This window comes from Rhinichthys klamathensis, unplaced genomic scaffold (assembly GCF_029890125.1).
Source record: "Rhinichthys klamathensis goyatoka isolate OS25496 unplaced genomic scaffold, OSU_Roscu_1.1 h1tg000049l_1, whole genome shotgun sequence".
Lineage (NCBI taxonomy): Eukaryota > Metazoa > Chordata > Actinopteri > Cypriniformes > Leuciscidae > Rhinichthys > Rhinichthys klamathensis.
The window spans coordinates 841,325-911,536 of record NW_026606595.1 but is presented as its reverse complement, the minus strand read 5'-3'; the positions used below and the strand labels follow the sequence as shown (position 1 = coordinate 911,536).

Below are 70,212 nucleotides of genomic sequence, written 5' to 3'. Positions count from 1 at the left end.
TCCCGAGTCAAGTGAACCGAGTCCCGAGTCAAATGAACCGAGTCCCGAGTCAACTGTGTCAAGTGAGTCTACCGAGTCTACTGTGTCAAGTGAGTCTACCGAGTCTACTGTGTCAAGTGAGTCTACCGAGTCTACTGTGTCAAGTGAGTCTACCGAGTCTACTGTGTCAAGTGGGTCTACCGAGTCTACTGTGTCAAGTGAGTCTACCGAGTCTACTGTGTCAAGTGAGTCTACTGAGTCAAGTACGTCCAGTAGTGAATCTAGCCCAGTGAAGCGCCGTCGCAGAAGGAAGAGAGGGAGGACTCGTTTGGCTCGCCAGGCTCCGGAGGGCGTTCCCAGACGCCTCGCCCTGCCGGCCCCGCCTCTGCGCCTCGCCCTGCCTGCGCCCTTCAAGCTCCGGGAGCTCTTTCCTGAACCCGTTTACCACCTGGAGGTTTCTCCTGTGGATTTCCCCAAGTATTTTTTTGGGGGGGGGGGGCAGGAGGTACCCTGTGAGGCTCATGGCGACGACGTCGACATGGACCTCACCCTCTTCCGAGTGTGCTCCGCCCTGGCTCCCTTCCGAGTGTGCTCCGCCCTGGCTCCCTTCCGAGTGTGCTCCGCCCTGGCTCCCTTCCGAGTGTGCTCCGCCCTGGCTCCCTTCCGAGTGTGCTCCGCCCTGGCTCCCTTCCGAGTGTGCTCCGCCCTGGTCGTCGGCACGCCCTGCTCCGCCCTGGTCGCCCACGCTCCACGGCCCAGGCCCGCCTTGCCTGTGTCCTGGTCCCGTTCCCCTGCACGGGCCTGGCCCTCCATCCCATCCCCCGTCGACCTCCCTCCGGAGCTCTTAGGAGCGTCTGGTAGCCGCTCCTTAAAGGGGGGGTTATGTGATGAGGTTCGGCTGGATTGCCCTCGAGTCTCACGAGAGGGCGCTCCACCTCTGCACTGCCTTCCCTTGGACTGTTCACGCACACACCCTGGACTGATTACTCACACCTGTTTCCACTGATCACTCTCACACCTGCATCTAGTTCCACATGCAGCTCCACACTCATTTATACCCCACACTCACTTTCACTCATTGCTAAGTCTTGTTTCACTGTTGTGTACATCTCCGAGCGCTTCCTAGTTTTCCTAGTCTAGTCTGTTCCTGTCTGTGTATTTGACCCATTGCCTGTTTCCCGGATTCCGTCTCGTTTGCCGCCTGCCTCTGTCATCTCGCCTGGTTTCTGATCCTGAGTATTGCCTTGTCTCCTATGCTGTGTTAGCTGTCTGTGACCCTTGCCTGTCTGACTACCCTGTGAATAAACTCACGCTGCGTTTGGATTTAACCTTGTCTGGTTGTTCATGACAACAATAAAGTTATAGCGGAAGTTATAATTAAGTTACTATTAAATTATAATTAAATTATGCTTATGACTATTTTACATGTGCAATAGTAATGCAGTCAGTGTGCAATGGTTAGAAATAAAGATTAATATTTTATCTATAAATTAAAACTAGACAGGCAGATGTACAAATGTTAAAATTCAGTGACTGGGTTAAAAATGTTGAAAGTGTATTCGAAATTAAAAGTGTTCAGAGTGCAGAGTTCAAGGCTCTGATTGCCGCAGGGAAAAAACTGTTCCTCATCCTCTCTGTACGTGTTTTATGGCAGCGCAGACGTCTACCTGACCTGAGGGTTACAAACAGTTTATTGCAAGGGTGATGGGGGTCCTTGATAATCCTTCTGGCCCTGTTAGTACAGCGTGTGATGTATAAGTCATGCAGAGGAGGGAGTGTGATGCCCATGGTCCGCTCAGCGGTCCTCACCACCCTCTGCAGAGCTCGCCGGTCCCGACAGGAGCTGTTACCGTAACAGACAGATATGGCTCCAGTCAGTATGCTCTGTACAGCAGCATAGTAAAAGGAAATCAGGATCCGTTGGGAGACCCTGAATCTCCTGAGCTGTCTGAGGTGATAAAGGCGCTGTCTTGCCCTCTTCACCACAGTATCCGTGTGTACAGTCCATGATAAATCCTCGGAAATGTGAACTCCAAGGTATTTAAAACTGCTCACCCTCTCCACTGGTGTCCCATCTATCAGAAGAGGGGTATAGGTCCTGCGACGTTGTGGGCAGAAGTCCACCACCATCTCCTTGGTCTTCTCCCCATTTAGCAGTAGGCTGTTGTCCTTGCACCACGTTGTCAGGTCTGACACCTCATGTAGATAGGCCCGCTCGTCGTTGTTAGTGATCGGGCCCACCACAACCGTGTCGTCCGCAAATTTCACGATGGTGTTGGAGTTATGCCTGGCGGCACAGTCGTGGGTATACAGAGAGTACAGCAAAGGACTCAGCACACAGCCCTGAGGGACACCAGTGTTGATGACGAGGGGGTGTGATGTGTGCCCTCCTGCTCTGACAACCTGAGGCCTGGCAGTTAGGAAGTCCAGGATCCAGGCACACATTGATTGATTCAAACCCAGGTCATACAACTTAGTGGCCAGCCTGCTGGGGACTACAGTATTAAAGCTGAACTGTAGTCTATAAACAGCAGTCTGACATAGCCCCCTCCTGCGATGTCAAGGTGGGAGAGGGTGGCGTGCATGACCTGGGAGATGGCGTCGTCTGTGGATCTGTTGGAGCGATAGGCGAACTGCAATGGATCTATGGTGCTTTGAAGAGAGGAGCAGATGTAATTCTTTATCAACCTCTCAAGTAGAGATTTCACACCAGAGTTACACCCCTGTCTTTCTGAGAAACACTCTGAGGTTTATAGACACAGAATCAGATCAGTGAGTTAAGAGACTAGATGATGATTACATCATCAATATTTTGTGTCTAATTATTTACTTATGTGGCAAGTATCCGTGTAATAAGGAGGATAATGTACATCCAGCCGGTTGTTATCTCAGAATAAACCCCCTTCCGGCTGATGAAAGACCTCATCACCCTGTCGGTGTTGGGTAAAATTGAGTGATATTGTATATTGTCTAAAGAAAAGAAAATCAAAAAAAAAAATTCTTTGGCTTTCAGGTTTTACCAATTATAATAAGACTTGAATGACTATGACTGCCATGCACTGTGATGCTGATATATCCCATTTTAATTAATACAAAAAAATGAAAATATGAAGAATAATATTATTTTTTCCTTTTTTTGTATTTTGAGAGAATTTTATGGTACTAATGAATATTTACGTTGCCTCGGGTTAACATCCAATGGCCAACGGCGAATAAAATCTGGGATGTCCCCGAGAGTGCTCCTATTATCTGCGAAATTTCCCAGTTCCGCATCAAAAGCATCTAGGTAGCAACTGTGAATATCCAGGAGTGTCTGACGATCGTAAACGACTGGCTCCGTATGAAAAAGGGTATAAGAGCACATAAAAACAGCCAAATATAAAACAAAGTTAACGAGTTCGTTTGCCCATAAAATCTTTAAGATATTAGGTTAAACTTATTTGGCTTGCTGTCCGCTGGAGAGGGGCTCGATGAAGCAGCTTCAACTCGAGCTCTGATATACCCCCCCAGTGGCTAAATGTAGGACCTGTTAATTAAAGGGCAAGGTACCTAAGATGAAGGTGGAGTTTGGGGAGGTGGAGGGATACTGGAACAGCTGATACTAGGGAGAGGTAAGCGGCTGCTTATATACTCTGTTTGTTAATTGAAAGATTGGATGGGCTCGCTCCTCCCTAACTTACGTTTAGGAACTTCATTTAACGAGTTCGTTTGCCCATAAAATCTTTAAGATATTAGGTTAAACTTATTTGGCTTGCTGTCCGCTGGAGAGGGGCTCGATGAAGCAGCTTCAACTCGAGCTCTGATATACCCCCCAAAAGTGTTGAATGAATATTTGGGACAGCAAGTTAGTATAACGTGATCAAATACAGGATGCCTAAGAGCTTAAAGTATGTTACCCCCCAAAAAGAGTGGAAATTTAAAGCTGTATGGAGCATGGATGGACGCTGCTGCGGCAATGATATGTTTAATGGGGCTCCTGGCTGGAACTGCGTCTCCCTACTATGCCCACCATGTGGGGCTATGAGTGGAGCTCCGGCGGGAGCTGTGTTTTAAAGAGTGTGCCTGCGTTCGTTGTGGAGTGAAACGACATGGGCTTGTGGAAATTTGACTGGGGTACATCTCACCGCTGCACTGCTGCGGCAGTGACTTTCAGAAATTACTCCTGCGGGAGTATCTTGGGACTGGAGGTTTGAGTACGAGGTTGGAGAACGCCCTGCCACATCCATGACATGGAGCCCCATGGAGTTAGAGAACATGGGGCTTCCAGATGTCACAAATGGGGAAGAAGGTCCTCGTCCCTAAAGGCGAACGGGCCACCGGTGTCTGAAGCGAAACTCCCTACGCAGCAAGAGGGAGGCTACGGTATACATAGGAAATGCAGAACTACCATCCTTCTGACGCAGGGGGCGAAGATCACATAAAGACATAATGGCCCGTCGCGTTCGAGGGACGTACGATCCTTGGTACCCTCCAGTCCTGATTTTTTCGGATAGGAGGGCCCACACTGCGATCCGAACGGGAGAGCCTCCATGGCTAAAAACATGAAGGATCACACAGCGATTCGGAAAGGGAGAGCCCCCACGGCGCCCGAACGGAAAGCTCACACTGCAATTCGACCGGGAGAGCTCCCGCTGCGTTTCGAAGGAGAGAGCCCCCCCATATGTACAAATAGGGAGTTCACTCGGCGATCAAAACGGGAGAGCCCACACAGCAAGTCGAACGGGAGAGCCTATGATGCATCTGAACGGAAGAGCCCACACGGCGATTCAGATGGGAGACCCCACTCCAGGAGTGGTAGGTCACGCACATCTGAAAAGGGAGAGCTCTCACTGCATCCAGATGAATACACGCCCTGCGGGGCTAGGTAAGCGGGGAGATGCAAAATAGTAGGGAGAAGCGGTCCAGACTTAGAGGGATGCTAGTGTTTGCGGTGCTTGTCTAATGTTATGCAGATCTGAACGAACGTATGTTTCGAAGGCGAGGGACGACCATCGACCTAACATTTTGATTTGGTGATCGGAAGAAAGCCAAATTGAACATGGCGTCTGGGGCTCTTGTTTTGTTAGGAGAACAAGACCTGAGCGGAGAGTGGTTAGGCAGGCGCTAAGAATGTCGACGGTTAAAGTTAGCTGAGGAGCGCCGCACAGGGCACATAGAACGGGCGTGAGCTCCGCCACAGAAATTACAGACATGGAGGAAGTGGCATCGTTGTCGGTTGCAACGTGATGAATTAAAGCTGTTGCACACTTGTCTGCCTGGAACTGAGGTAGAAATCTGGTTACGGTCATTCCTTGATTGAGGGAGATATGAAGTGGATTTTTCTTGGAAAGGAGCTGAATGGTTTGGAAGATCTGAGTTGGTTTGGGGACATTCTGAAGTAGAATGAATGATAGACCTGCAGATGGCGCAAGAAGGGCTTCGAACGCCTAAGAAGACCCTGTTATATAGTTCGAGGTCCAAGGCTCCCCAGTAAGGACACTGGTTCCAGGGTGTGACGCGGGCGGCGCATTTAGCTGGAAAAAGCTTATGGTATGTATAAAAATTACTACCTCCGAAAGAGAGACTGAGCTCTGCTATGGTAGAGAGGTAGTCATTTAATTCCTTGCGTCTGCCTGGAAATGAAGAGCAAATTACTTCTGTGTATCTGGCAAAAGCAACGCAGAATTCTGAAAGTGTGAGAACTCGTTTTGAAGGTTGTACAGAATTTGTAAGATCAACGATTTAAGTCAAACGAGCGGTGGGATTCATTGAGAGGGACGAAAGTCAGTAGAGAAGGAAGATCGATAGTTGCACCTGATAGAATCAGGGAACGGAGATGGGCTGGGACTGGTAGTGGTTCCATGGCGATTGCATTGTTAGGAGCTGGAAGATGGACTGCTGTTGAGAGTGAATGGGCTGGCAAGCGGATTGTACTTTAAGATGCTTCTTCAGGTTGGAGGTGGAGTCTTTGGACCTTAGACAGTAAAAGAAATGGACACAGTGACCCCGTTGATTTCAACAGAGAGAGTTGAAGCCCAACATGGGCACTCACTTCCTGATAGCCAAGCGCACTGCGCAGGCTCAAACTGAGCTTGACGACGATCTGACCTTCTAGTAGCTGTGCCGGGACAAATCTGACCTTCTAGTAGCTGTGCCGGGACAAATCTGACCTTCTAGTAGCTGTGCCGGGACAAATCTGACCTTCTAGTAGCTGTGCCGGGACAAATCTGAATTAAAATCTGAAACAAATCTGTTGTTGAAATATTTTGTCCCGTTGTTTTTATGAACTCTCTATCTATGGGCTTCTCCCTTGACTTTATGCCTCCATGTCCACCCGATTGCCTCATAGACAGTAAACGATTGCCTACGAGCTTCTACTTCTGTCTACACGGTAATTTCTCTACTGTGCGACAGAGCGTCCCGTGGTTATGACGCAATAGTTAGCCTATTTTTACAAGAATGGCTTCTACGGGGCCATAACGTGTAAGATACAAAGTAATGGAGTCTTTTATACATTGTCGTGTTTCTTTAGAAATAAATAATGGACAAATGGAGTCTTTGGACGCCTCAGATGTAAAGTTATTCGCTGTCAAAGTGACGCCAAAATGAATGGAAGTCAATGGGATGCTAACAGCAGGTGATAGCCAGCTACAATGGCGGCCCCCGGAGGCAGCTTCAACTTCCGGCTGATGGATTACCCCCTTGCTTTGGACGCTGAAAGGAGGTTGGTTGCTGGCAAGTAGAGGTTGCATTGCACAGTTAGGCTATATTTCGTTCTCCCTTCTCTTTCTTTAATGTGAAATGCTGTTTGAATTTCCGAGATCGAAACACATTCTTGCCCTGTCTCTGTTGTAGTTCCGGCTACATCTCTATTCTAGCTCAAACTCGTGAAACAGAAGTATCGTAATGTAATCCAATGATTTCAACAATGTAACTGTATTCTAAATACCAACTATTTAAATTGTAACGGAATATAGATGGGCCTACACATAATTTGTATTCTGAATACGTAACGCCAGTACATATATTCCGTTACTCCCCAACACTGCTGGTGGAAACTGTGGAACATGTGCTGTTTGAGTGTATTAAATACTCAAATCAAAGAATGGATTTAAGGAATGGACTGGAACATGAAGGAATCAAACAAATGAACATTACAAGTATCTTCTCAAATAAATCCAGAAAGATGGTGCTTAAAATCATATCATCTTATCTACAACAAACTGGACTAAACCTAAGGATTTAAGCAAAAGTAAATAAGATACAGTAGGTGGCAATAATGCTCCAATTGGTTGCAAGTCGCCAGTAAAAGACGAAGCAGAAGAAGAACACTGCTGGTGTCCAAGATGGCTGGCATGGCCTGAAGTGAGAGGAAGGGGAGGTTTTGTGTGGAAAAGTGTAGAAATCCTTTGCTGAGGCAACCTCACGCTCTGATGTGAACTGGAAAGAATATTAGGAGACAATTGGAAGATAGAAGGGGGAAAAGGGGTGAGGCGAATTGGAATGGAAGGAAAGAGGGAAGATGGCTAGCGAAGGCATCCTCGCGCTAGGATCCGCTCTTTGAGTAGGTTGGTTTGAGGGTGAGAGAAAATGTAACTGTGTGCGAGGGTGACCTGGCACAAGGGTTATTATAAAGAAGTTTAGAGAGAACTGGAGAAGCAGAGGGAAGTCGGAGGAATGTGTTTGTGAGTTTGGTTCTTGCCTGGGGAGTGGGGCTGACTGCATGAAGTTTGTGAGAGCTGGAGAAGAAGCGGAACTGTTTTTTGCGGCCGCTGTTGCTGGCCGGGTGGAAATACCGGCGGACAAGGAAGTGTGAGCCGCGGCGGCGCCGGCGGCCTTTGGATCGGCTCGTTGGGATTGTGTGGGTTCAGAACGCCGAACCGGGAGAGAAACGGAGGTAGAAGAGGTGCGAGTCTTGCTTTTATAAGATGTTGAAGTGTTTGATGGAATGCTGGAACTGTAAGAACTGATGAAAATATCGTAGAGTTGAGCTTTTGCTGATCTGCAGGAGAAATGGATTCCGGAGCTGGAGAGGACTTGACGTAGGCTGTTGACTGAACATTTTGAAATGGGTGGAATCGGTGTATTAGCAGCGGAAGAATGGAGAGAAGATGGACGAGGCTCAGTTAAAACTGGTGATCTTGAAGATGGAGGAGAGCATTGCCTTTTGGAAAGTGGTTTATATGAGCGCTGGATTTCTCGATCAGAACGCTCATGAAGATGATCCGTAAGATGCGATCTCACGCGGGGTGTGACTGGCTGTGACCCAGGAAGGCTTGTCAGTTCGTCGTCTGAAGGAAAGAGTTGGATTTCCGGGATGTCGGACATTATTCCTTGCGGCAGTAATGCATACTGGAACAGCTGATACTAGGGAGAGGTAAGCGGCTGCTTATATACTCTGTTGATTGAAAGATTGGATGGGCTCGCTCCTCCCTAACTTACGTTTAGGAACTTCATTAAGGAGTGAAAGACGGCATGCCACTCGCACAGGCGCCATCTTACTCACGTCTCAGTTTTGGAAAGGAGGTATGCGTGTGTAATTAAAATAAAGAGGAGGATTTTAACTCTTTGTAGATGTCCACAGTTCTGAAGCTTTGCGGTTCGAAAGTCCTTGCAGTGTTTCAGAGTAAACCTTCATATCAGCCTTAAAATGGTGATGTTGGCTTTCCTTTCAGACCATTTACATTTGTGTATATAAAACTTACCAAGTGATTTAACATAAAAACAGGCTTCTTGTCTATATCTTATTTGTCATAATAAAAAAACGCCCTTTTTCTTTATGTGAATTTTAATTCCACTTAAATAAATATTCCACATCAATCCAAAAGAATTTCGCATACATTCAAAGAAAAAATGCTAATAGTTTCAGTATCCTTTTTACAAAATACACAGGATTCAGAAAGTTCAATTTGATATATTTTTAGGAACTGAATTGTTGGATAAATTGTATGCATCAATCTCCAATTAATATTTCCAAAATGTTCATTCCAAAAGGAATTTCGAGGTGTTTCAGGGCAATGAATCTGAAAACTGTATTATTACATTTACTATCTTTAATATCAACACCGTTTAACAAACACTGTTTTAAACACTGATTGCTAATGAGGTTCCAGACCGACGGGTACTGCAGCAAAAACAATGTGGATACTGGGATCCCAAATGTCTTTAAAAATTCAGTATGTAAATAAGTAGCCCTCGTTATTTATCAGTAGTGAGAACATTACAATAAAATGTTTAACCCAATTGTCGTAGAAGATTGATTTATTCTTATATTTAACCATTTTATTATTCTAAATGAACTGTTTGTGGGGGAGAGGTTATGTTTGTATATAAGAACGTAAAACATACAAGAGCCTGTCTATGAGAGCTTGTTAACCTCAAAGTCACATTTTAAAAGGAACTCTATACCACCAACTTTTCCAAAAATAAGATTTGGAATTAAATACCATAGTTTATCTGTATGTTTAATATAATGTCTAATCCAGTTCAACTTGAAAAACCAAAATCAAGCACATTCAAGGGTCCTTGATTATAAGAATTACATAAAATATTTGTATTTAAATAGTGTGACTAAAGAAAAGATTTTGGTAGATTAACTCTTCTGCAGGATGGACTAAACGAGACAAAACTCAACCTTTGAGTGATGAATCCCTCATGAGCCACATATCAAATCTCGGTTTCATCTTCTCCATAAGGGACTGCACTCTGTCGGATTGATTTTTTACAGATATCGATACCAAGAAACGTAACTGGAATACCTTCGAATTCGGTTAAAGGAATATCATTGTCTTTAAGTGGAAAAAAGAGTACATTTTTTACATTTAAAGATAAACCTGAAGCTTTAGAAAATATATTGAGACACTATTTACCTTTTTAAATCTGTGATGTGACTTTTAAAAAAATAGCTCATCATCAGCAAGCTGACAGCATTTAATTCCTTTTTCCATAATTCTGATGCCTTGAAAGGAGTTATGATGTATATATCTGCATGACCAGAAGCAATAGTAACGAGCCGCCGGATCTCCTGGTGTTTGCCCCGGGAGAAGCTGAGTCTACAGAAGTTCCCCATGGAAGTGGAACTGAACTCTTGCAGTCACTATATAAAGTTTGTATTGCCCTTTTAAAGTTTTGACCAAAACCATACAAATCGAATACGTCAATTAAAAAATCATGTTTCACCGTATCAAAGGCTTTGCACATATCTATAATGTAACTATTATTGGTTATGTAATCCTTATAATCAATTAAATCTAAGATTAATCAAATATTATTACTAATACGCTTTTTTAGTTTTTCTAGGGAAATGTCTTGATCACTAAATGTCCTTCTGGGTTTCATCAATATCTTGAGCCACACTTTTTATCCAAGAGCAGACTGATCTCATGAAATGGCGTATGTATGACACGCCAATTCGTATTTCCATTTTTGGCGTGCTATCAACACGCATAATCGCTTTTCAGCGTGTTTATCAACGCCTTTGACTTAACGTTATATTACTGTATTATGCATATATAAATATATGACCTACCCCAACCCCGTCCCTAAACCTACCCGTCACTGGGGTTAATACCATTTATGAGTCTTCTCCTACCATCCTAGGAAAAGAAATATCGCTCCACAGATGTAGATATAGATTTTGCTTCGTTTCGCTCGGACATTTAACGGCGTAGACATACACGCGGAATCACTCGGACATTTAATGGCGTAGACATACACGCAAAAGATTTCGGCGTGGACATACACGCGGATATTTCAAAATGCGTATAGATAACACGCCACTTGAATTGAAAGTGGCGTGTATGTTTACGCAAAGTCATGATGTCATGTTGCCAAGAGAGGAAACATGAGCTCTGACAACGGCTGTGTTCGGAGTTTTTTATAAAATTCTTCCACAAAATTAGACATTTTTGGGGGGTCTTCAGAGATCTGATCATTCAGTTTAAGTTTATATATACTGTTAACACTAACATTTATTTTTTCTAAATTATGAAAATATTTCGAATTCCTTTCACTATGTTCTACCCGTTTAAATAAAATATTGATGTCAGCTCGTGATTGCTCATTCAGAAATTATATCCTTAAGTATTTTATCTTGTCTTGTTCTTTTTTCCTTAGATCATTATTTTGCCCTTTTGATGGCCATATACTTGGATCTGGAATCATGTATATACTCCCAATGTTTGCCATATATTTAGTGTTTTTTTGCTTTTATCAAATTTTCATTTATGATTTTTTTTTGGGCTTTTTCTTTGAAGATTTTATCACTCAGAAGTGTATTATTTAATTTCCAATAATTTGGTTTATATTTTGTTGATTGATCCCTTATACACGGTACTAAAGTAATCATATTATGATCAGAAAATACTGAGGGCTCCATCTTGGTTTCTTCCACACTGTCTAGTAACTCGTTTGAAATAAGCCAGAAGCCAATGCTGGATCTCTCAGATAAATCTCGTTTCTCCAAGTGAACTGGGGATTTTTAGTCTCCATATGTCACAACAGTATAAATGCATACATATATTATTAAACTCTCCATAAGTGCCTCTGAAGGATCTTTGAGGTTGACAGTCTTTGATGGGGTCACTTATGCAGTTCTAGTCCCCCCCCCCCCCCCTCCCACCCCTCCCACCCCTCCCACCCCCCCCCCCCCCCCAAACCCACAACCCCCCTCCCTCCCCATCAAAAAAAATTCATTAAGCATTGATGAAGGAATTCAATAAGGCATTTATTTGTTCATCAAATTCTGCAAAAAGGTGTGTGTTTTATGACTATTATTATGACAATATATATTACCCATAATGAAAATATTCTACATAAATTCATTAACTAAAATAACCCATTTTCCTGAATCATGAACAACATTTTTAAGGATTTTTCCCTTTATATATGGCGACGCCAGCAGATTTACTGTTTCCATAAGCCATCCAGATATTGTCTCCCCACTGATTTTTCCAGAAATTAAAATCTGAAGCTAAAGCATGTGTTTCTTGTAGAAAATAAAAATACAGCTTTCCTCTTAATCTGTTCTCATATACCCCTCACACCAAGTGAATAAAATGACAAAGACAAATTGAAAAGTAGAACAAGTTAACTCCAAAAGAAAAAGAAAAAAAAAGAGTTTTAGATATAACAAAGAGGGAAAAGGATTTTCTTCACCTTTTGAATACAGATTGTATCACAGTGATAACATGAAAATAATGCAACAAAGTTTGTTTCTAGAAGAATATTGCGTCATCGTCCACCTGAAGGCAGATCAATAATATAGTTGAGTATTAAATGTCCCCAACTAAGCAGCCAAAAGCCAAGGCGACAGTGGAGGAACCCAAACTCCATCAGGGACAGAATGGAGAAACCCTCGAGAGAACCCAGACCCAGTTCTCCTCTGGCCAACGGTGTGTGTTTATGATTCAGGTGTCAGAGGTCAGAGGTCACAGGTCAGAGGTCACAGGTCAGAGGTCACATGACACAGGTCACAGGTCAGAGGTCACGGGTCAGAGGTCACAGGTCAAAGGTCACGGGTCACAGGTCAGACTGGATCGGAACAGTCAGAATATTATCCAGTTGTCTGGTTGAAGATCAGACTCACGCCGGTATGGAGATGAGTTAAAAGTGGTGAAAAGTTAAGTTTATAAATTAGAGCCCATGCTAAGAAAACCTGATGATGAAAGTTGGAGCGTTTGATAGGGAGTGTGGATATATCATAAGTACACATTAATAAAATAATAAATGCCACCACAAACAAGTTGAGGAAAAAGAGTCCAAACAGAAGATGGGCTGATAGGCTGAGGAGCGTCACATGACCCAGGTTAGCCGTTACGCTTCCTCCAATGGGAAGAGATACAGACCCTCTCATCGCCCTATAATGGTTATCGTTTACATCCGTGTACTTAAGTGAGCAAGCGATCATTTAAACTGAAATAAACAATTATTCATTTACAAATTCATTGAAACTGAGCATGTGTAGAATTAGCCTCAGTTTCTAGAAGAAGAAACATATTATATAATTATGTGAAAATGAGCAAAGTGACAAACTTCACTGTTGTTTATTGATCTGTTAAAGCAACATGAGAGTGTGTGTGTGTGTAGTGCTGGATATCAGTCATGTGATCATCACGGCCCAATCACAGCAGCCGTACTGATACTCAGATCTACAGCACTCTTACTCATTTAACATTTTAACATTTAACATTTATTCATTTAGCTGACGCTTTTATCCAAAGCGACTTACAATTGCTATATATGTCAGAGGTCGCACGCCTCTGGGGCAACTAGGGGTTAAGTGTCTTGCTCAGGGACACATTGGTGTCTCACAGTGGATTCGAACCCAGGTCTCTCACACCAAAGGCATGTGTCTTATCCACTGCGCCATCACCACCCATGAGATATGGATTAAATATTGGGAACATGTTGAAAGCAGGAAGATCCAGATCTACAGGAGTAACTTTACTGAGTATTGACCGGTAAGATCCTCAGAGAGCCAGAATAACACCAGAAGAATGGAAAGAGTGTGTGAGTGAAGGTGGCTGTGAGTGTGTGTAGATGTGTGTTAGTTACAGGATCAGAGAACGACACCGTTCCTCCATTATAATCCAGATTCACTCTCAGACGATCAAGCTTCTGTTTAACAAGAAAAGCAGAACCTGGAGTCCATCCGTACGACACACACCAGACATCAGTGTTGAAGAAACCTCCTCCCTTCCTCTGGACTGATGCTGTAGTTACTCCAAGAGTCCAGAGTCCATTCTCTTTAACCTCCACATCCCAGCAGTGTGTTCCTGAGTTAAAACCCTCTGAACCCAGAACACAGAGATAAGAGTCAAATCTCTCTGGATTACCAGGAAGAGTTTGTTTGTTCCCGCTGAATCTCACACTGGTCAGATCATCAGACAGGACGAGACGTGGATCTGCAGTGTTTGGATCCAGAATCACAGGAGCTGATGAGACACAATCAACACATGCTTTTATTCTGATCTTCATATAATGATCAACAGTGAACCCAACACAGATTATTATGAATTATGACACTCGTCCTGTTGATCAAACTCATTTTCCTCTGATCACTGTCAGTGCTGTTATTAGTTTCACACTCGTTTATCATCAGCGTTTAACGGCATCAACTACAAACATTAAATATGGGATTCAGACATTTGTGTCCATCAAGAGAAACTGTTACTTTAGGAAAGTTATAATAATAAATCAATGAGATCTGTTGATATTTCTGCTGTAGATGAAGAACTGTAAGTGTGTGTGTGTGTGTGTGTGTGTGATGTTCAGCAGCTGATCATCTTCATTTCATTGGCTCTTATCCTCCTTACTCTCGGGCGCTACTGTAGGAGTAACAGGTCGTGTTCCCGCATGTTTTAGTTCCCAAACTCTCTAAAATGAGGATTAGCGCACCGCTAGAATAGACTGTTTATGACCGTTACCATGGAAACCTCTGGTTCCGGTTCAGTGACAGGAAGTCGCGCAAGCAAATGGAATCATGGGAGCTGGAAATAAGGTGGACAGTCTGTGTCGGTTTAAAACAGTTTATTCTGACGGTCTGTTGTGTTTGACTAACTCATTATGTTAGATTGAGAAATTATTATTATTATTCTGAGACTAAATGTTCTAATTGTAACTCCTCCTATAAACCTCCAGACTCGGTCCTGACTCCGGCTTTATCTTTTATAACGGATCAGACTTACAGTTTTCCTAAAAATGAGGATCAAAACTGTCCTTGACGGAATCTTCAAATGAGCCAAAACTGTTCAAACTCCAACTAAAAAATCATTAAATAAAAAAAATGTAAAAAATCATATTTAAACAGACATCATCCCTAAGCTGTCGCCCCAAAAACGAGCATTTAAGGGACAAACTGCATTGTTTTCCCCCCGGTGGGCGTCGCTCTGTCTCTATTAGACTCAATTAAACTGCCATTATAGCTAATATTTCATATCTATCTATCTATCTATCTATCTATCTATCTATCTATCTATCTATCTATCTATCTATCTATCTATCTATCTATCTATCTATCTATCTATCTATCTATCTATCTATCAGTCTGTCTATCTGTCTGTCTGTCTTTCTATCTCTATCTATCTATCTTTCTATCTCTATCTATCAATTCAAATTGCTTTATCTATCTATCTATCTATCTATCTATCTATCTCTATCTATCTATCTATCTATCAGTCTGTCTATCTGTCTGTCTGTCTATCTATCTGTCTATCTCTATCTATCTATCTTTCTATCTCTATCTATCTATCTATCTATCTATCTATCTATCTATCTATCTATCTATCTCTATCTATCTATCTATCTATCTATCTATCTATCAGTCTGTCTATCTGTCTGTCTGTCTATCTATCTGTCTATCTCTATATATCTGTCTGTCTGTCTGTCTGTCTGTCTGTCTATCTCTATCTATCTATCTATCTTGTAGCAACATTGAGAATGGACCAAACACGAGGGAAGCGTTCGTACATAATCAAACACAAGGGGCTGCATATTCCAAATTATCCCTGAGGCTATGAGCCAAGAAGACCTTTTGTTGCTTAACTAAAGGAAGGACGTTGTCAATGTTTTATAATTTGGCAAGAACAGATCTGAACAGATTCAGAAACAGACTGAACCATTCAGCGTCCCGAGCTAGTTTCCCCCTCATCAATTATATCCTTAAGGCTGAAAAAGTGGACTTGCATACAAAATACCCTTTGTCTTGAAGACAGCCATTGGCGAAACTAAACCCTCACGTGGTACACACCACGGATGCACAAATGCTGACCATAAGGATACCCACACACACACACACATAAGGACTTTCCTCCAATTCTCAAATACCAATAAAACTCATCCCAGAACAATTCTTGACTGACCCAGAATCAAAATCATGTAACATAACAATTATATATTGTGTTTACAACCCCTGTATGTGTCTATTCTGCTTAGATCACATCTAAGTCATGTAATTGTTTTAAATATTAGAGATACTGGAATGAAAGTGTCGTGTTTCCTATCATTATGCTCGTATGTTTTTAATTCAAAAGATGGCTCGATTGAAATCTGTGTAAAAATGTTTATGTTCTTAAAATGGAAATTATGTCTAAACTGAATCCTCTTGTTTCGAGCTGATGAGTAAGCAGACCACAGAGAACACATGATTCGCGATGAGAGAAGGGGGGGGATAGAATAGACCCCCTTCTCAAATAACCATATAGTGTCTTATTGTCCGAATTCCAAATTCCTCCAGGAGGCGGGACAAAACATTGGACTTTAAAACCTTAGACCCGAACACAGAAACTCTCTCTCTGAACGCTCTTGTGATCCTCTCTCTGGTGACTCTCTCTTGTGATGCCCGACGATGGTTATAGTAACCATGTAGACGCAGAGACAAATGACCCAAATCAAGATATGGGTTAAAACAGATTTAATTGAAGCCATCTCGTCTCACTTTTCTTTCTTTTCTTAGTTTCTTTCTTTTCCGTTAAAAGTCTCGGTTCTAAGTTAAGTGTTGCTGCAAAGTTTCGTTTTAACGTTTCAACTGCAAAACCAGCTTTCAACTTCAAAGACTTTCATTCATCCGCGCCAACACACCACGTGACTGGCTGTCCAAAGTCTATCCAGGCACACGAGAAGATCAGCCAAGCAACGGACCGGGGAACGCCTTCACACCGACAAAAGGGAATCCTCAAAAGTAAAGCAAGGACAAGCAAGTACCTCCAGACTTGAAACTGCAGGTGCATTTTAATATCAAATTGAATTACCCGCCTAAGAAACGATAAAAGGGTGAAATTAATTATTGATGGTTCGTTCAGGTCATGTCTTTTAAGTGCATATAGAAACTTGGGATCTCACCATCTAACTCCTAAAACTCATTCTTCCTCACTCTCTGTCTTTCTTCAACTTGTATGAATGCGTGTGCGTGTGTTTGTGTTAGATATTTGTTTTGTGTGTTAGCCATAGGCTTATAATCAATAAAGTATTGTTTGTATTTGAAAAGAGAAGCATTACTTGTGATATGTGCTTACCGATTTATTGTCTTGAACTTCGATCTAAGTTACCTATGCTTTGACCCTTGATTTATTTCTTAATTTAGCTGTTAGCTGGGAATTAGTCTTTCTTGGCCAAGAAGATATTGGTAACACTTTATAATAACTGCATGCTATTAATCATTTGTTAAGCATGAGTAAACAGTTAATTCATCATTTATAAAGCATTAATAGACATTAATAAGCAGTTTATAAATACAGCTATAAACGCTTTTTTCTTGATTTATAAGCATATCTATAATGCGTTTAATAATTGTATTTTCATACTTTGTTAATGATCAATTAATAATTTCTAAATGAAGTATAGCATTATTTATAAACCAGTTATTTAAGAGTTGTCAGTCATTCATAAAATCACTTAGAAAGTGTAAGTAAATGTAGTAAATACAGGTAGTTATAAAGCATTTAGTAGTGGTCAGTTAACTATTTTGTGAGCTAATCTAAAGTGAGGACTATTCATGCCTTGTAAAGCATTTATAAAGGAGATTTAAAGGCGCATCAATCTTCTAAACAGTAAAATGTAACAAACACAACACAGTGATACAGAACATAGAAATATTTAACAGCCTTTAAATCTCCTTTATAAATGCTTTACAAGGCATGAATAGTCCTCACTTTAGATGAGCTCACAAACATAGTTAACTGACCACTACTAAATGCTTTATAACTACCCGAATTAACCCTGAATTACAGCATAAATACATGTTGATAAAGCATTTATTAACACACTAAGTAACCATCACTATATGTCTGAATAATAAGATGTATGACTGTACATTTAAATAGTTTATTAATCATTTACTTACACGTTCTAAGTAATCTTATGAACCAATGAAAACTCTTAAATAACTGGTTTATAAAAAATGCAATTATTCATTTAGAAATAATAAATTGATCATTGATAAAGGATGAAAATACAATTATTAAATAAATTGTAGATATGCTTGTAAATCAAGAAGAAAGCATTTATAGCTGTATTTATAAACTGCTTATTAATGTCTATCAATGCTTTATGAATGATGAATTAACTGTTTACTCATGCTTAACTAATGATTATTAGCGTGTAGTTATTATAAAGTGTTACCGATATTATATTTCCTAGAATTAATAATTGTTTATGCTTTCCGTTCATTGGATGAACTGATAAACTGATCATACTCTTGATTTTGCTACAGTAAATTCTGAAAATAATTCAATTATTAATTATTGATCATAATCCGTTATGAATAATAATTAATTATATTTATACGTGCGTACAATCGCTACATTATTTATGGTGGAGAATGCGGGCAGTTTAACCTAAATTGTAAGCATATACCAAGTAATTTATCTTTTCATATTGTGCGGATGAGAGATCCGAACCTGCGAAAGTCTGTGTGTGACGGATGGAGAGCGCGCAGCGCGCGCCCTGTTTGAATGAATCTGCTGCTTGAGAGACGCACCCCTGAGAGAGCTGTTAATCTAGTCTGTCTGCCTCCATATATGTTATTTTTCAACTGCAGTAAAATAACCCAAGATATAAAATATCACACAACAATAAGGTGAGAATTGAGCGTGTTCCTCAATTTCTGAAATACCTTGATTATAGCTTACCGACGTCTGCGTGTTCCAGCGTCTGTCAAGGCTATACATGTGTGTGTATCAGCCAGAGAGCTTAACAAAATTATACTGCAGTAATTAAAATAACTATAGGCCTATAAGAACGATTATTCTCCTCACAGAGCGATGAGCGTGTTCCTCATCTAACGTTATATATATTTTTATCCGATTTACAGTGCGTGTTCCACTGCGACCCGTGATAAACATAGAAGCAGTTATATTTATCTGATTGTCAATGCGTGTCCCACTGCAATCCTAGTAATAAACAGCTGTTTGTCTATGTTTGCTTGTATGTTTGTGCCTGTTCAATGAATTCTCGGGTAAACACTGCGTGTGTCCGAATGTAATTGAATAAGAGTCATTTTAAAATTGTGTTCAAGTAAAGCTTGACGTGGAACTTAACCAACAGTTAACGTTAAGAACCCTGTTGTTCGTGTGCCCAGATAAACTTGCACAGAAACGATCCGCCGTCGCCATCGTTCCATCTATTATAACGCAAAGCTGTTGCTTGCTTAAAGTTAATATCACTTTTAACAAATTAAGTGAAGCCCCACATCGTAAAACCAGCTAAAGCTACGAGTGGTGTATTTTTGGTACAGTTTGAATATGATCGACTGTTACTGTACATGCATATTCTATGAACATTGTTGAAATGCGCCGACATTTCATGTAACATGCGTAACTGTTTCCTAACTGTTGCAATTCACATGTTTACCCACTAGCGTTCGTTTCGTTGCCATAGTTACGATCGTGACACGGAAGTCTTAACCAACGCTTCCGGGGGAACTCTGACCTCTCGCATGATCAGAGCCACAGTGTAAACAAACCCTTTTGGTGGCTAAGCTAGCTAGCCCTTTGCCAAGCTAACCAAAGCAGTTGTTTACAGTGAGGCCTATATGTTAACGCCTTTAGCATTATTTACGGTTATCAGTAGTATTAACCTCAATGGTTAAATAGTGTCTGTTTGAACAACGTTAAAGTGATTTAACCATTTAAACATCTTGACTTTCCACCTGTTGGTCTTTTCTTCTTTCTTATTTACCTTTCCCATATCTTACTTAACCCATATTTTCCGTGAAAAGGAAGTCGTTTGCAATTGTTAATTCCTTTACCTGCATTTTACTTGAAAAAGAAAATGCTGGTTTATGATTATTAATTGTCAAGTTCGAATTTGATTTTTTTTTTTAGGGAATTATTAAATTTAAATTCTATTTTTCTTAACAGGTAATTTCTAACGATATCTCGATTTATTTTTAATAAATCTAATTTCATAATTTCTAAATTTTTCTTTTAGATCTAATCACTTCAGGCGGTTAAGTCTTAAACTTTGAAAGTTAAGAACTTATTCCACCAACATTTTCCCTATTACAAAATATTGTTAGACTCATACTTGCTCCGTATTGTTATTGCGTGGTATCCTCCTTTGCTCATTTCTTTCAGTTGTGGTTATAAACTTAACCATTCTATTTTACTTATTCATTTACCTATTCCTTACGTTTTTTTTTGCTTGGAAGTGACACACCTGAGCCTCAAAAGGAGACATTGGTATCTCACTACGAGTTCAAATAAATCAGAGATAACCCTCTCTTACAAAGTTTTATTTGTGAATGTTTGGTTGTTTGGCAACTGTCAATTCTATACTCGTAGTTCGACAAAAGGCTCCAGCCATTTGTGGATCCAATCTCCTTCCCTCCTTCCCTTCTCACATCTTTCCTGTGCTGTCCTGCTTTACTCCATCCCATTCTTCGCACTTGTAGGGAACATACCTGGGAGAACCATCAACCGATTCAAAAGAAAGAGAAAGACAATCTTTCCAAAGAAATCATTAGGTATTTGATTTTTAATCAAACCCCTCTGTTCTCCATACTCTCCCTGCATCTGTTTACGCAATTTACAATTTGACATCTCATCCAAGATCAATTAACAGAGACAAGTGTTGAGCAACCGTCGCCTTCAAAGCATCCCTGCTGTAAGCGGTCCAACTGACGGTGTGTGGTGTCAATCCTGTCAAACTCAGAAAAGAGGTATCAGCATTATTATTGTATTATTTTTCGTTGTAAACATAAACAATAATATTGTTTACCTTTCTGGAAACAGATTCTCTTTGATAGGAAGCATTTACGAGAAAAATAATATCTCTCCTAGTTGAGAATTTTCTTTCTTGTTTTTCTTTTTTTAAATTGGTATTTAACCTCTTTCTCTCTTTTTCCCTTACTCAGTTGAGTGACGTAGTCCTCACATCACGAGCTGAAACCAGCTTTTCATTGATAGAAAATATTTATAAAAAATATTTCTCCCATTGAAAAAAAAAAAAACCCTTTACAAATTGAGATTTGTTTTAACCTTTTTCTCTCTCTTTCCCTCACTCAGTTGAGTGACGAAGTTTCCCCATCACTAGCCTACCTGCCTACACTGAGACCAACACGTAGACATTACAACATTTCACTATTAGTGTATCGTCACTGAAACGACACTTAGCTGTTCAACCACATATAGGCCTACATTCCACACAGGTCTGTGTCAGTCTCTTCACCCAGCGTGCCAACATGTCGTGGACGAAGAACCCCAGTGCCCAAAGGGACGACGTGGATGCCTGGCTCAGAGGCATTACAGACTGCCTCACACCAAAGACAATTTAACTGTTATTATTTTTAATAATAATCATAATTCTGAGAAGATTCCTGACACATGATTCAAGCCAGAACCACAACCACATGGAACTAACCAAAATAACCTGTTCCTTAAGCAATGCCTTCACAGCCCAGCTGAAACTAAGCGACAAGCACATCACCCACCTTCAGGAGGAGCTGACACGTGCCCAGAGCCGCATAGACAAGCTGGAAGTGAAAGTCCAGGACGACTTCAAGTGTCAGACCACTGAGTTCCTGAGAGAGCTGATGCACACTCAACACTGCACAGACCAGCTCAAAGCAAAAGCTCAAGACAAGCTCAAAGTGCCTGATGAAGTGGAGCAAGAAACAAAGAAACAACTTGACAAGCTCCAAGAAGCCCTTGCAGTCACTGAACGTGACAAACAAGAATTAAAGACTGTCCAAAAGCACCTGGTAAACCAACTCCAGTCTGCTGAACATCAGCTAGAGAAAGCCAAAGCTGACATTAAAGATAAGAACTCTGAAATTACTGCTCTGAAAGACCACCTGGAAAGGTGCAGCGCGGAAATGGACCATCTGACCCAACAGCGAGATGACGCCAACGACGAGCTCTACACGGTCAGAGATGAACTCCTGCACATGTTCCAACAGAAACCAGAGCCAAGAAGGGAGAGACCTCCCTCAGCATCACCCCTGCTGAGCAGAACAGAGTCCTTCATCCAAGAACTGCCATACAACGGAAGAAGTGAATGGCCACAACCCAAAACGTCACCGGCCTTCACCACAGAACTCTTCCCTGCTAACAAATGAAGAGAGCTCATCCAGGCAGACTCCAAAGCTGCACAGGGGATGACCTTTAAAGATCTCAACCAGCTGGTGAAGAATATCACTCAGTTCAACCCGAACTCCACAGAGGGTCCCGACATCCAGACCTACATCAGAGATATCAACTTCCACCTAGAGGTGAGACCACATATGACTGACAGAGACAGATTCTACCTCCTCAGATCCACATCCAGTCCAGAGGTACGAAGCTTCCTAGACAGACAACCTGCTCATGTCAAGTCAAACTACCAGCTGCTATGTGAGACACTGATTAAAGAATTCACAGGCCCAGAGTCGGAACACGGTGTGTTAATCGCTATGGAAACCAAACAAGGTCGACAAGAGACTCCCCAAGCCTACTACCACCGCTTTCGACAAGCCTACTTAGGTGCACATAACAAACCTGAACTTGAAGAGGATGTGAACTTCAAAACCCTCTTCCTGAGAAACCTGCACCCCGGATTGAGTCATCATCTTGGCATCATGGCCTGCCCAGGCACAATGACAATTCAACAGCTACGTGACCTGACACACAAGGCCTACATCAAACAAAAGATGAACTCAAAGAAAGGTTTGAAAACATCCACAGTTTCAAACTCCATCAGCCAAGACACAAGCCTTGCACTGGAAGACACCCAGTGGCATTACAATACCACAGTCCTTCGTAAGGAGCACAGAGAACGTGACTCCCATGTCGCTGACACCTACTACACTAACCGCATGGAAATGCCATGGGACCAGCCACGCTTCTCAAGTAACCCACAAGAAGGAAACCACTGGAAACCTAACTGGACATCCAAAAGCCATCAACCAAGGCATCCAAAAGCACTCCATGTGGGTACTCAACAACGAAACCCACCTTGGCACCACTCAGTTAAACACAGCACTGAGTATGCCCAAGAACCAGACAGTTTACCCTCAGAAGACACGGAGCAACTAATGAGGCAACTGAAAGTTTTCATCGGAAATGAGGTAAACATGGATGACGAACAGGATGGCGATGGAACGGAAGACCACCGTTTCATCTGATACACCTTCATAACGAACTTGACGACCACTTGCTCTACAACAACACAGAACAAAGTGGCCTCTCACAGTCAACCATTGACAAACACCCAGAGGTACCAGAAAACACCATCCTGGCTACCCATCACTCATAAAGAAACCACCAAACGAGCTCCAAACTCAAGAACCACGTGTGTGCTACAGCAACAACAGTATGCACAGAAGGTCAGAAAGTCTGTCACAACCAGAAGGCATCATCGGAGGAATGCAACAACGGAGACCAAGTTTCGCACTACATCTTCACACATCCGTGCCAAACTACCTCCCAATGTCTGCCAGAGAACTTCCTGCCTTACTGGATTGACCCCCAGCAGCTCACAGAAGAGCCCTTTTCCAAGGCAAAGATGCAACAAGCTCATCAAAGCTAAGCCATCAAGCAAAAGGGGGGGAGCAAAACAGACTGAGACAGATCTGACCATACATACATACATACATGCACTACACGACACCCCTAACATACTCGCTTACATACAGAAGTTAACCACCTCTACCGTGCAAAACATTCAACAAGTATGTTTTCCCCCACAGGTAGAAACTAACTTCAGAATCTAGCTTAACAACTTAGCTACACTTACCATAGGAAACATGGTAACTACCCATCCAACAAGTACACCTGAGAACACCTCTCATTACATCATGATACCTGACACCTTAGCTGCGCAACCGTAGTTATAAGTCATATCAGGAACACTCAACTGCGTTGTTTTGTTTTACTTCTTCCTTCCTTTCCTTTTTCTTTTATTAGGTAAAATGCCTGTCCACCCCATAAGGGTCAAGGTCACAATAATAGGATTGACACACCACTCCTATATTTGTAAGTCACCTTAAAACGAATGTGAGCCAGAGAACTCCCTGCATCATTCGTATCACAAATTGAAAGGTAAATTGGTCTAAACCTAGAACAATTTAGAAGAGAATAAAACAAACAAATCAAATTTAGTCACAAAGTTGATCAATCACCGTACCAAAACAAAATAGAATAACGGTCCTAAAATTGAACTAAACTTTATTCAACGTGATTGACTAAATTGAGAGAGTGAACCTGTTTAGGCCTAGGTAATCTAATGCCCTGCACCAGTAAAGTGACCAGTCATGGAGGTGTTGTCTTGTTGTTTGCTGTGTGTGTTTGCTTCCTCTACCCGTTTCTCCAGCGTTCAATGATGTCTTCTCCTCAACCCATCATCGACCGAAGGGGGGATATGTAGCAACATTGAGAATGGACCAAACACGAGGGAAGCGTTCGTACATAATCAAACACAAGGGGCTGCATATTCCAAATTATCCCTGAGGCTATGAGCCAAGAAGACCTTTTGTTGCTTAACCCTCTGGGGACCAGAAACGCGCCGGCGCGTTTTGCTCGTTTTTTTTCACATAGCAGAAAAATAGACTTAAAGTACTACCATCATTTCTGTTCATATAGAGTTAAGAAATATGAGAAAATAATCTGTTAAATGTCTACTTTTTTATGTGCCCACATACAATCGAAATAAAATATTGTGCTTTTGTAAAATAAAGAAAATAAACAGGGTGTGCGTTCTGCCTCTCGGTCACCGTGAACTTTTTTTCTGGAGCACGTCTCTAATCTTCAACACAACTCAGCTAATACTATTCACCCAGCCATAAGCAATATATCTTTTAAATCATTTGAGTTTGTACTTTTAAATGATCCGATTCAAAACTAAAATTATTATTCTCCGTTTATGTCATCTATATAAAAAGAGAGACGTGTCAGCCCATCTCATTATCGTTCTCTCAGCTGATTATCTGTGGTAATGTGACACGCCTACGGAGAGCACGCGCTATTCAAACGCAAATATGTGAAGCAACACATTGAGACGCGTTAACGCCCATGAACTCTGAAAACACACATTATTTTTTAGTCAGATTAATCTACTGTCGTCTTGCGCGGCTATATGTGGAACAATCCTGGGACATTTACCACTGGGTTATTTTCACTTCGAGGATGAACAGATTCAGCTGAGAAGTAAGTGTTTTTTGCAAGTGCTTTGTTCTAATCGCGATATAGAATAACGTAGTGTCTGTAAACGGAAAAATAGCATACTGTTAAATGTGAATCATGTTTGTGTCACACAGTTTGTGTGTGTGTGTGTGAATGAATGAATGAACGCACAGATACGCACTGTTACAGACTAAATAACAGACAACATTTCGTTGACTCGTTTTGGATAAAGTTTTTACTCTAAAATAGACATCAAATAAGCTTTTTTAGGAGTTTCTGCTCATATGTTAAATATATAGTATGTTTTGTCAATAAACTAATCAACTAAGATGTTATAGTGTTTGTTCAAGCTATATCAAAATAATGAATCCTCAACTTTGAAATATGTATGATCAAACTAAGACATTTATGGAGAAAGACAATTTTCTTTTCAAGATGTTTCCAACTCTAACTTTGAACTGAAATAAAACCATGTCTATATGGTGAAGGGTGTGTGATAGAAGTGTCCAGACGTATGCACCCTGTATTTTCCTTATAATATCCAAACAATCTAAAAGCCATTCTTTTTTAAATCTCCTCATTCTTTGTGCGAGGCTCCTGTAATGATATGGCCTGATAGCACCTAATAGGGCCATTATGGGAGGGTCTTTGTCTTTCTCAGGTGTGGAATGCCATACATATTAATGAGAGATCAAGCCTCCTGCATAAAGCTTTCTCAAACAAAACACGTCATTAAAAATGTAAAAGACTTTATTGACTTATCTGAATGAGTAGTCAGGATGATTCTCACATAGTTTTGGAGCAAATATTCTAGGCTATGTGATACAATTTTCAAAAGTCTTGTGAAGAAATAATCAATATGTGTTTTGTGGTCTTATTTCAGCAACTTTCATTTTTATTTTTTTCAATAACCACGCATAAACATTATTCTATTAAAAATACAAACATGTACATACATGTTGCTCAGATCTCATGGCAGTTTGTGCTATATAGAGTGAATTTACACCTTTGCCATTAACATGTTTATAAATAACTGAAAAAAGCACAAATGTCAGTGCATGTCAAAACATCCCAAGGGCCCCAAAAACACTCTGGTCCCCAGAGGGTTAACTAAAGGAAGGACGTTGTCAATGTTTTATAATTTGGCAAGAACAGATCTGAACAGATTCAGAAACAGACTGAACCATTCAGCGTCCCGAGCTAGTTTTCCCCTCATCAATTATATCCTTAAGGCTGAAAAAGTGGACTTGCATACAAAATACCCTTTGTCTTGAAGACAGCCATTGGCGAAACTAAACCCTCACGTGGTACACACCACGGATGCACAAATGCTGACCATAAGGATACCCACACACACACACACACATAAGGACTTTCCTCCAATTCTCCAATACCAATAAAACTCATCCCAGAACAATTCTTGACTGACCCAGAATCAAAATCATGTAACATAACAATTATATATTGTGTTTACAACCCCTGTATGTGTCTATTCTGCTTAGATCACATCTAAGTCATGTAATTGTTTTAAATATTAGAGATACTGGAATGAAAGTGTCGTGTTTCCTATCATTATGCTCGTATGTTTTTAATTCAAAAGATGGCTCGATTGAAATCTGTGTAAAAATGTTTATGTTCTTAAAATGGAAATTATGTCTAAACTGAATCCTCTTGTTTCGAGCTGATGAGTAAGCAGACCACAGAGAGCACATGATTCGCGATGAGAGAAGGGGGGGGGATAGAATAGACCCCCTTCTCAAATAACCATATTGGGCCCTATTTTAACGATCTGAAACGCAAGTGTCAAAGCGCAAAGCGCAAGTAACTTTGTGGGCGGATCCCGGCGCTGTTGCTATTTTCCCGGCGGGATAAATGCCTCTTGCGCCTGGCGCAAATCTAAAAGAGGTTGGCCTGAAGTAGCTTCATTATTCATAGGTGTGGTTTGGGCGTAACGTGGAATAAACCAATCAGAGCGTCATCTCACATTCCCTTTAAGAGCAGGTGCGCATGTTGCATGGCGGATTGCTATTATAACGGCGGATTTACCAGGCGCGCGTCAGCAGCGGTTCACAGCCGAGGAGACCGACGTTCTTGTCAGGACCGTGAAAGACAGAGAAGTGACGTTGTATTGCGTGTTTTGCGTGCACCTGTAAACTATGGCATAAACCCTCATGCAGTAACACCCTCAGACGGCACTGTTTATTGACTGTCTGAAGTAGGCTAGAATGCATGCAGAAATAACAAGAAATTCAACGTTCAAATCAGACTTATCTATCTATTTATCTCTCTATCTCTCTATCTATCATCTATCTATCTATCTATCTATCTATCTATCTATCTATCTATCTATCTATCTATCTATCTATCGTGGGTGGGTTTCTCCCATCCCCATACAAATCAGCGTCGGTTAAAGAGGCGTGGGAGGAAAAAAACTAAATTTTCATGGACACCACAATGATTTCCCTCATGTGTTAATATTTTTCCTTGTTATAATGTATGATTTGCAAAAATAAAAACTGCTGCATCTGTGTTGATGAGAGAATCAAGGTGTATGCGCGTTGTGCACCCGCTACATTATGGCCAAGCATGCGCGCTTAAAATAGCATAATGAACAACGCGCAACGCGCCACTGACTTTAGACTAGTTTTTTTCTGGTCAGTGGCGCAATTGTTTTATAGAACAGCAAAATAGCATGAGGGAAAGTTTGCGCCGGAACACGCCTCCTCTTTGCGCTGAACCGCCCCGGGGAGCGCAAGTGTATTTCTTAGTTAACCGACGTGTGTCTGTGGAGGGAAAAGTCCGCTTTGCGCGGGTGCAAAATAGGAATGATACATGCGTCAGTGAACAAAGTCATTTGCGCCGAGTGCAAGATAGAGCCCATAGTGTCTTATTGTCCGAATTCCAAATTCCTCCAGGAGGCGGGACAAAACATTGGACTTTAAAACCTTAGACCCGAACACAGAAACTCTCTCTCTGAACGCTCTTGTGATCCTCTCTCTGGTGACTCTCTCTTGTGATGCCCGACGATGGTTATAGTAACCATGTAGACGCAGAGACAAATTACCCAAATCAAGATATGGGTTAAAACAGATTTAATTGAAGCCATCTCGTCTCACTTTTCTTTCTTTTCTTAGTTTCTTTCTTTTCCGTTAAAAGTCTCGGTTCTAAGTTAAGTGTTGCTGCAAAGTTTCGTTTTAACGTTTCAACTGCAAAACCAGCTTTCAACTTCAAAGACTTTCATTCATCCGCGCCAACACACCACGTGACTGGCTGTCCAAAGTCTATCCAGGCACACGAGAAGATCAGCCAAGCAACGGACCGGGGAACGCCTTCACACCGACAAAAGGGAATCCTCAAAAGTAAAGCAAGGACAAGCAAGTACCTCCAGACTTGAAACTGCAGGTGCATTTTAATATCAAATTGAATTACCCGCCTAAGAAACGATAAAAGGGTGAAATTAATTATTGATGGTTCGTTCAGGTCATGTCTTTTAAGTGCATATAGAAACTTGGGATCTCACCATCTAACTCCTAAAACTCATTCTTCCTCACTCTCTGTCTTTCTTCAACTTGTATGAATGCGTGTGCGTGTGTTTGTGTTAGATATTTGTTTTGTGTGTTAGCCATAGGCTTATAATCAATAAAGTATTGTTTGTATTTGAAAAGAGAAGCATTACTTGTGATATGTGCTTACCGATTTATTGTCTTGAACTTCGATCTAAGTTACCTATGCTTTGACCCTTGATTTATTTCTTAATTTAGCTGTTAGCTGGGAATTAGTCTTTCTTGGCCAAGAAGATATTATATTTCCTAGAATTAATAATTGTTTATGCTTTCCGTTCATTGGATGAACTGATAAACTGATCATACTCTTGATTTTGCTACAGTAAATTCTGAAAATAATTCAATTATTAATTATTGATCATAATCCGTTATGAATAATAATTAATTATATTTATACGTGCGTACAATCGCTACAATCTCTATCTATCTATCTATCTATCTATCTATCTATCTATCTATCTATCTATCTATCTATCTATCTATCTATCAGTCTGTCTATCTGTCTGTCTGTCTATCTATCTGTCTATCTCTATCTATCTGTCTGTCTGTCTGTCTGTCTATCTCTATCTATCTATCTTTCTATCTCTATCTATCTATCTATCTTTCTATCTATCTCTATCTATCTATCTATCTATCTATCTATCTATCTATCTATCTATCTATCAGTCTGTCTATCTGTCTGTCTGTCTATCAATCTGTCTATCTCTATCTATCTGTCTGTGTCTGTCTGTCTGTCTGTCTATCTCTATCTATCTATCTTTCTATCTCTATCTATCTATCTATCTATCTTTCTATCTCTATCTATCTATCTATCTATCTATCTATCTATCTCTGTCTATCTATCTATCTATCTATCTATCTATCTATCTATCTATCTATCTATCTATCTATCTATCTATCTATCAGTCTGTCTATCTGTCTGTCTGTCTATCTCTATCTATCTATATTTCTATCTCTATCTATCTATCTATCTATCTATCTATCTATCTATCTATCTCTATCTATCTATCTATCTATCTATCTATCTATCTATCTATCTATCTATCTATCTATCTATCAGTCTGTCTATCTGTCTGTCTGTCTATCTATCTGTCTGTCTATCTCTATCTATCTGTCTGTCTGTCTGTCTGTCTGTCTATCTCTATCTATCTATCTTTCTATCTCTATCTATCTATCTATCTATCTTTCTATCTATCTATCTATCTATCTATCTATCTATCTATCTATCTATCTATCTATCTATCTATCTATCTATCTATCAGTTTGTGTCATGAAGAGCCTTTATCTCAGATCTCCTGCAGTCAGACTCACTGTTTTGGACGATGTCCTGCATCTTCTTCCAGACTCTGAACGGCAGGTTGCCCAAGTATCGCGGCACATGAATCAAAGCTCCAGAAGCCATCTGTGGATCCGGCCGTGAGCTCTGGACTCTGGAAGAACATTCAGGAGTCAGAACTGCAGTGGCTTTGGATCAGAACCAGAGAGACCAGAGACAGGAGCAGATCACTCACCTTTCCATTGAGACTGGAAACTCCTGCAGAACAAACACACCATTTATCATCAAGAACTCAATCAATCAACCAATGATCAACCAATGATCTGAAATCAGACCTTCAGAAAGCAGACGTCATTGGCTTTCATCATCTCCTCCATGTCTTTGAGTGTGTGTGAAAGAGCTGAGATGTGTGTGTTCATCTCCTCCAGCTTCTCCTTCATCCTCTGCTTCTTCTGCTCCTCTTCCTCCCTCAGTGCAGTGACTGTAGCTTCTTCTTCATCTCTGAGAAACTGATGAAGCTTCTCAAACTGCTGTTTAATCTGACGCTCTGTGTGCTCAGCTTGAGCCTGAAATCACATCACATTCACTTCAATCATCTCAACCGACACACATCAACACTTCACATCATTCATATCAGAGATATACTCGATACCCGACACATAACGGATCCAGAAGCAGATTAATGCTCGTCATTTACAGAAATAAGCAACTGGAATCCATTATATTAAATATATCAGATCATAACTGTATACAGTGATCCTACAGCTGTAATGAAGATAACTCCTGATTCTGGTTCCTCACCTTGATGTGTTGAACTGTTTTCTCAAACTCTCCTTTAATGTTTTCTTTGTGTTTCAGTTTCTCTTGTAAGGACTTCAGTGCTGTATTGAACTCCTCCTAGAATTGGACCAAAAATAGAGAGAAGAAGACAATACAGTGATATAATCAATGATCGAAATAATATTTGCCCTCATCCTGATTTCTTCTATTTTTGTGCATATTTCATACTAAATTGATTCAGAAATTAAAACCATAAAACAAAGGCAACTTGAGAAAACACAAAGTAAAGTTTGTAAAAGACAATGTTATTTATTGAAGCTAAACGTTATCCAATACCAACAAGGCCTGAGTGAACATGTATTTGTCCCCGTAGTTACTAATTCCTCAAATATATGAAATGTATTTATACTGTGGTTGAGCTGGACTAAACACAACCAGTCCTGATTACTGCAGTCATGTTCAATCAAACCAACACTGAAATAGGCCTTTTTCAACAGCATGAAGTTGGTTAACAGGTCTTAAAGTGCCTTATTATGCTTTTTCAACATTCCCCTTCATGTAGAGTGCAATACGGCTGTTAGTGAATGTAAATGTTCTACAAAGTTGTAAAGTGGAAAGTGCATGATAAAAGCTGTAGCTGTTCATGTTCGTGTTGTGTACATGTCGAGAAGACCCTGTTTTCTGCGCTGGAAAAGCAAACTCTCTTTTAAACACTTCCAAGGGATGAGGATGGTGGTTATAATGAGCACAGCGATACAACAGCAGTTTAACCTTCTGACGACTGCTTCTCAAATCTCTGTGAGGCCTAAATGAGATTGACAAAACACTTATCCATTAAAGATGAAACCGTACCCACTTTATTTGGACCAACTCCTCAGAATCACATTATTGATGTATATATTTTCTACTGGGTGTTCAGAATACATAGCTTTGTGTTTAATATTGTGTAAGTTTCCGGTTAATCGTCTAACTCCCGTTATTACTGTCTTACTGAAATACTTCTGCTAATCAGCTGTGGGCCACTATTACATAAAACTGTGTCTATTAATGCGGACTGTCTGTCGTTCTTACTACTTTGAGTAAAAATAAAGGATAGAGCAAGATTTGTTTTACAAACTGTAATGTTACATCAGTCATTCTCGTTAGTACGCTGTTTTTGATACAGTTAATGATACAGTTCCTGCATGTGCACTGCAATAAATTAGAAATATACATATACACTTGTTAATGCTGATGGTGAGTGTAACACAGTTCGTTGTTATGGGAAGAAGGAGGCGGGAACCGGCGAACGTTCAAACAAACTTTAATAAAAATGAAAAGTAAAGACGACCTCACGGACGACTGCTGTCACGTATAGACCTTATGTAGCCCCGCCCCTTTTCAGCGCTGCGCTCGTTGTCTTTTGACTTCCGGTCTGTATTTCCACAGCGATCTTGCATAGGTATGAATGAACTGCTCGTAAAAAAGTTCCCGGTCGACATTTGTTGAGACATCTGCTTTACAATGCTCATGATAACTTTTGTTAACTCTACAATAAGTAAATCCACTTCACCAGCTTATTACTCCTGGACAGCGATGCCATAGAAATATACAGAGCGACCGCAAAAACAGAAGTTCAAAGACAATATTCTAAAGATGGCGGCGCCCACATTTCTCTGGTGCATAAGGTCTATAACAAAATAAAGCACAACATAAATCCAGGCCTGGCCTCTCTCATCCTTCACTGTCGTCGCTCCTGCTTTATGCTTTGCTCCTCCGTGAGAGACACGAGACCGGTGCGTCGCGCAGGAGTCGCTCATCAGCAATCACGCCGTTCTCCCCCGGCCCTCGGCCTCGTCCTGCTCGCCACGGTGAGGAACTACAGCTGCAACATCTCATAATGTTCCTCAAACTGAGAAGCGGATCACTGAGAAACGTCCCGCTCGAGCCGTCCTTGCGTTGGATAACTAGTTCTTTCGATGTTTCATTGAAACGTGGGGCAAGCATGTTAATTGGGTGTGTGAAAGACTTCACCAGAGATTGTATTTTTTACGAAGATTGTGGTTTTATGGAGTTGATAGGAAAATGATGTTCCTTTTTTATGTTCCTGTAGTCTGCACTACAGAAAGTGTGATCAGATATGGTCTGTCCACTTGTTACGGTGATCTTTCTGTAAAATCAAAATCAAAGATACTATATATTGTTCAAACTTCGATGAAAATGATTGGACTGAAAGACTATCCCAGTATTCAGACTCTGTATGAGCAATGCGCATTAAATTAGGCAAAAATTATTTTAAGCGCCCCGTCTCATGTACTCTACCGCTCTTATGAACTCCTACCATCTGGAACTCTTCCTTATAAATGGAACAGGTTCAAAAACTATTTTGTAATGGTATCAATTAGACTGTTGAACATGAATTAGTGAAGTCTATTTATTTTTATGTGTATGATGTGTATGAATATTTTGTGTAATTTTTTAATATCAGATTTTAGCGAAGTGCTGGCTATGGAGTCTATTCTAAATTTCCCTATCAGGGACAATAAAGTATATTTCATTTCATCATTGGACTTGCGCTCGGATTGATATGATAAAATCGACGTCATCGTAATTGTCTTCACAGTGTATACAATCGCTGAGCTTTAGGAACCGCTGGACAGAGTTGATGTTCATTTATAATTTGTAATCGGCGTGTAGATAAGCGTTGTATTCTGTGTAATCAGAACAATCACAACACACTGGGCAGACTACTCTGCTCTGATTGGTCAGATGGCCCAGTCTGTTGTGATTGGTCTACTCTGCTCTGATTGGTCAGATGGCCCAGTCTGCTGTGATTGGTCTACTCTGCTCTGATTGGTCAGATGGCCCAGTCTGTTGTGATTGGTCTACTCTGCTCTGATTGGTCAGATGGCCCAGTCTGTTGTGATTGGTCTACTCTGCTCTGATTGGTCAGATGGCCCAGTCTGCTGTGATTGGTCTACTCTGTTCTGATTGGTCAGATGGCCCAGTCTGTTGTGATTGGTCTACTCTGGTCTGATTGGTCAGATGGCCCAGTCTGCTGTGATTGGTCTACTCTGCTCTGATTGGTCAGATGACCCAGTCTGTTGTGATTGGTCTACTCTGCTCTGATTGGTCAGATGGCTCAGTCTGTTGTGATTGGTCTACTCTGGTCTGATTGGTCAGATGGCTCAGTCTGTTGTGATTGGTCTACTCTGCTCTGATTGGTCAGGTGGCCCAGTCTGCTGTGATTGGTCTACTCTGTTCTGATTGGTCAGATGGCTCAGTCTGTTGTGATTGGTCTACTCTGCTCTGATTGGTCAGGTGGCCCAGTCTGTTGTGATTGGTCTACTCTGCTCTGATTGGTCAGATGGCTCAGTCTGTTGTGATTGGTCTACTCTGGTCTGATTGGTCAGGTGGCCCAGTCTGCTGTGATTGGTCTACTCTGCTCTGATTGGTCAGATGGCTCAGTCTGTTGTGATTGGTCTACTCTGCTCTGATTGGTCAGATGGCTCAGTCTGCTGTGATTGGTCTACTCTGCTCTGATTGGTCAGATGGCTCAGTCTGTTGTGATTGGTCTACTCTGGTCTGATTGGTCAGATGGCTCAGTCTGTTGTGATTGGTCTACTCTGCTCTGATTGGTCAGATGGCTCAGTCTGTTGTGATTGGTCTACTCTGGTCTGATTGGTCAGGTGGCCCAGTCTGCTGTGATTGGTCTACTCTGTTCTGATTGGTCAGGTGGCCCAGTCTGTTGTGATTGGTCTACTCTGTTCTGATTGGTCAGATGGCCCAGTCTGTTGTGATTGGTCTACTCTGCTCTGATTGGTCAGGTGGCCGAGTCTGTTGTGATTGGTCTACTCTGTTCTGATTGGTCAGATGGCCCAGTCTGTTGTGATTGGTCTACTCTGCTCTGATTGGTCAGATGGCCCAGTCTGTTGTGATTGGTCTACTCTGTTCTGATTGGTCAGATGGCCCAGTCTGTTGTGATTGGTTTACTCTGCTCTGATTGGTCAGATGGCCCAGTCTGTTGTGATTGGTCTACTCTGCTCTGATTGGTCAGGTGGCCCAGTCTGTTGTGATTGGTCTACTCTGTTCTGATTGGTCAGATGGCCCGGTCTGCAGTGATTGGTCTACTCTGCTCTGATTGGTCAGATGACCCAGTCTGTTGTGATTGGTCTACTCTGCTCTGATTGGTCAGATGACTTAGTCTGTTGTGATTGGTCTACTCTGCTCTGATTGGTCAGATGACTCAGTCTGTTGTGATTGGTCTACTCTGCTCTGATTGGTCAGATGGCCCAGTCTGCTGTGATTGGTCTACTCTGCTCTGATTGGTCAGATGACCCAGTCTGTTGTGATTGGTCTACTTTGCTCTGATTGGTCAGATGACTCAGTCTGTTGTGATTGGTCTACTCTGCTCTGATTGGTCAGATGGCCCAGTCTGCTGTGATTGGTCTACTCTGCTCTGATTGGTCAGATGGCCCAGTCTGTTGTGATTGGTCTGCTCTGCTCTGATTGGTCAGATGGCTCAGTCTGCTGTGATTGGTCTACTCTGCTCTGATTGGTCAGATGGCCCAGTCTGTTGTGATTGGTCTACTCTGCTCTGATTGGTCAGATGACCCAGTCTGTTGTGATTGGTCTACTCTGTTTTGATTGGTCAGATGGCCCAGTCTGCTGTGATTGGTCTACTCTGCTCTGATTGGTCAGGTGGCCCAGTCTGTTGTGATTGGTCTGCTCTGCTCTGATTGGTCAGATGGCCCAGTCTGCTGTGATTGGTCTACTCTGCTCTGATTGGTCAGATGGCCCAGTCTGTTGTGATTGGTCTACTCTGCTCTGATTGGTCAGGTGGCCCAGTCTGTTGTGATTGGTCTACTCTGTTCTGATTGGTCAGATGGCCCGGTCTGCAGTGAATGGTCTACTCTGCTCTGATTGGTCAGATGACCCAGTCTGTTGTGATTGGTCTACTCTGCTCTGATTGGTCAGATGACCCAGTCTGCTGTGATTGGTCTACTCTGCTCTGATTGGTCAGATGGCCCAGTCTGTTGTGATTGGTCTACTCTGCTCTGATTGGTCAGATGGCCCAGTCTGCTGTGATTGGTCTACTCTGCTCTGATTGGTCAGATGACCCAGTCTGTTGTGATTGATCTACTCTGCTCTGATTGGTCAGATGGCCCAGTCTGCTGTGATTGGTCTACTCTGCTCTGATTGGTCAGATGACCCAGTCTGTTGTGATTGGTCTACTCTGCTCTGTTTGGTCAGATGGCCCAGTCTGCTGTGATTGGTCTACTCTGCTCTGATTGGTCAGATGGCCCAGTTTGTTGTGATTGGTCTACTCTGCTCTGATTGGTCAGATGGCCCAGTCTGCTGTGATTGGTCTACTCTGCTCTGATTGGTCAGATGACCCAGTCTGTTGTGATTGATCTACTCTGCTCTGATTGGTCAGATGGCCCAGTCTTCTGTGATTGGTCTACTCTGCTCTGATTGGTCAGATGGCCCGGTCTGCAGTGATTGGTCTACTCTGCTCTGATTGGTCAGATGACCCAGTCTGTTGTGATTGGTCTACTCTGCTCTGATTGGTCAGATGGCCCAGTCTGCTGTGATTGGTCTACTCTGCTCTGATTGGTCAGATGGCCCAGTCTGCTGTGATTGGTCTACTCTGCTCTGATTGGTCAGATGGCCCAGTCTTCTGTGATTGGTCTACTCTGCTCTGATTGGTCAGATGGCCCAGTCTGTTGTGATTGGTCTACTCTGCTCTCATTGGTCAGATGGCCCAGTCTGTTGTGATTGGTCTACTCTGCTCTGATTGGTCAGATGGCCCAGTCTGCTGTGATTGGTCTACTCTGCTCTGATTGGTCAGATGGCCCAGTCTGCTGTGATTGGTCTACTCTGCTCTGATTGGTCAGATGGCCCAGTCTGCTGTGATTGGTCTACTCTGCTCTGATTGGTCAGATGGCCCGGTCTGCAGTGATTGGTCTACTCTGCTCTGATTGGTCAGATGGCCCAGTCTGCTGTGATTGGTCTACTCTGCTCTGATTGGCCAGATGGCCCAGTCTGTTGTGATTGGTCTACTCTGCTCTGATTGGTCAGATGGCCCAGTCTGTTGTAATTGGTCTACTCTGCTCTGATTGGTCCGATGGCCCAGTCTGTTTAATTGGTCTACTCTGCTCTGATTGGTCAGATGACCCAGTCTGTTGTGATTGGTCTACTCTGCTCTGATTGGTCAGATGGATCAGTCTGCTGTGATTGGTCTACTCTGCTCTGATTGGTCAGATGGCCCAGTCTGCTGTGATTGGTCTACTCTGCTCTGATTGGTCAGATGGCCCAGTCTGTTGTAATTGGTCTACTCTGCTCTGATTGGTCAGATGGCCCAGTCTGTTGTGATTGGTCTACTCTGCTCTGATTGGTCAGATGGCCCAGTCTGCTGTGATTGGTCTACTCTGCTCTGATTGGCCAGATGGCCCAGTCTGTTGTGATTGGTCTACTCTGCTCTGATTGGTCAGATGGCCCAGTCTGTTGTAATTGGTCTACTCTGCTCTGATTGGTCCGATGGCCCAGTCTGTTTAATTGGTCTACTCTGCTCTGATTGGTCAGATGACCCAGTCTGTTGTGATTGGTCTACTCTGCTCTGATTGGTCAGATGGCTCAGTCTGCTGTGATTGGTCTACTCTGCTCCGATTGGTCAGATGGCTCAGTCTGTTTTAATTGGTCTACTCTGCTCTGATTGGTCAGATGGCCCAGTCTGTTTAATTGGTCTACTCTGCTCTGATTGGTCAGATGACCCAGTCTGTTTAATTGGTCTACTCTGCTCTGATTGGTCAGATGACCCAGTCTGTTGTGATTGGTCTACTCTGCTCTGATTGGTCAGATGGCTCAGTCTGCTGTGATTGGTCTACTCTGCTCTGATTGGTCAGATGGCTCAGTCTGTTTTAATTGGTCTACTCTGCTCTGATTGGTCAGATGGCTCAGTCTGTTGTGATTGGTCTACTCTGCTCTGATTGGTCAGATGGCCCAGTCTGCTGTGATTGGTCTACTCTGCTCTGATTGGTCAGATGGCTCAGTCTGTTGTGATTGGTCTACTCTGCTCTGATTGGTCAGATGGCTCAGTCTGCTGTGATTGGTCTACTCTGCTCTGATTGGTCAGATGGCTCAGTCTGTTTTAATTGGTCTACTCTGCTCTGATTGGTCAGATGGCTCAGTCTGTTGTGATTGGTCTACTCTGCTCTGATTGGTCAGATGGCCCAGTCTGTTGTGATTGGTCTACTCTGCTCTGATTGGCCAGATGGCCCGTCCTGCTGTGATTGGTCTACTCTGCTCTGATTGGCCAGATGGCCCAGTCTGCAGTGATTGGTCTACTCTGCTCTGATTGGTCAGATGGCCCGTCCTGCTGTGATTGGTCTACTCTGCTCTGATTGGCCAGATGGCCCAGTCTGCAGTGATTGGTCTACTCTGCTCTGATTGGCCAGATGGCCCAGTCTGTTGTGATTGGTCTACTCTGCTCTGATTGGTCAGATGGCCCGTCCTGCTGTGATTGGTCTACTCTGCTCTGATTGGCCAGATGGCCCAGTCTGCAGTGATTGGTCTACTCTGCTCTGATTGGCCAGATGGCCCAGTCTGTTGTGATTGGTCTACTCTGCTCTGATTGGTCAGATGGCCCGTCCTGCTGTGATTGGTCTACTCTGCTCTGATTGGTCAGATGGCCCAGTCTGTTGTGATTGGTCTACTCTGCTCTGATTGGTCAGATGGCCCGTCCTGCTGTGATTGGTCTACTCTGCTCTGATTGGTCAGATGGCCCAGTCTGCAGTGATTGGTCTACTCTGCTCTGATTGGCCAGATGGTCCAATCACAGCAGACTGGGCCATCTGACCAATCAATAAAGAGTAGGCTTTTGCATTTTTCTGCTTTTCAGAAAATCCTAACGGAGAATCTCAGATCTTCAGTCTGTAAGTTAAAGCAAGAAAATGATTCAAAGCACAGGAGTAAATCCACCTCTGAACGGCTCGAGAAAGCACAGTTAAAGTTTTGGAGTGTCCTCGTCAAAGTCTTGACTTGAGCCCAATTGAGATGATGTGCTAGGACCTTAAACAGGCAGTTCATGCTTGAAAACCCTCCATTGTGGCTGAACTAAAGCAGTTCTGCAGAGATGATCCACCACAGCGCTGTGAAAGACTGATCTCCAGTTATCACAAGCGTTCGGCTGTTACAGCTGCCAGAGGGGGTGATTAGTTTTTCACATGGGTGATAGGTGTTGAAAACTGTGTTCTTGGTTTACTCAGTTTGCCTTTGTTTTATGTTGTATTTTGTTTTAAGATGTAAAGTATGTATTAGTATGAGACACAAAAACAGAAGAAATGAGGATGGGGCAAATACTTTTTCACAGCACAGTAAATGTCATATAAAGCTGAGTAAAATGGCAGAGAGAAATATTGCATTAATGTAATATTTGTGTTTATGCCTAAGTATTGTTAGTTACAAATCAAAGTAAAGGAAAGTCGTAAAAGAGAGTCATGGCCTAATGATTAAAGAGTCAGACTGGTTACCTGAAGGTTGCAGGTTTGATTTTTAATACTGGCTGTGTGTGTGTGTGTGTGTGTGTGTGTGTGTGTACTACTCACTGAATGTGTGTGCACTAATTCACTTTAACTTTCACTGACATGTGACACAAGAGACATTTGTCTTACCTTATATGATGAAACCACTTCACTGATGGGTCTGACTGTGTGATTGACGTGTTTCTGTGAAGTAAAGCACACTAAACACACAGGCTGTTTGTCCTCCAGGCAGAAGAGTTTGAGTTTCTCACTGTGTAAACTGCAGATCTCCTCAGATCCTGATGAACGCGTCTCATTTCTCTCCGTCAGGATTGACTCACACAAGTTTTTTAACGCCAGATCATATGGAGGATTTTGTTTTGAGGATCTTCTCCTGCAGACAGGACACTCCTGAGTTTTCTTGGTTCTCCAGAACTGTTGAAGACACTCTTTACAGACACTGTGACTACATGATAAAACAACAGGAGCCTTGAAGATGTCACAGCACACGGGACAAGAAAGCTCTTCTGCAGACACATTTAGTGAAGCCATTTTCACAGTTTGAGCTCCAGCAACATAAACTTTACTTTCACTTTCTGAACGACGGGTTTAAGAATGAATCACCTTGAGAATCACAACGATCTGCTCTCTGTTCAGAAACAAATGTCTCTAAAATCCTTCCTGAAAGTGTTTGTCTTCATTCTGCACTGATCGCTGCTTCTTTAATTATTGCTTTTGTCGAGAGAGAAGAGAGTCAGCATGACAGAAAAGAGAAATAATAAGTCAGTCTCTTCCTGGTAAGTGTTGTAAGAGGGTGTGTTCATGAGGGAGGAGTTTATGATCACCTTTGGTTCAAAGAACAACATCAGGATTTCTTCAGGTTAAATTTTAACAAAACTTTAATTTAAACTTTCTCAGGTATAATGCTATAAAACCTTTAATAAAACACTAAAGAATAATGAAAAAACACAAATATTGACAATAATAATACTCAAAGACACTTTATTTGTGTGTTTTATTTATTGCTCTTTATTTGTATAAGTATCCAATGACTTATCTGAGTTTTGTGTTTAATAAATACTTTTGTTATTTAATCCATTTTGTAACTCTTCATCATCCTCATTGGACTAAAATGTTACATGTCAATTCACAGCTGCTCTTGCTTAGCAGTTTTAGTAACAATAACAGGAGAAGACATTACTCAGCGTGTTTGTTGACTAATCTACTCACCACAGTTGTTTGATAGACTCGTAAAAGGCTCGAGCGCGCGAGAGAGAAAAAAGACAGTAAAAAAAGATAGATAGGCTACTAGCGTTTTGCGCTAGCGATAACAATTTATTTAAAAGCTAGCGATGTCAGATTAATGTGATAGGCAATATTAGACAATATCTAACATAATGTTGATGAGTAAGTTAAATTTAGCAAATAAAAGCAACAAGGAATTATAGTCATAGAATGCTAGACTTTTTTTTTGTGAACCGGTCAAACCAGTTCAACAAATCGAGTCAGGTAAAGCCACACTCGCTTTGGTCAGGTGGTGTTTATAGCAGAGGGGGCGGAGCTTCAGATTCTAGAGAGCATGTGATTGGACAGAAGATGTGATGAGAAGCGGTGACGTCATAAAAATCCGTGATCCTTTTTAGCGGAAGTGAGAGACTGTACGTTTTGAATGCTTATATCTCCTAAATGCAAATTTTGTCATTGTTTTGGAACACACCAGCTTATTTATAACATTAAGACTCACCGCTAACATATTCATCCTGAGAGCTAAAAAACTTACATTTTGATTTCAGGGAGCCTTTAATCACACCTTCAAAGTTTCCTGGATTAAGCAATTCCTTAAAAAAAAAACATGTATCTGGAATATTATACCTTACTTTATCTTTTCAAATAACAAAAAAGTTGATGGTCTTCAATTCCTTTTGCTTTGTGACTACAGCATTACCAATCCTTTAAAACTATCTCATTGTGAACAGATTTCATTGTGATATTGATACATTTAGGTCTATACATTATGAAACATTTTATCATTTATTTTGGAGTTGTCCTCATTCAGTTTGTTTTTGGTCAGATTTCTCTTCCTTTATTCATATCAATGAATCGTGTCATGCCCCGAGTTCAAATGTGCTGTTAAAATGTGTTATTTGTTTTTTTTTTATCTCATGACAAATCTTCCAGCTGTCTGTGTAACACACATGGGAACAGCATTAGGTTTGGGAGGTTCTTCCTGCCACGTGCTGACGAGAGTCTCTCTGATTGGCGGTGTAGCCACATTGAGATGTGCCTTAATTAGCTCAAATTATGCATAGGGAATTTTAATAATTAATCATGAATATGATTAATATATTGCATATTATAGTTAAATTATCGAAATTGAAAATAGATCGATTGTATATATGAATGATCAATCATAACGAATTATAATTCCTCCTTCATATATCAATGGTCTCATTACAGATCGATTATATGAGACAACTTTAAGGGAATTACTTTAGTTTATCAAACAATCGGTTTGTCCAGCAAACCGCCATAAGCTTAACTAACCAACCTCTCAACAAGGTTGTCCCTTTTTATAAACTCCAAGAAATCTCAATGTTCCGGCCGTGAACATTAATTTTCTCGTGTTTATAAAATTTACGTTACTGATATAGTAACAACTTGTAAAGCTTTTTAGCGAGATATTCATTTCATTGACTTGTAAATGAGCACTTCAGGATCAATCAAGAATATGGTTTTAATAATTGAAACTACGGATACAGAATTCTACATTTGAACACAGGATACATGTATGTACAGTTAAACAGTAAAACTAACGAGACAGACGAGTACACATAGGAGAGAGAGAGAGAGAGAGAGAGGTGGCGAGGGAGAAAGATTGTGAGGGAGAGAGAGAGAAAGAAGATGAGAGATCTTCTGGTTTGGCAAAATTCATCACAGACACGGAACCTTTTCAGACACCAAGAATCAACAGATCTTAAATAAGCATAGTAAAACGGATACTTGCAGAGATAAAGCTCTTTGGTGGGGCTGATCTGGAAAAGGCGTGTGTGTGTATCTCTGTCATGTGGATGCCGAGCGTTCGGGTTCGTCCAGCGAGCGCGGCGTGTTTGAATGTCCTTGTAGGTGAAGCTTGCCAGTCTGGTTGTGTTCATTTTCTTCGCGAGAAGACATGAACAGAGGAGACTTCGAAAAGGATAAAATAAACTTGAAGAAAACAAAAGAGAAACGATGGATCATCACACTAAAGCGAGGTCCAGACGCGCGAGGAGTCACATGATGAAGCCACGAAGAGCAGGAAGAGCCAGGGAGTTTAGGCAGAGAGTTTTCAGGAAACTTTCCGAAGGGTTTCAGCAGCCAACAAGGGAAGCTCGGCGCGTCTCTTTAAGGACACTTAGGTTCACGCCTCTGTTTGCGCGAATCACACATGACCGTCCGCGGATCTGAAGCGGACACAGTTCCCTTTGTCCTGTGGGGGATGCCCACTTCATGTGGAGATTGCATTTGAGCCGTTTGGCTCCTGAAATATGAAATGTGTAAAATAATGCACCTTATTTCATCATGCTATCGGAATTCGGCTCCGTTAGATTGAGAGAATTACAGACATATCAGACACGTCGCATGAAGATTATCGGAATACAGAGTTACATAAGATATGCATTTTATAAGCATTTAATGTTCCTTCACACGATTATAAAGCCATAATACCTGCTACCATGACCTAGGAAATATCAAATTCATGTTTATGCATTTCTTAAGTGGTTATACTTATAGACAATATAAGATTGCAGAGTCTATTCCTCTTTCTTCATCAGAATTCAAGTGGGAGCTGTGATTTCCCTTGGAATTCCTTTTGGGAGTCATAAAGTTTTATGACCTAGCAAGAGGGAGAGTCATAGAACCTTTCTTTAGAAATAAACTTTAAGGTTCGAAGTTACAGAACAGTTAAAATTACATCTATAGAATAAGACAAGACTAATTAGATATGCATGCATACCGGAAGGTTGGATCCAATTTCTGTGTTATACAGTATACATTTATATACACATTATAGGACATTTGTGTGTGTGTGTGTGCAATCAATGTGTGATTGTCCTTCAGCGTTCAGGCAGCTTTGTGGACTCTTTCTGTGGGGGGATGCGTGTCCCGTGAGACGGAGGGGTTTGAATGGTTGACTATTTGTTGAAGACAACGCTGGCTTGTTCCAAATGTGTCATGTGCTAGCCATAGTGGCACCAATCTGGTCAACATGCCCGAAGGGGGTCGTATACAGAATGCCCCTTTGTTTACTCACGAATGGAAGAGACTTTAGTAAATTAGAATCTAGTTAATTTACTCCACATACCAGAGCTGGCTTGATTACCTATCTGATTATCACTACATTCCCCCTTTTGGCGGTTTGGCAGGACCCGTGTGGGCGGCCTCGTTAAACCGTCACATTGGTCAGATGGTAGGTAAGTCATGAAAGTAGGATGGCAGGTGGAACCTGATGGTAGGATAGCAGGTAAGTCATGAAGGTCGGATGGCAGGTGGTCGTTAGGACTGAGGGCTCAGCAAGATTAGGTTCGGCGTGGTCTCTGACTTGGCTCCCCCTTTTCCGGGATGCTGTCTGAGACCTTCAGGCACGGCTTTCGTGAGTTTGGCTGAAGATGTTTGCATCTCGTTGAGTCTCCTTTGCAGAGTGGAGGCCAAACCTAGTGTCAGAGTGTGGCCGGTTACCGTAGAGATGCACCGCGCAGTGTCGGCTGCGGTCCAGGCTTGGACCACAGGTGCGGTAGTCAAGACTGGCGGTTGAGACAAGGCTTGGAGGGCTGTGTCGATAGGAGCAATGTCAATTCACTGGGACCCCCCCCCTTTTGCAAACCACAATTCCCGTTCTGGAGTTAGGGTGACAGTGTGGTTCCGGAAGAAGGATGGGGTTTCCAGTGCTAACCTGTACTCTTTGCTTGGAAGATGGAACAATGTCAGGTCATCCAGGTGGAGGATGGTACCTTTCGGTACTTGAAACCACACGCTCTGGTTAAGCAAGGTGACACGAGTGGCAGTCTCATGTTGGTTGTAAGTGAGAGTAGCTGTTCGCACGGGAGTGTTGACGAGCCATCTGTCACCTACAGTCTCTGCTTGTATCTCGGTGCCTTGTGTGCGAGGCTTGGCTTCCGCCAGGCAGCGTGTGTCGCTGATCATAGGTTGCACACCGCAGATTCCGTCAGTGTTGTCTCTGAGGAAGGCTTTACTAGGGCAGAGATAGTGAGTGTCTTTGGTCGTGGGCTGCACATGTGGGGCCAGGTGCAGCAGTGTGTCGCTGGTCATGTGGTAGGCCACCCCGTCCGGGGCTGTGACCAGCGGAGTTTGAGCAAAGTCTTTCTGGAAGACAGTAAACAGCTGTTTCATGGATTTTACTGTCTGGTTCAGCAGAACGCTGTGAATGTTGAGAATTACCACAGTTCCCATCAATGTCTTTCCGATGGTCTGCAGGGATGCACTCTGTGTTGTGAGTTGCAGTCTTAGCTGTGGGACCTCAGTCCGAATTTCAGTCACATGGTTCACTGCGTTGGCACTGGGCATACCAATGCTTAACAGAGTTCTGATAGCAGCGGCGGCTCCGAGCAAAGCTCCCAGGAACCGTTTGAAACGGTGGTTGTGTCCACCTAAGTCCGCTTGTGTGACAGTCATTTTATCAAGTTGGTTGAGCATGTGCTCGGCCTTGGCCTTGGCGTGAGCGAGGGAGTCCTCTGTCCATCGGGCACGGGTCCAGCTGTACAGCTGGGCTGCTGTGCTGGGGTGAGGTGCTCTGTAGACGTTGCGGGGGTTGCGTCGAACCCACACTTTCTGGGTGTGGTTCCTGCAGTTGGTGATCAGGAGTTGTTGTCCTCTCCGGACGATGCCTGCTGTCGGACCTGGTGAGATGTCCGATTGCGGCTGTCCTCTGGTTGGCTGGAGGCACAGGCATCGCGAACCACAGCATCATCCTGGTAAAAGTGAAAGGGAGAGAGAAAGAGAAAGGGAGGAAAAATTTCAGCGAGTGTCGTCCTCGGTTGGCTCGGACAGTCTTTTCGCTTTGAGTATGCCGCTTGCTTCGGTGTCTTGCAAGTGTCTCTGGTGCTGAGCAGCACGTGGTGCGTCCAGGGCGTACGTTGGCATGACCCCCCCTTTTGCACTGTGGCATCACAAGCTTTGGCGCAGTGATGGCATCAGGTGCAGAACGCTGAATGTTGTCCTGTGCACGCAGCATGTGCTTGTTGACGTAGGGTGTCAGGGGCACTGGTTGTCGCTGGGTGCAGACGGTGTTCGTGGGTGGTTGGCGGGGTAGAGAGGTGGTTTCTCATGACCCTAAAAGTTCAGAACCACGGTTTAATGGGTTCGCTAGATATGTAGCATAAAGTTAGGTGTTTCATGTGTATCTAGCTAGTGATGTGTATCTAGCTAGTGATGTGTCTCTTTTATCTTTATCATCTTGGCTGTGGATGTTAAGACTTATGTGGTTCCGAGAGTATTTCCTGGAAAGGGCATAGCCGAGATTAAATAAATGACTTAAGATGGCTCTTACGACTTAATTATTTCTCTGGACTTAAGTAGTGGTTCACTACGGCTTGACGAAGTGAATGATGGGGAGAAAAAGGACAGCTTTCCTATTCCAATTATGCTTATTATCAATCCTTTGGACTATAGTTGTGCCCTAGTAAATTGTTGAAATTACCTGTGTTGCAGGGTCACAAAAATGAGTGCACTTGTTGAAAGTAAGCACAATCACAAATAGAGGTGTCTCTGTTTCCTTTCTGGGCCCAATGGGAAATGGAACCACATACAAACAAGAGAGTATATTAAATTAAATCATATAGATGACCAAATAGACCGGGGAATAGCTGACTGCTATTATTATCAAAGTGGGAAAAGTAAATAAATAAATAAATAATGAAAACCAAAATTTAAAAGAATAAATAAACATAAAGTAAGTAATCAAAACAGCGGTAATGATCTGAATGTGATAATAATCAGTAGCACTAGTGACTAACTTTGGATTTGCCCAGACCAACACTCCACAGTGGGTTACAGCGGTTGCGTGTTCAAGGCCACACTCTGTGTGTCCCTCCAAATGTTAAGTCAACATGCTGATGGAAATTCTCATTACTATACGAATTCTTCTCTAGCTGCACAGTTAACATGTAGTTAAACTTAAGTTTAATTGACAGGGGATCTGCGAAGTTAGTCTTCAACGGTTAGCAAGGAGTATTCCTAAACCAGTGAAGGTGAACTTTAGCTAATAAGAATTGCAAACACGGAAAGTGGATAATTAGAAACCCTAACTGGTGTTGAGGAAAGTATTCTAGAATACTTTGCCCTGTGGAACACAGGCGGTGATTAAGGGTTCAAGTAAATGATGCTAGCTGCTAACTGTGGAAGTTATTTAGCTTAGCCTATGCTGTACGGGAGCTAGGTTAGGTTAGCTTAGCCTAAGTTAGCTTGATGCTAAGCTAGGTTAGCTTAGCCTAAGTTAGCTTGATGCTAGGCTAGGTTAGCTTAGCCTAAGTTAGCTGGATGCTAGGCTAGATTTAGCTTAGCCACCCAGGCTGGTTTGTTTACAAAAGTGACATTACGAGTTAACACTTCCTGTGGCAAGTTGTTGTCATGGGACCCAGAGCATGTCAGAACAATTCAACAGTATCTGCAGAGTGTCTGCACATTTTACTGAGTTATGCATGTTTAAACGGGTTAAAAGGGGACTCCTATACTTTAAGTCTTTCAAGAACTTGGCGTTACATTCAGTAAAATGCAAATGTGTTTTGGCATTTGTTACTTTTACTCATGGAACTCTTCTCTTTACTTTAAACCACTTATTTTATTTGTTTACAGAGTAAGAAAATAGATTAGCTGTACGTCAAAGCTTGTCTAAGCCTATATAGTTTTGCCCTCTTATGCATAAAAGCAGACTTTTCAGCTAGTGAACAGTTTTGACCGCTGCTAGGTATCACTCTGCTTGTAGATGCAGCAAAAATTTCGGTTTTGGTGAGCACACACACAAAAGGTTTTGATTATCTTAGTAGATGTGCATTAAGCAGCGTCGACTGATGACTGGTTTCTTACATGTCATAACCTATTACTCAAAACAAAAAAACAAAACAAAAAAATTGCATGTTGGTTCTTTTCAGACGTTATACTTCGAGAGTAACAAAATAGAGTAAAAACAAAAATAAGAGATAGGATGAAACCGGAAATGAAGAGGAAGAAAGGAGTGTTTTACCTATTTAAGTTTAGCTAGGAGACATAAGTAGACTGTTGTTCCTTATGGGTAAGCTGCTGTTTTAGACTAAACTGGCAGGGACACCTCAAACATCAAGGTCAACAGAAGAAGAAACCACGGGAATTGTTTGCAGTTCTGTCTGGGGCCTACTGTGCATTTGTGTTATCCGTACTTCATGTACTTAGCTCGGTGCTAAGGAGTGAGGAGGGGTAAAACACAAACAGGAAGTAGAATATTACTGATCTGTGTAACTCGCTAAGGAAACAACAGTCGCTAGATATCGTAATCCTATAGAGAGAAAGAAGATGAGGATAGTGACTAGTGATAGTGACTTTATCTAAAATAAAGTAAAGGTACAGTTAGGGCGTCCTTATAGCTCTATAAGACTAAAGGGAGAGCGTATCAGGCAATGTGATTAAATTTCAAATCTAGTTAAGCTTTATTGAGCTGAATAAGGATTCAGGCTGAAACCTGAAGTAAATAAATTGAAATAAAATCAAAAAAATAAAAGGGTAAACATCGAGTGTTCTCATAGCTCTAGTAACTAGAATGGAAATCGACTAAGCAAGTTGATTTAATTAAATCCCAAATTTAATTTAATTCAACTGAACTGAGTGGGAATGTTCAGGCTCAACAGGTGTAAACACTCACAAATAAAATAGGGGTCGCCTTAAGTCAAAATAAAATAAATAACAAATGAAAACAAAAGTATCTGGGTTTCAATTTGAGAGTGAAAGTGAAAGTGAAACCAAGAGGGAGGGGGGTCAAGAGGTGGTTAAGCAAAGTCTTTATTGTGTCAGAAGCCCGCATCCGCTATTTTGGTTGTTGTAAACAGCGGAGCCAGCGGAAGTGGCTCTGAGGTAGGCAGTTTAGTTCGTAAAGTTGCCAAGCAGTGTTTATTCACCTCAACCTTGAGGGTTGAAAGTGGCCTCAGCTCGTTTAATGCGCCAGGTTTGGCAAGGGCATGTGTTTGATCATATAGCTGCAGGTCAGTCATGACCTTTGGGCAGCAGGTGTCAAAGTCTTTTAGTGAGCTGTAAGGTGCAGGGTAGCACAGTTGAACCTTGACCTGGTGTTGAGTCTGTGTCTTTTCATGGCTGGCTGTGGGAGTTCCCGTGACCTCTGTGGCCTGCCAGTCTGGCTCTGGTGACCTGTGTGACTGGAGGGGGTCAGGTTCTCGCACTTGAGCCCAAACTTGCAGTTGTTTGAAGTCTATTAAAGGCTCAAATCGATCTAGCAGATCTTTGCCAATTCGAAGTGGAAAAGTGTTCATTTGTGAGATGAGCACGGGATGGACTAGACTCGAAGGACCAATTGTCAGGTGGATGTGAGCTACCTGTTCTAGCCAGATGTTGTTCTGGCTGTACAACTGTACGCTCAGCTCACACGTTTGAGATGTAAGAGTTCGATCTTGTCTCTTAGCTTTGAGTCTTTCAAAAAGTTCAGCTGATATCAAAATGAGGTCTTAGCCTGTGCCTAGCAGGGCTTTAATGCTGAAATCAAGGTCTATCGTGATGGCTAGGTAGAGCTTTCGGGCCACCCCCTTTTGGATCAGGTTTCCCAGGAGTCTTGGCGTTGGGGCTGGTGTGTTGATCGATGGGCGGTTAGGGCCGGCCTTGTGTGGGTCGCTGCGGAGGCAGGTAGCCAAAACAGCATTGCTTGGTCTTTCGGGACTTTGGTCCCAGTTGTGTGACACTGTGCTGTCATGCTCAGGCTGTGCAGCGGTCAGCTGTGGTGGCTGGGTGATGCTGTCACTTTGTGGTGTGACGGCTGGCTCTGTGGCCTGGGGCCGACGAGCAGTGTTCAGGGTGCTTAGACACAGGATGTCGGGCTCGTACCTCTTGTTTCTCTTGGGAGATCTCCCGTGAAGAAGCTCTTTCAGCACCTTCAGGATCTGTGACGTGGCTGGGTGTTGTGGGGCGCCCTCTATGGGCAGCTCTGAGTAGTGTTCAGAGACAGAGTAGATTGTTGGGTTTTTCAAAGTCTTTTGGACACAGTCTTTTGCTTAATGTGAGCTTTGTGGGCCAAGTCTCGTAGCTGTTGGGTAGACATGCTACGGGGACAGGCCAGGACACCTAGGTGATGACTTACTGTGGGATGCAGATTTCGGAGAAACAGAGTTCTGAAGTTGAAATCTTCTTCCATACCTGGGTGATTTTGGGCTCCAAAATAGGCTTGTCGGAGTTGGTTGTTGAAGGTCTGTGGGGTTTCAAGTCGGGCCTGCTTGAGGTCCATGGCGGTGAATAACCCTTGGTCTGATTCTGGATCAGAGAATTCACGGATCAAAGCTTGTTGCAGCTGCTGGTAGTCAGTTTTGACAGTGTCTTTTTTTGACGATTTAGGAGGCTGCGCACCTCACGGCTGGACGTAATCCTTATCAGGTAAAGTCTGTCCCACGCGGTTGTGTTGGTAACAGTCTGTAAGTGAAAGTCAATGTCTTGCAGGTAGGCGTGCACGTCGTGGCCTCTTGCAGGGTTCTTTGGAAAGGCTCTCCCCCTTTCGCTGACGGGGGTTCTTGTAGGCTGGCTGGTGGTGTCTTGAACAGTGGACTTTCGCCCCTCTTTTCAGCTCTGTGTTGTTGGCTGAAAGGTGCGGACGGCTGGTCAGGGGAAACCTTGTGGTGTGCGTTTCCCCTTTCCGGTCGCTTTGTAATCTATAAGAGTGTTTCAGCTCTCTGTGAACAATGTCAATTTTGTATATGATATTGTCTTTGTGCTGAATGAGTTCATGGATTTCAGCTTGGGCCGCTTGCAAGTGTTTTTCGCAGGCCTTGGCTTTAGTGTCTATTTCTTTTAGTTCAGTCTCTGCTCTTGCAAGGAGAGCTTCACCGTTTTGGAGTTTCATGTTGAGCTCCTCTCTGGTTTCTTTCTCTGACTGCTCTTTTCGGTCTGTGTGTAGACGAAGATCAGACAGGGCAGTTTGAAGTCTTTCCACTTCCTTCTGTAGCTTGGGGTCAGTGTCATCCTCTTCCTCGGTTTCGAGGAGTAGTTGATCTAGACGATTGACGATCTGGGCCTCCTCCGCTAGCATCTTTAGCGTTGCTCCTTCATGCTCCAGGGCGATGCGGCTCCTTTCGTGGAGGCGTGCTTGTGCGATGAGCTTGTGAGCGAGGTTTCCGACGTGTCGGGCCCAGTCTTTGTCGTTGTAGCTTTGGCTCGGTTTGTGAGCCATCAGCTAGTCCAAGTCGGCGTCCAGCTGCTCTTGGCTCGGGGGCTCTGAGTCGCTGGCGACCTTGGGCAGGAGTGGAGGTGTGGTGGATCTCAGCCATGTCTCCAGGTTGTCCCAGCGGGCTGCGGGACAGGAAGACCGGCACAATACTGGCTCACTGCGGGCGAGAGGAGCACAGCACACACACAAGAAAGCAAAACCACTGCAAGTTCGTTTACGAGCTAATGAATTATGCTAATACGGGCTATGCCGTCTATGCGAATTTTGGCTAACTGATGCAGACAGTTAGATTGGGACAATTTGCGTAGGTCAGCGAAAAGGCCTAAATAAAGATTTTGACAGGGCGGCAGCCTAGTGGGTCACATGGTGACGCTAGCTGCCCAGTGGTCGATCTGTTATTTAGCTGTCCTTTATGTCATAGGTTCTGTCTCTAGGTGAACTGAAAGAAACAAATCACAACAGAACAGAAGGATAGTGTGATAGAAAAGATTGCAGTAAAATTAAACAGAACAAATTAATAGGTCTGTAATAAAATGGGAGATATACTAACACAAAGAGTGTTACAGGGGATAGGGAGCCTGAGCCTGCTATCCAGCTGGATTTATAGCCAGGCCCACGGGCTAGTGGGTTTACCGGTGGAAAGCCTTATTTAGTTTGCCTGGGTGAATTGAGGTCACTCTGGTTGGAGCCAGCGTCGTGGTTAATCCTTCCGTCGTCCCCACGCTCAACCGCCGTGTCCTCGGGCCTCTCCGTTCATCTCTACCAAGGTGCATTCCTCTCAAACAATCTGCGACTTTGGAGTGCCAGATTTCTGATGACAGAGTTTTATGTGTTGCACCAATGGAAAGAGACAGGGAAGTCCGAGGCTCACTCACGGTCCGCGCCGGTAACGCCAGTCAGACAGACCAGCTTGCCGGAAACCAGCCAGAGATGATCGTGAAATCACCACCTGGGGAATTCTACGTACAAATACAGAACAGGATTTAGCAAGCGAAACTCAAAGTGAATTAAGGTTTTCTTGTTTAACCCAATGGGGTAATTATGTATGTAGAAATAAAGGCAAAGACTTTATTAAGTAATAGTAAACTAAAGGAAATTATGATAATGTTGGTAATTATCAAAATGACCTAACCCAAAAGAGAAAATAGAAAATAACGAAAGCCAGAGGCACAAAGGAGGAGGCAGGTAGTAGCGTGTTTGTATCACTTGAATAGACAAACTTAATTCAAATTTAATTCAAAGAGGGTTAAATTAAATTTAAATAAGCATGTACGAAGAATTAAAGGGAAAATCAGAATAATATCTAATAATCACTAATGATAGCAGTGAAGTATCATCCATAATTATTAGATAATCAAAAACGAAAGGTAGAACTGGAGAGAGCAGGCTGAACGCAGGAGGAAGTGAACCGTAGTAGTGGGTTTTTGCCACCAGGGGGCGCACTTGTGGTTAACCTGGTTGAATCAGCCACCTTAATTTAAATTTAAATTCAAAGGAGTTGAAATCAAATCTAAATATGCGTGTAAGGGGATTGAAAAGTCAAGATGATATCCTATAATAATTAACGACAAAAGTGAAGTATCGTCAATAATTATACAATAATCAGAAGGGAAAGGTAGAAATAAAACAATTCATAACGGAATGAAAAGAGAGAAAACAAAATTGACATGAGAGACTTAATTCAAATTAAAGTTAGGAATTTGATATTCCAAACCGAATTTGAATAAGTGTAAGACGAGTTAAAGATCAGCATAATATCTGAGGATAAATCAGATGGCTGAATAGGCAACTTGATTTAAATTAAAATTAAAATTTGTTAAACTCAATTTAAATAAGCGTGTACCGAAAGTTAAAGATCAGAATTATCTCTGATAATAATCAAGATTACTGCAAGGTATCATTAATAATTGTGAAATAATCCAAAGAGAGAAGTAGAAATAAAACAATTCACAACGGAATGAAAAAAAAAAAGAAAAGAGGAATTGACATGAGAAGCTTAATTCAAATTTAAATTAGGAATTTGATATTCCAAACCAAATTTGAATAAGTGTAAGACGAGTTAAAGATCAGAATAATATCTGATGATAATCACGACTACTGTAAGGTATCCGTGATGGCACATCAAATAAAACCAACTGGAAATTGACCACTTCAACACAGAATGAAAGCAGGAAAAGTGATAAACCGACTTAGCAGGGGATGCCAGAGGGAGCGCCCCTTTTTAAGTGGGTATCAGTGACTGAGCTGAGAGTCTTAACTTAAATTTTAATTCAAATCTTGTTTGAATCAAATTCAAAATAATTGCAATCAGTCAGGGGCATGACAATCTAACATCCAATAATATTTAGCACAAGCAGAGCTGTTAATGCACATATATATATTGAAGTTAGACCGCAGAGTTCATTATCACAGGGAAAATGAAAAAGAGAGGAAAAAAAAAAAACAAGAGAGAATTTGAAAACAAAGTGACCTGTTTGCCAATACCCACACGGTGGCGCAATTTAGCTCGCGCAGAATGATGTCACGGAGCGGAAGTAATCAGACTATACTGGAAGGCTGCCCTCCAGTGTTCGTCAGCGGAATTACATTCAGTGTGATTTTACGCTGAGAATTTCTTTCTCCTAACGTCCACACGATGGCGCCATTTGAAGTCATGGGGTTGAAGTAACTTGCACTATTAAGCACTAAAAAGGTGTCTTTAGTGTTTGTCAGCGGAACTGAGCACTCGGCTTCAGAGTGATTTAACTCTGAGTGCGTTTCTATGCGTCAGTTGTCTGCAAAAATCACAATTATTTCAAAATCTCGGCGGATTTTTGGTGCTATATTTCACAAAAGTGTGTGGCAGGATTTCTTCACTGCACTACACGTAAATTGTTGACAACAGGAATTATTCATCTCTTGCTTCGGCTCCCGTACACAGAATCAATTTAGCACTTATGATTCAAATGTGTTAGGTTTACAATTGGTTAGCTACGCCAATTTGTACCAGGAGTTATCGTTAATCTAACGATTATATATCAGGCCTTTTACTACTGAATCAAAGGACTCTCGCTTTGATCAGATTTTACGTCTCACACTAAAAAGAGATTCCTTCGTCTTAATAGGCGGTTTTAAACATATTAAAATGTATCACCTGTAGAGAGTTGTCTTCATCTCAAAACAGGACATTCGTGATATTAACACTGCAGTGTACTCATTTAACAGTGATAAAAACATGTCTATGCATATTTTAGCAGCTGTTAAAATGTGACGTTACTGGCTGACGTCGGTTTTTGCCTCAGTCAGTTAGGAGTGAGTTCGCGTTGCGACTTATCTCACAATTTCAAAATTCCATATCGTGCGTGCACAAAATTATTAATAACCATATAAACAGATTGAAACTGAATTTGCTCATAAAACAAAGTTTGAAATGCGTCGCGTTCTCCACCATCTTTGTAGCCACATTGAGATGTGCCTTAATTAGCTCAAATTATGCATAGGGAATTTTAATAATTAATCATGAATATGATTAATATATTGCATATTACAGTTAAATTATCGAAATTGAAAATAGATCGATTGTATATATGAATGATCAATCATAACGAATTATAATTCCTCCTTCATATATCAATGGTCTAATTACAGATCGATTATATGAGACAACTTTAAGGGAATTACTTTAGTTTATCAAACAATCGGTTTGTCCAGCAAACCGCCATAAGCTTAACTAACCAACCTCTCAACAAGGTTATCCCTTTTTATAAACTCCAAGAAATCTCAATGTTCCGGCCGTGAACATTAATTTTCTCGTGTTTATAAAATTTACGTTACTGATATAGTAACAACTTGTAAAGCTTTTTAGCGAGATATTCATTTCATTGACTTGTAAATGAGCACTTCAGGATCAATCAAGAATATGGTTTTAATAATTGAAACTACGGATACAGAATTCTACATTTGAACACAGGATACATGTATGTACAGTTAAACAGTAAAACTAACGAGACAGACGAGTACACATAGGAGAGAGAGAGAGAGAGAGAGGTGGCGAGGGAGAAAGATTGTGAGGGAGAGAGAGAGAAAGAAGATGAGAGATCTTCTGGTTTGGCAAAATTCATCACAGACACGGAACCTTTTCAGACACCAAGAATCAACAGATCTTAAATAAGCATAGTAAAACGGATACTTGCAGAGATAAAGCTCTTTGGTGGGGCTGATCTGGAAAAGGCGTGTGTGTGTATCTCTGTCATGTGGATGCCGAGCGTTCGGGTTCGTCCAGCGAGCGCGGCGTGTTTGAATGTCCTTGTAGGTGAAGCTTGCCAGTCTGGTTGTGTTCATTTTCTTCGCGAGAAGACATGAACAGAGGAGACTTCGAAAAGGATAAAATAAACTTGAAGAAAACAAAAGAGAAACGATGGATCATCACACTAAAGCGAGGTCCAGACGCGCGAGGAGTCACATGATGAAGCCACGAAGAGCAGGAAGAGCCAGGGAGTTTAGGCAGAGAGTTTTCAGGAAACTTTCCGAAGGGTTTCAGCAGCCAACAAGGGAAGCTCGGCGCGTCTCTTTAAGGACACTTAGGTTCACGCCTCTGTTTGCGCGAATCACACATGACCGTCCGCGGATCTGAAGCGGACACAGTTCCCTTTGTCCTGTGGGGGATGCCCACTTCATGTGGAGATTGCATTTGAGCCGTTTGGCTCCTGAAATATGAAATGTGTAAAATAATGCACCTTATTTCATCATGCTATCGGAATTCGGCTCCGTTAGATTGAGCGAATTACAGACATATCAGACACGTCGCATGAAGATTATCGGAATACAGAGTTACATAAGATATGCATTTTATAAGCATTTAATGTTCCTTCACACGATTATAAAGCCATAATACCTGCTACCATGACCTAGGAAATATCAAATTCATGTTTATGCATTTCTTAAGTGGTTATACTTATAGACAATATAAGATTGCAGAGTCTATTCCTCTTTCTTCATCAGAATTCAAGTGGGAGCTGTGATTTCCCTTGGAATTCCTTTTGGGAGTCATAAAGTTTTATGACCTAGCAAGAGGGAGAGTCATAGAACCTTTCTTTAGAAATAAACTTTAAGGTTCGAAGTTACAGAACAGTTAAAATTACATCTATAGAATAAGACAAGACTAATTAGATATGCATGCATACCGGAAGGTTGGATCCAATTTCTGTGTTATACAGTATACATTTATACACACATTATAGGACATTTGTGTGTGTGTGTGTGCAATCAATGTGTGATTGTCCTTCAGCGTTCAGGCAGCTTTGTGGACTCTTTCTGTGGGGGGATGCGTGTCCCGTGAGACGGAGGGGTTTGAATGGTTGACTATTTGTTGAAGACAACGCTGGCTTGTTCCAAATGTGTCATGTGCTAGCCATAGTGGCACCAATCTGGTCAACATGCCCGAAGGGGGTCGTATACAGAATGCCCCTTTGTTTACTCACGAATGGAAGAGACTTTAGTAAATTAGAATCTAGTTAATTTACTCCACATACCAGAGCTGGCTTGATTACCTATCTGATTATCACTACAGCGGGTTCGCGCTGACGAGAGTCTCTCTGATTGGCGGGTTCGCGCTGACGTCAGCTCCATCATGGCGGCGCCCTCGTGTTGTGCATGTGTGTGAACAGTGTGTGACAAAACACAGACAACTACATGTAAGATTTACCTTTAATATCACTACGAATGCTGTAAACCCCTCGTGTTGAGAACGAACCGCATTTTTATCAGCCAATGTTTGTCTGATGATATAAGTTAGTTTGTATCGAAGTTAACGCTACACTGTAAACAATGCTGGGTTGTTTTTTAACCCAGAATGCTGGGTTGAGTCTGTTGGGTAATTTTGTTGGGTTATTTTACCATATTTTAAACACCTTTGGGTAGTTTTAATTTTCCAGTGGTTGGGTTAAATCTGCTGGGTCGTAACGCTGGGTTGTTTCTGCCCAGCTGGGTTGTTTCACGAGTTTCGCGCCTCGGAGATGTTCAAATTCGCTCCCAGCTGTCATTTTGAGAGGACAAAGGGGCAAAGGCAAAGCAGCTGGGTGAAACTGTTTTGAGGTAAGTTTATATAATGTTTTTTTCTAATTAATAATTATTTTAAATATACAGTTCATGATTATGTACCACACGGAACCCATTAAATATGTGAATATCTGAAACAGAGGAAAGAGTCGTTTCTGTCACTGACAAGCGAATTGAACAAAGTGAGCCGAGTCACTCAAAACAAAACAATTGAGTAATATCACTCACTGCTCTTATGTAAAACTGTAAAACGCCTGCAATTGTCCATACCGACATGTAAAAGACATAACAAGTGCGTAAAATGTTGTGGGACCGCAGGTTCAAATAAACCGGTTCACCAATTTTGAAACAAAATAGGCTTGTTTGAGATGAGCAAAATCTGCGCAGAACCGATCACCGGTGATCAGCGCGAGATGCATGCCGGTTAGAAATGTGTCCGAGTGCGGTCCGCCTTGCTCTGATGTCATGCTGACGGATGTCAAAAAAAGTCTCGCGACCGCAAGGCGCACGTGTCGGATTCTGCAGTCGCGCGCGGTTGCTCTCCACCGACTGCGCTGATCAAAAGCATGATGGGAAACGACTTGCTGACGACACAGCTTAATGCTCATTGGTTTAAACAACCGTGATGTATTGTTCTCTTTTAAAATGTTTGATTTTAAAACTCTGATATCATGTTTTATGTGTATAGATTATGTGTGGATATCCCCAAACTGTCAGACAGTGCGATCTATTTGATGTAATTTTTCTTTTTTAATTAAAAATAAAAACACATATCTGTAAAGAAAAAAAATGATTCATAAACATATAGGCCTATTTAAAATGGAATTAAATAAGTACTTTGAGTGTCTTGTTCATTATATTTATTTTCATATTCAAGCAACAAAACTTAAAATACATCCAGTTTATTAGCAACACTGTGCACGAGTGTGAATCCCGTGAATCCCGCGATATCCGCCTTTGATCTCACAGGTGTCAGATCCACTGCGAGAAGAGCGATCTGTCCGGCTTGCCTGCGCTTTTTTCACTCCTGACTCCTCCTCTCACTGCAGCCGCCTACTCTCGACTACAGTTCAGGCGAGGCAAGGCGCATCTCAAACAAGCCTAATGATTCCAAGAAATGAATCGACTTATCAGCACCGCGAAAACTTTCAAAGCGCGCGCATGCTCAGTGCCGTGGGTTGGACCAGTGTGAGGTGATTTGATGTGTGGAACAAAAAGTATTTTTACATACATAAATTTGTTTTTGGTGAGTGATGTAATTCAAAATGTCGTTTTTTTCTAGTCAGAAAAGCATGGATACATTTGTGAGGGAAACTCGAGTGCCAGTTAGCCAGTCTTATCGACAAGTTTAACGGTAAGTTCATGTTTATTATACACGTTTGCAGCTTTTACATATAATTGACTGCCTGTGATAATCAACTCAACCTCGCGTAACTTAACGTAGCCTATATAACGTTACATTTGATCCGTATGTTATAGGTAGCTCAAGGCTGCCAACCTCTGAGTTTAGCAATTTAAAAGCTTGTGATTCGATTCCGATCTTGATTCAATGTCGATTCATTTGGATAAATATCAGATGTAGTAGCTTCATGTAAACAAATTTAAAGGAAAAAATCTCTCAACTAATGCTAAAAACATAAAGGGAGCACTGCTAGCTGGTATAGTATGGACTATGTTATATGGTTAATCTCCATTTGTGTTACACAGAAGAAAGAAAGTCATATACATCACATCTGGGGTGGAATGAGGGCTAAATGATGAGAGATTTAAATTTGTGGGTGGAGAATTACTTTATTAATCTATTTCATTTATTCAACTTTAGTTAGTGTGTTATGTTGCTGTTTGTGCATAAAAAATATCTGCAAGGTTAGTTGTTTTAGATCGAGTGGGGGTTCAATCTTCAACTGGCTGGCAGGAGCCGCCACTGGCAGGTCACGTGACCTGTCAGTGGCTGGCTGGCAGCTGCCAGTCTGCCAGTGGCAGCTGCCAGTCTGCCACTGACAGTTGCCAGTCTGACACTGGCAGCTGCCAGTCAGCCACTGACAGGTGCAGTGGCTGACAGTGGCTGGCTATAGTAGTCTATTTGGCAAGTTTCAGAAACCATCGATTTTGGACAGTTTTTGTGTTTTGTGTTCCTCCCTTTCTAGCTCATTTATTATGAATCTGTTGATATGAATAATGTTCTTTAGTATGATTGATGTTTTGGGGACTGTTATCCCAATATAACCAGTCAAATGGCCGTGATCCGACTGGCAGCTTACAGACGCTTGCTCGACGCTCATCCAGTCAGCCGCGGCTGATAGTGCGAGTATAACGCGTTGCCTGACACTCTCGCTGCAAGGAAATAAATTGTTTTCTTATTATGAATATAATGTCACACATCTATTCTTGTGTATGATTGATGTTTTGGGAACTGTTATCCCAATATAACCAGTCAAATGGCCGTGATCCGACTGGCAGCTTACAGACGCTTGCTCGACGCTCATCCAGTCAGTCGCGGCTGATAGTGCGAGTATAACGCGTTGCCTGATACTCTCGCTGCAAGGAAATAAATTGTTTTCTTATTATGAATATAATGTTACACATCTATTCTTGTGTATGATTGATGTTTTGGGGACTGTTATCCCAATATAACCAGTCAAATGGCCGTGATCCGGCTAGCTTACAGACGCTTGGTCGACGCTCATCCAGTCAGTCGCGGCTCATAGTGCGAGTATAACGCGTTGCCTGATACTCTCGCTGCAAGGAAATAAATTGTTTTCTCATTATGAATATAACCTCACGCATCTATTCTTCTTTGCAACTGCACACTGTTTGTGTGTTGAATAATAGTTTAAGTGCGACAAGCAATGGCCTATATAGATTCTTGTTTTTTATTTGTAAATATATTTTTTTCTTTGTTTTTATTTGTAAATAGTTTTTTTCTTTGTTTTTATTTGTAAATAGTTTTTTTCTTGGGTTTTATTTGTAAATAGTCTTTGTAAATTTGAAAATAGTGATACAGTCTGTGCTAAGTGATTTTACCGTTAAAGTTGGCATTCTTTTATTGAATTATTAAAAAGCTTTCTTTTATCAAATTATTTAAAAGCATCTCTATTTTGTTCTGGTGTCAGAAAATGGTCAAGGCAATGACAATGTTATTGGGATTAATTCACGTTTTTATAGGCTACTTTTTCACAAGGTCCCGAACGTGAATTAATCCCAATAACATGAATCTTTGTCATTGCCTTGACCATTTTCTGACACCAGAACAAAATAGAGATGCTTTTAAATAATTTGATAAAAGAAAGCTTTTTAATAATTCAATAAAAGAATGCCAACTTTAACGGTAAAATCACTTAGCACAGACTGTATCACTATTTTCAAATTTACAAAGACTATTTACAAATAAAACCCAAGAAAAAAACTATTTACAAATAAAAACAAATAAAAAAATATATTTACAAATAAAAATCAAGAATCTGTATGCCATTGCTTGTCGCACTTAAACTATTATTCAACACACACACAGTGTGCAGTTGCAAAGAAGAATAGATGCGTGACATTATATTCATAATAAGAAAACAATTTATTTCCATGCAGCGAGAGTGTCAGGCAACGCGTTATACTCGCACTATCAGCCGCGACTGACTGGATGAGCGTCGAGCAAGCGTCTGTTAGCTGCCAGTCTGATCACGGCCATTTGACTGGTTATATTGGGATAACAGTTCACAAAACATCATTCCTCCACAAGAATAAAGGCATGGCATTATATTTATAAAAAGAAAACAATTTATTTCCTTGTAGCGAGAGCGTCAGGCGACGCGTTAGACTCGCAGTCTCAGCCGCGGCTGACTGGATGAGCGTCGAGCAAGCGTCTGTTAGCTGCCAGTCTGATCACGGCCATTTGACTGGTTATATTGGGATAACAGTCCCCAAAACATCAATCATACACAAGAATAAAGGCATGACATTATATTCATAATAAGAAAATAATTTATTTCCATGCAGCGAGAGTGTCAGGCAACGCGTTATACTCGCACTATCAGCCGCGACTGACTGGATGAGCGTCCAGCGAGCGTCTGTAAGCTGCCAGTCGGATCACGGCCATTTGACTGGTTATATTGGGATAACAGTTCACAAAACAGCAATCATACTAAAGAACATTATTCATATCAACAGATTCATAATAAATGAGCTAGAAAGGGAGGAACACAAAACACAAAAACTGTCCAAAATCAATGGTTTCTGAAACTTGCCAAATAGACTACTATAGCCAGCCACTGTCAGCCACTGCACCTGTCAGTGGCTGACTGGCAGCTGCCAGTGTCAGACTGGCAACTGTTAGTGGCAGACTGGCAGCTGCCACTGGCAAACAGGCAGCTGCCAGTGGCAGACTGGCAGCTGCCAGCCAGCCACCGACAGGTCACGTGACCTGCCAGTGGCGGCTCCTGCCAGCCAGTTGAAGATTGAACCCCTACTGTTTAGATCTTCAAAATTATACAACATAAAAGGCAACTTTCGGTATGTAGTATCATTATTGCATATTTATTTCTATGTCTGTAGCTTATTGCACTAACTTTAGTATATATTTGTTGTAGCTGGTCCTGTTTCTGAGATGTTATGTCTCTTTTCTGCAGAGAATAGAGGTGATGGTCCTTCCCCTTCTTCCTGCCATGGTGGACAGAATTGGTCAGAGGGTCTTTCGTCCATATATTGACCAAGCTAGAAAGGCTTTCATTGATCTTCAACCAGTAAGTATAAAACTGCATAACTGCTATTAAAATTGCATTGTGACCTGCCTGTGCATTAAGCACGGGATACTGTACATCCAGCCAGTTGATATTGCAGAATAAACTTCAACAGGATAATTAACAGAAAGTGGAGGGATCTCGTATCACCCTGAAGGAGTTTATTTTGTGATGAAAACTGCCTGGATGTACATTTAACTTTATTACCTCAAAACAATTCCTATTAAGCAGCTTTGATCCTTGACAAAAAAAACAAACAAGATCAAACAAGACATTTAAGGAATAATGTAAAGTATACCACTTATTAAATGGCTTTTCGCCAAATAAAAATATTGATTGTTGAAATCATGATGAACTTTACACAGTAATTGAACTGAATTGAATCAACACTGAACTGACTTCAACCGAATAATGACACCATTGCCATTGAAACAATTGATATTGTATTTACTTTCTTTTATAGGTTGGAACGAACATGGTGGCATTTCTAAACCGCGCAGAGTCCACAAAAACCCATCCCTTTGTCATGACCATGGGAAACGCCCAGCATATATCGCAATCCTTCATCAATGGACAAGCACACTACTTGCAGCTGTTGACGTATGCTTCAAAGCATTCTATGTATTTGATATGAACTACCCCACGCAGGGGTGCGTTTCCCGTACAACAACGTAACTCGATGCTTCACTACCATAGTACGATGCATCGTTGAAAAAAATCAACTAGGTAGTCACGACTGTTTCCCGAAACCATATTGTCGCAAAGTGGTCGTTCAAACACATTGGTTTATGACGTCACGCACGTGGTGGACTAATAACTTATTTTAATGAAACTGGGAGGGAGGGAGGCTCCTTCTTAAAATACTGTACTGTGAATTACAATTTTGCACATCTGTAAATTTCACTTTAATTTACTAAGAATTAAATGGTATAAATGTCATTGTTCAAAACTCATTTTCTTTCTTCCTTAACTTTATTTTACTTTATTTAACTATACCTGTGTAAATTTTAGCATATTTTAAAAATTATTTTGCATTCGCTGACTTTAAAATTGAATTGTCTGTCAATTTCACTGTGTATTTAAACCATTAAATGTATAAATGTCATTGTTCAGAACTAATCTTCTTTCTTTAATTGTATTTGACTATAATACTTGATGTATTTTTAAATGACTTTGCATTCGCTGACTTTAAAATATTATTGTCAATGTCACTGTATTTAAACCATGGTTTTAGAACTAATCGTATTTATTTATTAAAATATGACAATAGTAGTAAATAGCCTACGGCACCTGTCAAAATGATTGATTGCAGGTGGGCGTGTCTATCCTTTGATCTTCCCCCGCCCCTTCCGGTTCCTCCCCTTCCTGCCCCACCCCCTTGGCCCACCCCTTCCGGTTCCGCCCCTTCCTGTTACCTTTGACCTAGTTTCCGCCCCTTCCTGTTACAGCTTCTGTCAAAATGATGGATGATGACCTTTATCTAGTTCCGCCCCTTGTGGTTACAGCTTCTGTCAAAATGATGAACTGTTTGAAGTTTGTTTGATCTAGTTCCGCCCCTTGCAGTTAAAAAGTTTCTGTCAAAATGATGGATTGTTTGAAGTTTGTTTGATCTAGTTCCGCCCCTTGCAGTTAAAAAGTTTCTGTCAAAAATGATGACAGTTTGTTTAATCGTTTGAAGTTAGTGTTTTGTTACAAAGCGATGGATTGTTATTATTTAGCGCATCCCCTCGCTATGCCTAAGCTTATCATAGCAGGTGTGTGTGAAAGTGATAAGAAAAAACTGTTATAGTTTATCTGTTCTTTAAAAGAATATAAAATAAAATCTTACATGTTTAGAGAGCAGGGGTTTTCTTCCCACACGGTAGCGCCGGATCTCTCTGAAAACTATCTCCAATTATAATTTTTTGGACCGTAGGGAGTCGTTTGTGTGTGTGTGTGTGTGTGTGTGTGTGTGTGTGTGTGTGTGTGTGTGTGTGTGTGTGTGTGTGTGTGTGTGTGTGTGTGCACGCGTATGTTGCAGTGGCATGGATCTCCTCCCCTCCCTCCACATTGCTGGGGACCTTGAAAGTTTATCTCACACAGAAGTTGAAAAAAGCATGTTGTTCATTTAAAATCTTACTAAATTACTGAAGTTGAAAAGCATTCTGTTCCTTTAAAATAAATATTTGACAAATTTACTGTAGCAATTATGTTAGATAAAAATAAAATCATCTTACATTTTTACCAGGGTTGAAGTAGCTCCTAGCACATAGATGTCCATATTGACCATTTAAAGTTGAAAAGAACCCCCAGATTATTTCTGTCTTTCTCACACCAGCGTTTGACAGTCAGAGGGGTGTGTTCAGTGATCAGAATGAGACTGTGAATGTTTTGCTAAATTTATTTTCATAGTGTATAAGCATTAAAAGTTTGAAATAGACCTTTTTAAAAATATGATTTTAATTAAATTCAATGAATTCATAAAAAACAAATATGCTATATCGATGGTCTCTGGGGAAAACTTGACTATATTTTTTTATTTATCAGGGTGCATGTAAAGAACTTTGAAATTTGGCGGCTCTCACAACTTATCACACACATTGTGTGAAATGTTTAATAATTCCTCAAGTAGTATCTGTGAGAAAATCCCCACATATGGCTATAGTGAGAGAGCTACAATGAAGACTTTTAGAATCTGTGATGCCTCAGGCCTGGGGAAAACTTGACTATATATATTTTTTTTTTTTATCAGGGTGTATGTAAAGAACTTTGAAATTTGGCGGCTCTCACAACTTATCACACACATTGTGTGAAATGTTTAATAATTCCTCAAGTAGTATCTGTGAGAAAATCCCCACATATGGCTATAGTGAGAGAGCTACAATGAAGACTTTTAGAATCTGTGATGCCTCAGGCCGAGCCCCATTGATAGCCTGCTTATAAGCTCCTTCCGATCACCAGCACATCTTCAGAGAAATACGTTACTTTACAATAATGTTAGCTTCAGGATATAGGGTGACAGAGCAGATGAGCCTCTGTGCATCATGTAATGTTAGTCTGCTAACGCCTTTCCAGAGCCAAAGTTTTGTTCGTACTAAATTTATTTCAAAGCATAATCGTAAAAGTTTAAATATGATCTTTTAAAAATGAAAAGATTGTTTAAATTAAATCTTTATAGTTTTAATACATTCGTATGTTTTAGAAGATTACTGTAATGATTTTGTTTAACGGTGACCTAAAGTATAATTGTTATTAATATAGCCATAATGATTTTTGAACTGTAACAGCATATTCTACCCCATACACGACCATCACAGAAAACTACATTTTTACATTGTTTTTTACATACTGTTTTGCACTGGTTCCATAAAATCAAATAAAGTATATAACTCAATGTATAATGACAAATGTATTCAAACAATTTAACCTTAGTTTTAGCTAAATTAATATATATATATATATAAATTATATATATATAAATATAAAATAACTCACACTCACAATAGCTTCACACCCTCACAGAGACGAGAGGAGTGACAGTCCAGATGAGCCTCTGGGGTCACATATGCAATGCTAGTCTGCTTTTCAGAGGTTTATTCATATTAAACTCGTTTAAAAGCATAATCTTAAAAGTTTAAATGAGATCTTTTAAAATTGAAAAAAACGGTTTAAATAAAATCTTTAAAGTTTTATTAAAATCGTATCTTCTATTTATCTTCTTAGAAGACTTCTGTATGATATAAATGATTTTCATAAAGCTATTATTTTTACTAAACATTGTTTGTTCAAAAAATTAAAAAAATGTTATAAATCAAGAACTGTGCTTTGGCGTCTTAGATCTTATTTCAAATAGTTTTTGTCCATGCGACATGAAACATGTTGTCAAAGTTTGTCACAAAGTTTTTGTTTTAAAAGAAATCCCAGGACTCTACATTGCTCTTATTTAGATTAAGTTGTATCATTTAGAAAATCACCACACATCTTCAGAGACGCAATGTGCCTCTGTGCTCCATGACGCAGCATAAGTTTGTCTTGAGCGAATATTTAATTTTACTCGTCTTAATTCAAAGCATGTTCTTACTTTTTCTGCAGTAGCTACGACCTATTGTACGTATAAGATATATCATATTTACTTTTCTTGCATCTCTCAAACTATCCTTATTCATTGTGGAAGCACACAGGGTGAAACCCTTCACTGAGAATATACTATCGGTTATCTACTCAAAATATATGTAGAAGTTTAAAATGTTAGCATTTGTTGATGCGACAGGGCACATGAACAGACTTTGGGGAGAGCTGATGATACTATAGCAGGAAACATGCCCCTTTGACCTCCTCCATTTTTGTAGGCTTTTTGTTAAATACCCCATAGCTTAGTCCTTAAAAGGTACGCTGTGTTGGAATTTCCCCATCTAGCGGTGAAATTGTATTTTGCATTCAAACGCATAGTGCTCTCTAGCGCTTCGCTTTTTCAAATGCATGTTGCAACTACGGTAACCGCTATGTGCCAAGAAGCTACGACATGTCGTCCAATTGCACTTCATCGAGTTTAACTATACACGTTCTACCGTTATGTTGCCTATATAATGAATTACACAACCACGGAATGAAAAAGCTTGTAATTTAGACCATAACACTGACTTAACTGTCGACGAGAAAGCAGGACTTCAGTGCCCCTTTCAAAGTCTTTCTCCTTCATTAGCTCTATCCACCTGGGAAAAGCTATCCCGATATTTACCGTCGTTTTGAATTTGCCGGACACGTTTCACTTTAAATTAATTTTTTAAGCTTTATCATGGCTACGAGGATTGCATTATGAAGTGCCGTGCAATCTTTCAAATTTGCCGGGGGAGTGACAAGCGCCTCTCACTGACCTTCTTGTGTCCGTTTCAGATGGTTTCAGTCAGCCGGCTCTAAACGAAAACGTGTTGTAGAAACGTGTTGAGGTAGCCTAGTGCTTTTTGTACCCCTCCGCTATTATAGTTTTTTCAAGATGGCGGAACGACATGAAGGCCTCCATGGACTTACCCGTCAGAACATTGGCAGAGCTAATTTTACACCAATGAGGTCATATTTATGAATAAAGCCATTGAGCTATAAAAATACTTTTTAATTCCCCTTAAAACCAAAGATTAAGTTTAATGACACAACGGTCCACCCAAAATCAAATACTTTATACGATTTTTATTACACTTTTCAAAGGGTAATCTTACTTTAAAGTTTGAACAAAAATGTAAAAGCGCTTCTTCATTTTTGCCGTGTTCTGACACAATGTCATTAATTGGTACTTTTTTTCCTTTAAACTTCTTTTAAAATATACTTTTCTTATTTATACAAAGGTTCAATTTCAATTCATTTCCTAGCAAGTATAAAGTAAAAAATATGATATATGATATGTCTGATGCAAAGTTTTTGCAAAAGAAATATGTGCCGCAAAACACCAAACAGTTCAACTCAGACGTAGACTAAAAATTCCCTTGGCTAGAAAAAATCTCTACAAAAGATCGTTTCTTCCTATGGCAGTGATTATCTTAAATCGAACAGTGTTTTAATTGAAACAATAGAGCAACTGTTTAACTATATTATTTTTTGTATTTGTGTTGTTGATACAGTATGTGATGTGTCTTATGGTACAATGTCAAAGAAAAATTTCCACTCTGTGAAAACAGACTGGACAATAAAGTTCAATCAATCAATCAAACGTAAGGTGGTTTTTCAGATTTTCCGCCAAAAATCAAATACTGTATTAACCTTTTCAAAGATTAATCTAGCTTATAAAGTTAGAATACAAAACCAAAGATATCTTCATACCTGTTGTGTTCTGACACAAGGCCATTAACCGGTTCTTTTTTCTTTTATAAATTTACTGTCTACAAATATCAGCCTGATAAATATGTACTTAATACACGATTAAACAAGATAATCATGCTACCAAATACGTCTGACACAATGTTTTTAAGAAAAAGCAGTGTTTTAAAATGCAACTAAACCAGATGATTTTTCTTTTGACAAACCTACAGAAATGCCTGTTGATTACTAAGTTTCAGGCATAGCTCAACCATGCAATGTTTGAGAAAGCTAATATTGGTGTAATCTTTGCTCGGTCTCACCCACAAACGCAAAACTTTGTGTTGGGTGATTCGGGCATAGCTTTTTACTAAAAGAAAATATTATGGAAGTCATTATCAAACTATTTTATTTATTAATATTAGGGTTTCCTGCTGATTTAAAGTTTTTGTTATTAACTAATACCTTTATTTTTTTACATCCAGCACAAATTTTTTCAAAAATTGTTCTCTGACCCCAAATAAACAGATAATGGAATGTTCACAAGTTACAGTTAGATATTCTCCTGCTTAGTATGTGTGTAAATAGTGGTGCTTAAATGTTTGGCTGTATTTTGTCACACCGTAGTGATGCAAAGTTTCACACTCTTGTAAAGACTATGGTCTAACTGTAAAACATAATCTTTATACATGAATTCAAAAGACCAAATCAATAAGAAAAGCACCGTTTATAATAATACATACACAAAAGTTCAAAAATGATGGTTTTATTACTATTACTATTCAGATACCAGACGACACTGGTTCACATTTTGAATGTGTGTCTGTTTTAGGTGTGACTTTTCTTTGAGAGCCGTCAACATTCATTGTTTATAGGAATAAATGACCATTAATTCCCCAGATTAATTAGTGTTTGTTCTCTGATGTATTTCTGTTTGACTAAATTGCAACTTTCCCTCTATCTACGATGTGGCATCACACAAAGTATTAACATGCTGTTAATATAAGCAAGTATTACTTGAGTTACTTACTTATAAGTAACTATTAACACGAAAAGCAAGCGCATGCTGTTTTACACGTAAACTATTACAACAGAATCACATATGACTATTGCACTGAGAGAGGCGTAGGCCTATTCATTAAGACTGTTAAACAAAGTTCGGTGTTTAAAATTAAAATTGCACAAAAGTAAATGCTAGTGATCAACTTGCTAAAAAGTAAATTCAGCGTGACCCAACAAATACGAAAAGCCATTCGTGAGCAGTTTTGAAAGTTTGTAATTGACATCATGTTTCTTTTTGTTTTTGTACAGTTTGCAAAAACTATAGTCTACGAACGTGGTCAAACATAGGAATTTATGAAAAACATGAACAGATATTTCTACATGAGATATTTATTTTAGAACATCTTTCAGCTATGTCTACGAAACATCGACATGAAAGATGAGTATTTCTGTTTTTCTGTTACCTATAAAACTATTATACTTCAAACTCGTATAGCTATTGCCCATTTCACAGCACAGTCATAGATACATCGTTATGTTGTGTATGTCGCTAAACAACGGTTAAGCTAATGAATAACCGTTGAAAGGCGGGATGATTCCTTTTTTTTTATCCATCTACACCGATACTTTGACACAAGAGTTTTAGGCAAGGGTCTTTTAGGAAAACAGACGTTGTGTTTTATGTCTTAATAATCGTTCTTCTTTTAATGAAAAGTAAGCAGTTTTGTGGCCTCATCATTAAAAATGTTTTAACATATTGTAAATATCAATTGTTATATAAATTATATGTGAAACACGCTCAGTCGCATTAGAGTCGGATTCTTGTTTATATTGAACATTGCTATTGAACCGCTAGTGTTCTTAAATTGTTTACCACGGGTTAATTTTTAACAACACTATCGTAACACTTTTTCGTATTTTGTACGATGTTTTCTTTACACCCATGGATATCCGTTTCCTACGGTTAGCTGTAATGTTAGTGAACTCTAGGTCTTCTCTTTTTTCATATACGACAGTATTTGCATGAATTGGCTTGATTTAATAAAATGATGGTTTAAACCACAGTGTAATTTTATACCATCCTAGTTTTTAAATATCTCTTAAATTTTATATTTTAACCCTTTATGCGAATGCGAATATAGAATACTGCACAAGGATCTCTGAAATATTTTTTTCGTGTAAAACATCTATGTAGGTCATAGATCTATCTATGTTTTTAAAAATACAAATACATCTTTCTCTAAGTGACCCTCAAAATCTGGGGATAGCTTCCGTGTAGCTATGATGATTGATCAGAAAATTACTTTTGTCGCTTTGTTTGAAGAAACACTTCAATCAGCTTGTGCTTGATAATTATTAAACAACCCTCAATTCGGTAATGACGTGTTTTACGCGATATTGATATCGCGTTTTAATTTAAACTCAATGAGTTAAAGTGCAGTCCGCCCCCATTCACTATAGCCATCCGAAAGCTCGTCTGGCAGACCCTCCCATGCGTCGTTTTTAAGCGACGCCCACCTCTACTACACCTCCATAAATTCCGGCGAACCGACCCACACAAGCATCATATATAAGCCATGGCTGAAGACGGCGGTACAGAACCGGTTCACGTGTGCAGCTGCGGAATCTCTTTCGACAGCATTCTCGACCCTGTCGACGACAACCCATCCCTTCATATACAGACCAACGCCAGCGCCCCATCGGACATTCATGCAGACTGGGCTCCGGCTAAAACTATCAAGCGTCGCATAGACTTGCAATCGTGCCTTGAAAACGATTGGGCTCCCGGTAACATTATCAATCGCCGATTAGACTGGGATCCGCTCATCGAGTGCGACTGCGGTTGCACTAAACCTTCAGCATCACCACCGTCATCTCCCGAAAACCCTGCATCTCCCGAAAACCCTGCATCTCCCGAAAACCCTGCATCTCCCGAAAACCCTGCATCTCCCGAAAACCCTGGATCTCCCGAAAACCCTGGATCTCCACCCGTGACTTATCCCACTCTTGATCAACCCCGTTACGACGCTACAGACGGATGTTTCAGCGACGTTGGATTCAAAATCATAAAAGCAGCGACCGTGGTTTTGCTGGAGCACATC

At 41.1% G+C, this 70,212-nt stretch overlaps 1 protein-coding gene across 1 annotated transcript; it reads right to left on the bottom strand.

Annotated features, from left to right (window-relative positions):
- Positions 1-13,388: 13,388 nt before the first annotated feature.
- On the bottom strand, positions 13,389-39,945 carry LOC130082714 (nuclear factor 7, ovary-like). The gene is made up of 6 exons (XM_056247570.1): positions 39,323-39,945; positions 30,693-30,788; positions 30,227-30,457; positions 30,127-30,149; positions 29,927-30,045; positions 13,389-13,892 (listed from the first exon to the last, which is right to left on the bottom strand). Exons 1-6 carry the CDS (start codon positions 39,722-39,724, stop codon positions 13,402-13,404), a joined length of 1,362 nt encoding a protein of 453 aa, XP_056103545.1. The 5' UTR covers positions 39,725-39,945; the 3' UTR covers positions 13,389-13,401.
- Between the last annotated feature and the right edge of the window lie 30,267 nt (positions 39,946-70,212).

Bases quoted from the DNA above. Each gene is read 5' to 3' on its own strand.
- LOC130082714 (XM_056247570.1), bottom strand. From the start codon at position 39,724: ATGGCTTCACTAAATGTGTCTGCAGAAGAGCTTTCTTGTCCCGTGTGC. The intron at 30,458-30,692 runs GTGAGGAACCAG...ATGTGATTTCAG, and splicing joins AAACAGTTCAACACATCAAG to GCTCAAGCTGAGCACACAGA. The intron at 30,150-30,226 runs GTCTGATTTCAG...TTTGTTCTGCAG, and splicing joins ATGACGTCTGCTTTCTGAAG to GAGTTTCCAGTCTCAATGGA.